This window comes from Somniosus microcephalus, chromosome 21 (assembly GCF_052327205.1).
Source record: "Somniosus microcephalus isolate GS21.2 chromosome 21, FLI_Smic_1.0, whole genome shotgun sequence".
Taxonomy (NCBI): Eukaryota; Metazoa; Chordata; class Chondrichthyes; order Squaliformes; family Somniosidae; genus Somniosus; species Somniosus microcephalus.
In genome coordinates, this window is record NC_141007.1 from 55438123 (window position 1) to 55510211 (window position 72089).

Below are 72089 nucleotides of genomic sequence, written 5' to 3' on the forward strand. Positions count from 1 at the left end.
ATGGTCCTGTGGTGGAGTAAAGGAAAGAGTTAGAGATGTGAGGTCAAGGTTACATGCACATTGCATATTGCAGATGATCATAAGTCCATCTGTTATAGCTTCAGAATCATTATCAGTGACTCATGCAATGTCAATGAGAGAGATGGAAAACTATTCTGTCACCAGCTTGCTGTGATGCACCCGTTTGTCCGTCCCCAACGTGCGCATCTTTTTCAACCCCGACAATTTCCAGGATGGCTTCCTCCCAGGGGGTGAGCTGGGCTAATGATGGTGGGCCTCCTCCTGTCCTCGCTCTTTCCCTCTTATTGTGAGCTCTCTTTTCCTGCAATGAGGGAGACAAGTGGAGGTTGAGTGAGAATGAAGGAGTGAGTGTAGAGATTGCATAGCATAGATACTTAGAAGGAGACAAAGATGGAGTGAGGTGGCAAGACCAAGGGCCCTCCCTGTGTGTTGTCAGTTGTGTTCAAAGCATCAGAGTGATAGGGAGTGTGAGGGCTGCATAGTGGAATAGTTATGTGAATGTGAGCAGAGAGAGAGAGGGAATGGGTAAGGGTGCATGAATGTGAGTGTCAAGTGGGATGTGGAGGAAGAGATTGCTAAAGCTGAGTGCTGGTGAGGAAAGGCAATGGGGATCAGATTGAGGGTGATGGGAACTTCATACTTACTTTTCCAGTGCATTGAAGGTCATGGAATCTTTTCCTGCACTGCATCCAGGTGCATCGTGTGACCCCCAAGGAGTTGACCTCCCCAGCCACCTGTATCCACACAGCCTTGGTCTGACTGGGAGGCCTCTTCCTCCCTGATGAAGGGATCAGGACCTCCCTGTGGGCCCTAGCCCCATCCACCAATGCCTGTAGTGCTGCCTCGTCAAACTTAGGAGCTGCTCTTGGCCTCCCGCTGGCCATTGTTCCTGTGCCATCAAATGGAGAAAGCTTGGCAGTCTGCAGAAGAAGCAAGGCTTGCTGTGGACCTTAAATGCATCAGCAATGATGACGTCATCGGAGGGGACTTTCAGTCATGAGAAACCCATTTGCAAAGGCTTCCCACACGTTCGAAATCAATTGGCCAATTGAGTTAAAATTGCATCAATCTCCCACATCCATTTAGATTCGTGTGGGAAACACGAAATTCGGGGAACACGCCAAAAACCCGCAGCTGAGTTAAAATCGAGGCCAGTCTGTGTAATTTCCCCACCCTCCTCCTGTCTACACTCCAGCACATTTGAATCACATTTGCAAAATACTTCTGTGGATCAAGTAGCTTTTTTGAGAAGAGTCTCACATGTGGAATTAGGTCAGTGCATCGCAAACCAATCATCAGTGAGCTGGGCTGTACAATATGTAAGGGCAATGTGAGCTGTCAAAAAGGGAGACTGGCTTTCAGAAAAAAAGAGCTTTTGATCTTTCTCTCTAATCCTTTAGCAGTGACTCTCACATGATCTAGGAACTCGTGGGCGAAGGCTGAGGTTTACACTTTTTCTCTCTCGTTTGTTTGCTGGGGAAACGGCAGCACTGACTCTCTGTGAGCACTTTCCGTTAACATTGACCACAATTGGAATTAAACTGTGGAGAAGTGCACGATGAAAATGTCCCAATGTTTCCCTTTCATCAAGAAGAAGAGAGAAGTGGGTGAACTCAGTCCTTTGATATTCAAGGTAAAGGGTCATAATGAGCATTTGAAAATATCATAATCATAGCTTTAATAAGCAATTTTTTTGATAATGATGTGTCCTATTGCTGTGTGAATCCGGAGTGTCGTTTTTAAGCAAGCATTTTAATTCTCACACAGTTACAACAGCCTTTCTGGGTCATTCAACAAGTGACATTAAAAGAAAAGTACGAAATGTAAGGATTTGCATAGTCTATAAAGTTAGTAAAAATGTCATCTAATAACTAGCTGAATAAAAGACATTTACAACAAAACTTTCAGAGGTAAAAGTACGGTATCTTTGGTTTAATGTATGCATATTTTCTCTTTTATGGCCATCCTTGGCTCTCTTTGGCTAGACAATTGCAATGTATGGTGACAATGTGTGTTCACCCAAATAGCTGGGATTCAATTAGTAATGTTATATCTACCACTACTATCAAAGCCTCACAATATTAACCTATAGGCTGTTACAAATGTGACGTCTATCTCAGTATACGGTAAAAACTCATACATTTGAAGGTTAGCTGTGAGGAAGTGTTTCCAAAACGTGAAAAAAAAATTGTTGAAACATTCTGAAGAATGGGGGAAGATCTAGGTCAATATATTAGATATACAGTCAATCCTACTGAAGTGAAGATCTGACAAGTGAATATACTCCAATGAAGTGAAAAAATCTTAATCGATCTTTATTTCACCTGTTGTTTATCAGAATGAGTCAGAAGGTTGTGAGTTCAAGTTCCACTCAGGCACTTGAACATATTAGCCAGGCTGACAGTCAGTACACTACTAAGGGAGTGCTGTGTTGGAGGTGCTGTACCTCGAATGATGCTGTGGCAATTAGTTGCAATATGTGCCTCCCTGACAACAGTTACTATCTTTCAAAGTAATTAATTGTGTATGAAGCATTTTTGGATGTTTCTGAGATTTACAATAAAGTGTTATATAAATGTGTCCTTTTAAGATCATATGGTTTATCATTAATCCGGTCTGGCCTATATGTGACTCCAGACCCACAGCAATGTGGTTGACTCTTAACTGCCCTCTGAAATAGCCTAGCAAGCCCCTCAGTTGTACCAAACTGCTACTGTGGGAGTACCTTCACCTCACAGACTGCAGCGGTTCAAAAAGGCGGCTCATCACCACCTTCTCAAGGGCAACTAGCGATGGGCAATAAATGCTGGCCTTGCCAGCGACGCTCACATCCCATGAAAGAACAAAAAAAAGTTTAGATTATAGCCACACTCCTGTTCAACCTGTTTCATGCTCTACATTACTTCTGTAGTTTAAACAACATCAAAGTCAAATAACGATGTGAAAGATCATGTCAGAAAAATCTTTGGCTAATCAACAAAGCATTTGAAACAAAAATAATTCCATATTAAGGCAATTAAGGAATTAATATAAATTCCCTGATTCCCTATGCTGATTGGACTTTTGCCGAGTGGTTGCAAATGGTCTAGTTTTTAGCCTGGCTACTGGTAAAATGTTAAATAGTGGGATGCCACTCAGCCTTTTCATTTAGTGAATTTTTCTGTGCAACATTGACACTGGATGCAAAAAGCACAGTGTACCAGTCCACTGCACTGGCAATGCCCAAGTGGAAGACCAAAAAAAAATTCCTGTCACATCACCTCCTCAAAAAAGTAATAATAAATTGTAAAATTTAAGGTTGGGCCTATACTCATTGGAGTTTAGAAGAATGAGAGGTGATCTTATTGAAACATATAAGATTCTGAGGGGACTCGACAAGGTAGATGCAGAGAGGATGCTTCCCCTCGTGGGGGAATCTAGAACTAGGGGGCATAGTTTCAGGATAAGGGGTCGCCCATTTAAAACGGAGATGAGGAGGAATTTCTTCTCTCAGAGGGTCATGAATCTGTGGAATTCTCGACCCCAGAGATCTGTGGAGGCGGAGTCATTGAATATATTCAAGGTGGAGATAGACAGATATTTGAGCTACAGGGGAGTCAAGGGGTATGGGGAGCGGGCAGGAAAGTGGAAAGATCTGATCTGAGGCCAAGATCAGATCAGCCATGATCTTATTGAATGGCGGAGCAGGCTCAAGGGGCTGAATGGCCTACTCCAGCTCCTATTTCTTATGTTCTTATGTAGTTCCCACACTTACATTTTTAGTACATCACTGGCTGTTCCCCTATCTTCCAATATATCAAAATATAGCCTATCAGTTTGGAAAAATATTTCAGCTTTTTCCATAGGGTATAATCTGGTCAAGGATCTGAAAGAAACCTTACCTGTAATAATAAAAACAACAACATGCATAGTGATTGTAAAAACATATAGGCCTAGAAATGCGGTGGCGCCCTGTTTGGGGTGCCAGTCTCGCCTGGGCGCCAGAAGTACCGCCCCGGAAAGAGCCGCGAGCGCCAGCCGGAAATTCAGTTTCAGCGCCCCAAACGGAAGCGGGGCGCTGCTCGAGGCGCCCCGCATCCCTCTTGGGGCGCTGCAACTGAAAATTGCAGCGCAACGTGCCGCAGCGCCACACGCTGCAGCACGGCGTGCTGCGGTACTGCAGGCCTTCCTCCCCTTCTTAAAGGGGAGGGGCCTGCTGCAGCGCGATCGGAGATTGCGAGTGCCGGCAAAAGAGCCCGGCACCGAGGAGAAGTGCCGGGCTCTTGGGACACAGCCGGCACAACACGGGGGGGGGGGGGGGCTCAGGAGGCCGGGGACGGCGGTGCGAAGAGGTGCTGGCAGGCGGCCAGCAAAAAAAATGGCCGCCCCGCACCTCTCCTTTAATTAGCGCCTCTACTGCCGCAGGTAGGCCCCCCTGAACCGGTCGCAAATTGCGACCAGCGTTACAGCGGGGGATGCTACCAAATTTCACGATCAGGGCAGTAGCGGGGCGCTGCGCACACCGATGACATCATTGGTGGCGGCGCAGCATTACAGGCTAACGCCGCCATTAGCGCCCCCCTAAATTTCGCGGGAGGCGTGGCCAGTGGCGCTAAACCCACTAAGTGCCCTCTTTGGGCACTAACTGGTGGTGCAGCCCACCGAATTTCTAGGCCATGGTGTCTTTAATGTAGAAAAAATGGATGTCGAATCAAAGATGCAGAGATTAGGGGGGTGACCAAAAGCTTGGGTGAAGAGATGTTTTTTAAGGAGACTCTTAAAGGAGGTGAGGTGGAGAAGTTTCGAAAGGTAATTCCAGAGCATGGGGCATAAGTAGCTGAAGGTATGGCCACCAATGATAAGGCAAAAGAAGAGTCACAGCTGTACATGTGGCCAGAATCAGAGGAACAAAGTATGGTTGTGCGGTTGAAGGGCTAGAGGAGATTACAGAGATAAGGAAGGGCATACAGGTGGAAGCTAACCCCATGTCTGAGGATGGGTTTGCCAAGGGCAGCACATAGATGAAGAGGATGGGGGCCAAGGATGGATCCTTGGATAACCTCTGCGGTGATGGTGCCAAGAGGGAAGAGAAGCTACTGTTAGAGGTGCTCTGGTTATGATTGATAGGTAAGAGTCGAACCCAAGTAAGGGCTGTCCCACTGAGCTAGAAAACAGAGGAGAGGCGATGAAAGTGGATGGTGTGATCGATTGTATCAAAGACTGCTGCGAGGTTAGTCACAGAGAACATCATTTGTGACTTTGGTCAGGGTTAATTTGGTGCTGTAGGAGGGACAGAAACCTGATTGGAGAGATTGAAGGGAGTTACGGGAGAGATAGGCACATATCTGGGAGATGAGAACATGTTCAAGGACCTTGGGGAGGAAAAGAATGTTTGATGGGGCAGTAGTTAGTGAGAATAAAGGGTTCAAGGGTGGATTTTTGAGGAGGATGTGATGATGGTAATCTTGAAAGGAAGGGGGAAAGTGCCTGAGGAACGAGGTCATTTACAATGTCAGCTAGCATGAGAACCAGGAAGGGAAGTTGGATGATCATAAGTTTAGTGGAAATGGGGTCAATAGAGCTGGAGGTAGACCTCAGGATGAGAAATGCTGGGAGAGGCTTTGGGGGAGATGGGGAGAAACTAGAGAGAGGAGGGTTCAGAGCTAATCAGATAAAGAAAATATGAAAACACTTTTTATATTTACAACTATGTGCCTTTTAAAGTAAAATGTTTTGGACGTTTCTTAGTACAGTAATCCTTCTGTTTAGATTTATGCAAATTGCCTTTAACATTATTAAGAGAGCTCATGGGACAAGATCTTATGATCTGCCCACCAGGCATTATGTGGAAATGAACTGGTGACTGATACAAGGAATGCTTTGTTGACTTTATGTCTTGAACAGCTATGGCAATTGTATAGAATGATAATGCAACATTATTCTATCCCTGAACACCCTTTAGTTTTAATTTACCAAAAATGTTAATAATATTTTTTAAAGAAAATGTAACAGAAATGGAGAGCAGTCCTACACCTATAGATCTGTAGCATTGTTCACGATCCATGGTGAGGGGCTCTGCTGTGGTATGTTCACTCTACTAACAGTGGCTCAGTGCTGAACACTATAACTGATGGCCGCATTTCACATTGAACCTGACTTTGCGGCCTTGGAATCCCTTTCACTTTTATATATTATTGTAGGGGCCCTAAAACTATTCTTTTAAAATTATTTTAGTAAAAAATAAAGTTGGCCTGGTGGCATATTGTGGATGTGATAATAAACATGCCACTATGTATTTCTGAGTGTGGTGAGTGCTTCCCCAAAGTGACGGTCAAGAAATTGGAGCTCAGATTAAACTGCACCACTTATACATGCATTGATGTAAAGATTTCACAGCAGCAGCGGTAAAGGCTTGGGAACAAGTTTACATAGAAGATAGGAGCAGGAGTAGGCCATTCGGCCCCTCGAGCCTACTCCGCCATTCAATGAGATCATGGCTGATCAAGTTTAAAAAGGACCAATAGAAATCAAAGAAAATAAGTCAATTCAAAAAGGATTCATCACAGCAAGTCAGACTTTTTGTAAAAAGCAAGTAAGTATAGTTGGCAAAGCCAGGGAAACTGGATTGTGTAGTGTGACTGAGATCGATAGATTTTTGTTAGGTAAGGGCATCAAGGGTTATGGATCAAAGGCGGGTGACGTAATAAAACTCACTACGCACTTGGTTCGAGTATAAAGCAAGGCTTTAATCAACTTGTTTCAAAACATGGAGGTCTAGTTGTACTTCACTAGTTCCTGTCTTACAAAATGCCCCTGGTCAAGCTGGGCCCACGCCCGAGTATTTATACTCCTTGGACGGCACCACCAGCTGGCCGTCCAGTGTTATTTCATGAGTCGTTTCTTCATGATGATGAGATTTATAACAGTGGGTAAATGGGGTTGAGATACAGATCAACCATGTTCTAATTGAATTGTGGAGCAGTCTCGAGGGGCATCCTCCTGTTCCTATATGATGACTGCTAAGAAATATTTCCAGTTCAGCAAACTCAGTGTACCCCTCTGTTTCACTGACTGCAGATCAAAGGTTACACATGGTCTGCCCCTCTAACTGCTCCTGTCGGAGCTGCTCCCCAGGGAAGTGGAGGCCTGATAAGGCATCTTCCCACATCCCCCAGCAGCCCAGTGGGCAAATGCACAATCCAGTGTCCTGCTGAGCCATTAACAACCAGGAATGTCTCTGCTGACGTAACTATTTTCAGCTACAGAGTTCCTGGGCTGGGGAAGTGTGAGGGGTGGGTGCAGTTAGGGTTCTTGCTCATGATCGTTATCCAGCAGCCCCTGCCGGGAGGTGTGTGTGCGGTGGGTGTGGGGTCGAAGACGAGATTGGGAGTCACACAGTAGAATAGTCAGCTGACACTCGCTGTTTAGGATGACAGGTGAAGAATGGTTCCCTTGGTGAGTGATGGTAGGGCAAGCTTTACCTGAGAAATCCAGTATGATTTGGACAGGTTGGGTGATTGGGCAAAAGCATGGCAGATGCAATATAACGTGGATAAATGCGAGGTTATCCACTTTGGTGTCAAAAACAGGAAGGCAGATTATTCTCTGAATGGCAATAGATTGGGAGAAGGGGAAGTGCAACGAGACCTGGGTGTCCTTGTGCACCAGTCGCTGAAGGTAAGCATGCAGGTGCAGCAGGCGGTTAAGAAGGCAAATGGTATGTTGGCCTTCGTAGCGAGAGGGTTTGAGTACAGGAACAAGGATGTCTTGCTGCAGTTGTACAGGGCCTTGGTGAGACCACATCTTGAGTATTGTGTGCAGTTTTTGTCGCCTTATCTGAGGAAGAATGTTCTTGCCATGGAGGGAGTGCAGTGAAGATTCACCAGGCTGATACCTGGGATGGCAGGAATGACGTATGAGGAGAGATTGGGTCGATTGGGCTTATACTCGCTGGAGTTTAGAAGAATGAGAGGGGATCTCATTGAAACTTATAAAATTCTAACAGGACTAGACAGACTAGATGCGGGAAGGATGTTCCCGATGGTTGGGGAGTCCAGAACCAGGGGTCACAGTCTAAGGATAAGGGGTAAGCCATTTAGGACAGAGATGAGGAGGAATTTCTTCACCCAGAGAGTGGTGAACCTGTGGAATTCTCCACCACAGAAGGCCATAGAGACCAATTCATTAAATATATTCAAGAAGGAGTTAGATATATTTCTTAAGGCTAAAGGGATCAAGGGATATGGAGAGAAGGCAGGAACAGGGTACTGAATTTGGATGATCAGCCATGATCTCATTGAATGGCGGAGCAGGCTCGAGGGGCCGAATGGCCTACACCTGCTCCTATCTTCTATGTTTCTATGTTTCTAAATTGTAACCCCATCTCAGCCAGGTGTCAATACCTTCCTCTCTATCTCTGTAACCTACTCCAGCTCTACAACCCTCTGAGATCTCTACACTCCTCTAATTCTGGCTTCTAGCGCATTCCAGATTTTCATCGCTCCACCATTGGCAGCCATGCCTTCAGCCATCTAGGCCCTAAGGTCTGGAATTCCCTCCCTAAACCTTACCTCCACCCCACTCTCTTCTCATTTAAGACGCTCCTTAAAACCTACACCTTTGACCAGGCTTTTTATCACCTGTCCTAATATCTCCTTATGTGGCTCGGTGTCAAAATTTGTTTGATAATGCTCCTGCGAGGCACTGTGTTAAAGGCGCTACATAAACACAAGTTTATGTTGTTGTTGTTGTTATTCTGTACACCTTTGTTTGAATTCAGCCACAGTCTCCACTATCAGCTTCTGGCTGTTGAAAGCTTTTTTCTGCTGTATTCTAACAATTCTTCTACATGTCCTGCGAGGACCTGGGTTGTAGATGGTTAGTGCAAAATATTATGAGCTTCTTGGGATGGTGGCTTCCCTTCTCTCAGGGCCCCAGAGAGCTCAGATGGACACAGGGCAGGCTGACTCTGTGCCATGGGTTTCTTAATGCCCTGATCCAGCAAAGATGAAGGCCTCTGTGGGGAGCTGATAGAGTGCTCCTCTCTGCTGTTACCATGAGGGGAAGTAACCTCAGAGGCACACACACTAGCTCCTCCACTGGTGCTAAGAACAGGATTCTGGTTTCCAACAATCAGTGGTGGAACGGGCTTCATGGACTCAGAAAGATCCTTAAATCACAGAGAGTCAACCAATATCCTTAGTCCCTCCGAGATGCTGCTCTGTATACTTTGTAATTTGGTCCCCCAAGACCTCAGTACCTCTATGCTGAGTTGATTGATTTGCTTGGATCTCTCGTGAAGAACAGGAAGATTTGCAGATGCTTCTGCAGCTGCCTCTTTCTCTACACTGTCCTGCAATGAGTTGAACTCCTCAAGAAATTGGTGCACAACAGGGCAATGGACTCCACCACTATACCAGCCATTTGCCACATATCTTGGAAGAGGCCACGCTGAACCTCCATATGTGTCTACTGATATACTGGCATAATTTTCTTCATGGCAAGACCCCTGAGACAATCCTCCATTTGTTCCACAGCTAGGGGCTGACATGTCTTACATCAATGCTCAACTGCACCAGGCTCTACTTTCATATTTGTATCCTTTGGCTTACTTGGGACGTCCTGAGGTCATGAAAGACACTATATAAATGCAAATCTTTCTTTTTTCTTTCTTCTTTGTGCTGTGTCTCACTATATGTCAACTCCTCATCTACACTATCCATATTCACTCGAGTGGGAGTCTCTGGACTGCTGCGTGCAAGTGGGAGAGTTAATGATGGAATTGGTGAGTGATTGTTGGTGTTGCCAGAGGTAGAGTTTTTACTCTTAAGCAATCCTCTCCACAGTATCCTGGCTTGCTGGAGAAGGAAACAATGCTGTTAACTTCGGTCTGGCCCCACAAGGCCATTAAGGAAACTTTACCTTAAGTCCATACTTGGCATATCTGGCTCCCAGGCAAGTTTGTGACTGTTCTGACAGACTCCACCAAACTTATGGATTTATGGTGAGTGTCCACTAGAACAGTTGTGGATTTTCAGTGTCTTTTTTTAAAACTTGCATATACTGACTTGAATCAGGGAGGAAAATGGCAGCTGAAAGAAGCTTGAATTTGTTTTGAGCAATTTGGTTGTGGTAGTTGATAGTTCCAGACTGTTGGATTTGAAAAGGAAGAAGCAATTTGATTGAGTGGTTTTATGGTAGTTTCTCGTTGCTGATTCATAGCTTTTCCTACCCTAATAAGTGGAAGTGACTTTTGATAACTTCTATTTCATCAATCAAATATTTGAGCCAATCAGTATGTTAGTTTTAAAGGAAGCGATTATTTTTGTCTTGCATTCACTTGAAACATGATGCCCTACAGGTATGCACTAAATGCATCTCTCTCTCCTATAAAATGTTTTAATGTATCGCTGCTGTTGACAGATATGTTAAAATCATATTCAAACCATGTTCTTAATCACGACTTTTCAATTTGTTGGAGCAGACAATCGAAATTGCATTTTGCTCTCTGCAATCTTCTCTCACTCTACTTCTTGATAAATGCAGGAAGAGAGAGAAAAGATTGTTGGCAAATAAACAGAAAGACCTGGAGAGTGAGACACGCGTGTTTTTTTTACTGCTTGAGAATGAACAATTAAATGAATGTTACATGAATCCCGTTTGCTATTTTCAATTCAATTTGTCTAACTCTTTAAGCTGCAACCCAGCTGCCCTCCATAGCATTGATGAGCTGTGAATGGAATGTGTGAGTGCGTTCAATTGAAACAGTGTGACTGTTAGAGTGAAAGAAAGCAAGTATCCGATGGACACGAGTGTGATACATTACCGTGTCTAGGTGAGTGACCGAGTAAACAGAGTGATTGTATGAGTAATTGTGTACGGTAGGAGTGCATGTGTGCCGCTATATTTGACCTATGTGAGTATATTTGGCACAGAATATGTATGAATGCGCGACTGTGAATTTATGTGTGAGTGACAATTCGTGAATATGTGAGAATGAAATGTGTGTGAGAGTAGGAATTCACTTTACTAGATTCAGTGAACACAACAAAGTGGTGTATGTCATGTTGTTTTGTGGGCTTTTCTAATGGCGCACTGTCGGAATCAAGGTTACACGTTGTGCAAAGCCCTTTTAGCTGAGTTAGTTTGTTGGAAGCGATCAGCTTTTGAGCGGTAGCCAGACTGCTGTGAGCGCTGAATCGCCAACACCGAATGGACGGCGCCGTGTGGGCACAGTTCCACTGCTTTCCGACGTTCTCCCAGTGACAAAACCAGATCTAAATGTCTGATCTCCAGTCAGTCTGATCTTTCACTAATCCCCCTCTTGTTTTTTTGTTTCCCTCCCTGTCTCCATCCCGACAGGAAGATCGGCTCCACAATGGTGAGATGGTGCCGGCGATGTGCGGTCGCTGTCCTCAGGCGGGCGGTGCTGAAGCGGAGAGCGACAGCCAACAGCGGAGCCGCCACCAACACCATCGGCACCATGAGGTCAACAAAGTCAACGGCTGCATCAAGTACGTGATGTTCCTGTTCAACTTCATGTTTACCGTCCTGGGCTATTTGATGCTTGGGATCGGGGTCTGGGGACTGATAGACAAGGAATCCCTGGACCCGGACAAGATCACCAATCTCAGTACAGACCCCATGCTGGTGTTCGTGGTTGTGGGACTGGTCGTCGGCACCATGTCTTTCTCTGGGTGCATTGGGGCCCTGAGGGAGAACCAATGCTTGCTGAAATTCTTCACCGTCGGTATCCTAATATTCGTGACGGTGGAGATAATCGGTGGGATCGTGGTCTATGTCCTGAGGGACAGAATAGAGCAGCACCTGGAGAATGGGATGATCCTGGGTATCCAGAGGTATCAGGACGATCCGGACCTCCGATTTATTATGAACGAGATCCAAAAAGGGTTGAAGTGCTGCGGGGTCCAGTCCTACCACGACTGGGAGCTAAACCTGTGAGTAGATAACAGCGGTATTTACAAAACCTTCTCATCCATTTTATATAATCTGCATGTAGCCTGGGCTTCAAAGTAATCGGATCTCACTTCTGCATAACAGTTGTTGCAGAGTTGCATGTCGAGTGAACCCTGTCCTTTTGGTGACTTTTATCGGGGGAGATTATTATTTCAGGCAGTCTTTCCGTCACACCAACAGGTTTCGGGTGGAAGTGGATCATCGCCTGCATCAATCAGCCACTAAATGTGAGAATAGCCAGGGTTAAGGTCGGTTGGTTACCTGATGGGCACATCCCCCGGATTATAGCAGGCTGAATCAAACAACTATCACTGTTTAAAATGCTCACTGTGCTTGGCTATCGGGCATAAACATATGTCGTTTAACAAATTTGTTTTGAACAGTCTTCTACCTGAAACTATCAGTTTGACTTTTCCATCTTTTGGTATAAAGTGCACTTTGCTGTTCCCCTTCATATCTAAACACCAGCCTAAGCACCAGCCTAAGCGTGGCAGCGTCTTCACAAAGACAGACCCATTCCCTGAAAGAAGGATACACATCCTGACAGGATTGTCAATGGTTGTGTTGGAAAGTCCGCCGTTTTCTGGCTGAGGAGGGAGTCCCCAGGGGTTTATTTATGCACAGTGCTTTGACAGAAATGTTAAGGACCCAAGTTCACCATCAATTGTGAAACATAGAAACATAGAAGATAGGAGCAGGAGTAGGCCATTCGGCCCCTCGAGCCTACTTCGCCATTCAATGAGATCATGGCTGATCATCCAAATTCAGCACCCTGTCCCTGCCTTTTCCCCATATCCCTTGATCCTTTTAGCCTTAAGAAATATATCTAACTCCTTCTTGAATATATTTAATGAATTGGCCTCAACTGCCTTCTGTGGTAGAGAATGCCACAGGTTCACCACTCTCTGGGTGAAGAAATTCCTCCTCATCTCTGTCCTAAATGGCTTACCCCTTATCCTTAGACTGTGACCCCTGGTTCTGGACTCCCCCGCCATCGGGAACATCCTTCCTGCATCTAGTCTGTCTAGTCCTGTTAGAATTTTATAAGTTTCAATGAGATCCCCTCTCATTCTTCTAAACTCCAGCGAGTATAAGCCCAATCGACCCAATCTCTCCTCATACGTCATTCCTGCCATCCCAGGTATCAGTCTGGTGAATCTTCGCTGCACTCCCTCCATGGCAAGAACATCCTTCCTCAGATACGGCGACCAAATCTGCACACAATAATAAAGGTGTGGTCTCGCCAAGGCCCTGTACAACTGCAGCAACACATCCTTGTTCCTGTACTCGAACCCTCTTGCTACGAAGGCCAACATACCATTTGCCTTCTTAACCGCCTGCTGCACCTGCATACTTACTTTCAGCGACTGGTGCACAAGGACACCCAGGTCTCGTTGCACTTCCCCTTCTCCCAATCTATTGCCATTCAGATAATAATCTGCCTTCCTGTTTTTGACACCAAAGTGGAGAACCTCACATTTATCCACGTTATATTGCATCTGCCATGCTTCTGCCCAATCACCCAACCTGTCCAAATCATACTGAAGTTTCTCAGCATCCTCCTCACAGCACACATGCCCACCCAGCTTTGTGTCATCTGCAAACTTGGAGATATTACATCTAGTTCCCTCATCTAAATCATTAATATATATTGTGAATAGCTGCGGTCCTAGGACCGATCCCTGCGGTGCCCCACTAGTCACTGCCTGCCACTCGGAAAAAGACCCGTTTATTCCAACTCTTTGCTTCCTGTCTGCCAACTAGTTCTCTATCCAAGTCAGTACCTTGCCCCCAATCCCATGTGCCTTAAATTTACACACTAAAGTCTTATGCGGGACCTTATCGAAAGCCTTCTGAAAGTCCAAATACACCAGATCCACTGGTTCTCCCTTATCTATTCTACCAGTTACAACCTCAAAAAATTCCAGTAGATTAGTGAAGCATGATTTACCTTTTGTAAATCCATGTTGACTTTGTCTGATCCTGTCACTGTTTTCTAAGTGCTCTGCTATTACATCTTTTATAATGGACTCTAGCATTTTCCCCACTACTGATGTCAGGCTTACCAGTCTATAATTCCCTGTTTTCTCTCTACCACCTTTTTTGAATATTGTTGCTTCACAGCCAGCACCGCCCACCCCCGCCCCCCCCCCCCCCCCACCCCAGCAGTTTTTCTACCCATGGTTTTGCTAACTGAAAACTCATGGTGAACGATACCCTTGCATTTGTTTCAACAGGCAAATGTTGACATTTATCATCTAATTCCAGCCACAGTGGGAATGTTGAACAATGATAACTGTTTGAGGCAAGCTGTTAAAACACGAGCGATGCTTCCTACAATAGCTTTCCTCTTTATTCAGTTCTATACACCAGCACATAGACTTATTTGGCACTTCCTTTACATGTGCTGCTGTGTCAGTGTGGGCCCTGGAGGTGCACAGCTCGTAAACATTGCCAGGAGAAGTTACAGGTTAGAGATTGGGGCTGGCACTGGGTTCCATCACATCTGTCCTCGCTACATCATAATGTTTACTGTTTACTTTTTAATTCACCGAATTCATTTCTGGGATATTTACGATGTAACTTCTCACAGGTGAAACATTTTATGCCTGCAACGTTATCATTTTGTGCTAATACAAAAGCAAAATACTGCGGATGCTGGAAATCTGAAATAAAAACAGAAAAGTATTTCCAGCATTTTCTGGTTTTATTATAGTTTTGTGCTAATTGTTTATAAAATACTCTCTGCGCTTTGAATTCCCCCCCACACTGCCCACCACTCTTCAATCAGAATCTAGGTGAAACAAACATTTGCCCCAATTTTCCTCTACCAGCCCTGACCGGGGTGGGGAGCGATTTGGGTTGAGCGCACTTAATGGGACTGCAACTTCATCACTGAACTTCCTGTGGGACTTATTTTGAATAATGAAGGCTTGTAGTGGGGGAAATGTGGGGAAGTGCTATTGGATAGAGGCAGGAGGGGAGCAGGAGGTCTGGGTACTTCCTGGGCCTTAAAGGCAGCAGTATCCTTAAAGGGGCAGCCACAGGGGAAACTCCATAAAATATCGATTTTAGTGGCTTTGAGGGGAGCATGGAACAGTGAATTTTAAAACTGGCAGCTGATGATGAGTATTGGCGAGTGCTGAAATCCATTTTAGCTGTCATTTGCATTTCTGTGGTCGTCTTCCTGATATAATAGTTCCAGTGCCCGTCAACGTTTGTGCTACTGTGCCTGGATTGGGATGCCAGCAGCATCCTGGGCATCCCCGCAGCCAGCTTTGAAGTTGATAAAAGGACAGCACTGTGGTGACGAGCAGTAGGTGGAGGAAAGAAAAAGTAGCGTGGGTGTGAAAAGAAATGATGACACGTCAATAGGAGGAACATACTGGTTTGATTTTGAGGGTTCTCGTTTTATTCAAGGTGAGATGAAATAGCTGTATAGTCAGGGAGAGGAAAGATCCTATCTCTGTGATAAGGAAACATTTGTTAGTGGTGCAGAAGAGGGACAGATGTATTTTGTCAGCAGCTGTCAAGGTGGCTTGTGGTTATTTCCACGCCCTCCCCTCACCATTTCCCTCTATATCAGCTATATCAAAAAGGGAAGGGTGGCATAGTACTGAGCACTGCCTCGAAGTGTACAAGATGAGTAGCATTCAGCAGTAAGTTCTGAAGCAGCAAAATCATTTTTATTCAAAAGCCAAAGATTGTGCCCTTTCTTGAGAATATTAGCCTGAAATTTTAAGCCTAAAATCACCCAAACTCAGTTTGGGTCATTTGGCAACCACATGCCATGCCCCAGCAGACTGGGCACAAAGGAACCCTGTTGTTGGGTTTATGGCAAGTGTTATAAGCCATCAGGTTTGAGAGCAATATTTTCCCATTTGGGTTAACCTCTCTTTCTTTGGGGAAGGAGCAGTACCTCTCTAATTCGGAACTCACTATTTAGAAAATGACAGGTGAGAACCCATATCCCACCATGCCCTGGCACTGGGCTTTAGTCCATCAACACACTTTACCTCTGTGCCCTCCCTTTTATATTATTTTTGTCTGTTGTCATTCTCAAGTTCCCTATCAGAGCACTGCCATCATATTGGGATGTGAAGTAGAGGCCAGCTGCTTCCTCATAGGGAGGAATGAGAAACTGATGAAGAAGTTACATAGAAACATAGAAGATAGGAGCAGGAGTAGACCATTCGACCCCTCGAGCCTGCTCCGCCATTCAATGCGACCATGGCTGATCATCCAAATTCAGTACCCGGTCCCTGCTTTCTCCCCATACCCCTTGATCCCTTTAGCCTTAAGAAATATATCCAACTCCTTCTTGAATATATTTAATGAATTGGCCTCTACTGCCTTCTGTGGTAGAGAATTCCACAGGTTCACCACTCTCTGGGTGAAGAAATTCCTCCTCATTTCTGCCCTAAATGGCCTACCCTTTACCCTTAGACTGTGACCCCTGGTTCTGGATTCCCCGACCATCAGGAACATCCTTCCTGCATCTAGTCTGTCCAGTCCTGTCAGAATTTTATAAGTTTCAATGAGATCCCCTCTCATTCTTCTAAACTCCAGCGAGTACAAGCCCAATCGACCCAATCTCTCCTCATACGTCATTCCTGCCATCCCAGGTATCAGCCTGGTGAATCTTCGCTGAACTCCTTCCATGGCAAGAACATCCTTCCTCAGATAAGGTGCCCAAAACTGCACACAATACTCAAGGTGTGGTCTCACCAAGGCCCTGTACAACTGGAGCAAGACATCCTTGTTCCTGTACTCAAACCCTCTCGCTACGAAGGCCAACATACCATTTGCCTTCTTAACCGCCTGCTGCACCTGCATGCTTACCTTCAGCGACTGGTGCACAAGGACACCCAGGCCTCGTTGCACTTCCCCTTCTCCCAATCTATTGCCTTTCAGATAATAATCTGCCTTCCTGTTTTTGCCACCAAGTGGATAACCTCACATTTATCCACGTTATATTGCATCTGCCATGCTTCTGCCCAATCACCCAACCTGTCCAAATCATCCTGGAGTTTCTCGGCATCCTCCTCACAGCATACACGCCCACCCAGCTTTGTGTCATCTGCAAATTTGGAGATATTACATCTAGTTCCCTTGTCTAGATCATTAATATATATTGTGAACAGCTGGGGTCCAAGGACCGATCCCTGCGGTACCCCACTAGTCGCTGCCTGCCACTCGGAAAAAGACCCGTTTATTCCAACTCTTTGCTTTCTGTCTGCCAACCAGTTCTCTATCCAAGTCAATACCTTGCCCCCAATCCCATGTGCCTTAACTTTACACGCTAATCTCTTATGCGGCACCTTATCGAAAGCCTTCTGAAAGTCCAAATACACCACATCCACTGGTTCTCCCTTATCTATTTTACCAGTTACATCCTCAAAAAATTCCAGTAGATTAGTCAAGCATGATTTACCTTTTGTAAATCCATGTTGACTTTGTCCGATCCTGTCATTGTTTTCCAAGTGCTCTGCTATTACATCTTTTATAATGGACTCTAGCATTTTCCCCACTACCAATGTCAGGCTTACCGGTCTGTAATTCCCCGTTTTCTCTCTACCACCTTTTTTGAATAGTGGGGTAACATTAGCTACCCTCCAATCCATGGGTACTGTTCCAGATTCCATCGAATGTTGGAAGATGATCAGCAATGCATCTACTATTTCTAGGGCCAGTTCCTTAAGTACCCTAGGATGTAGATTATCAGGCCCTGGGGATTTATCGGCCTTCAATCCCATCAATTTCCCTAACACCATTTCCCTACAAATACTGATTTCTTTCAGTTCCTCCCTTTCATCAGACCCTATGTACCCCGACATCTCTGGGAGGTTATTTGTGTCGTCCTTTGTGAAGACAGAACCAAAATATGTATTTAATTGGTCTGCCATTTCTTTGTTCCCCATTATAAATTCCCCTGATTCTGACTGCAAGGGACCTACGCTTGACTTCACCAATCTTTTTCTCTTCACATATCTATAAAAGCTTTTACAGTCAGTTTTTATGTTCCCTGCAAGCTTAATCTCATATTCTATTTTCCCCTTCTTAATTAATCCCTTTGTCCTCTGTTGAATCCTAAACTGCTCCCAATCTTCAGGTTTACTGCTTTTTCTGGCCAATTTATATGTCCTCTCCTTGGATCTTATGCTATCCCTAATTTCCCTTGTTAGCCACAGTTGAGTCACTTTTTTTGTTTTATTTTTATGCCAAACTGGGATGAACAAATTCTGTAATTCATCCATGTGGTCTTTGAATGTTTGCCATTGCCTATCCACCGTCAACCCTTTGAGTGACATTCCCCAATCAATCCTACCCAACTCGTGCCTCAGACCATCATAGTTTCCTTTATTTAAATTCAGGACCCTAGCCTTTGAGTCAATTACTTCATTCTCCATCTTAATGAAGAATTCTATCATATTATGATCGCTCCGACCCAAGGGGCCTCGTACAACAAGATTGCTAATTAATCCTTTCTCATTACATAATACCCAGTCTAAGATGGCCTGATCTCTGGTTGGTTCCTTAACATATTGGTCCAGGAAACCATCCTGTAAACACTCCAGGAATTCCTCCTCCACACTATTGTTACTAATTTGGTTAGCCCAATCTATATGTAGATTAAAGTCACCCATGATGACTGCTGTGCCCTTATTGCACGCTTCTCTAATTTCCCTTTTAATGCCATCCCCAACCTCCGCATTACTGTTTGGAGGTCTATATACCACTCCCACTAACGTTTTCTGCCCCTTGGTATTTCTCCGTTCTACCCATACAGATTCCACATCATCAGGGTGAATATCCTTCCTTACAATTGTGTTAATCCCTTCTTTAACCAGCAATGCTACCCCACCTCCCTTTCCTTTTTGCCTATTTTTCCTGAATATTGAATACCCCTGGTTGTTGAGTTCCCAGCCTTGGCCACCCTGGAGCCATGTTTCCGTAATCCCAATCAAATCATATTTGTTTACCTCTATTTGTGCAGCTAATTCATCCACCTTATTACGAATGCTCCTCGCATTAAAACGCAAAGCCTTCAGGCTTGTTTTTTTAACGCTCTTAGACCTATTCGAATTATTATTTACTGTGGCCATGTTTGATTTAAACCGTTGATTTCTCTGACTGCCACTTTTGTTTTTCTCCTTCCTATCTTTTGTTTTTATCCTTGCTTCCCTTTCCTCTGTCCCCCTGCTCAGGTTCCCAACCCCCTGCCATTTTAGTTTAAACCCTCCCCCAGAGCACTAGCAAACATTCCCCCTAGGACATCGGTTCCGGCCCTGCCCAGGTGCAAACCGTCCGGTTTGAACTGGTCCCACCTCCCCCAGAACTGGTTCCAGTGCCCCAGGAATTTGAATCCCTCCCCCTCGCACCATTCCTCTAGCCACGTATTCATCTGAAATATCCTTCTATTTCTACTCTGACTAGCATGTGGCACTGGTAGCAATCCTGAGATTACTACCTTTGAGGTCCTATTTTTTTATTTGCCTCCCAACTCCCCATATTCTGCTTTTAGGACCTCATCCCATTTTTTACCTATATCGTTGGTACCTATATGCACCACGACAACTGGCTGTTCACCCTCCCCTTCCAAAATGTTCTGCAGCTACTCTAAGATATCCTTGACCCTTGCACCAGGAAGGCAACACACCATCCTGGAGACTCATTTGCGGCCGCAGAAACGCCTATCTATTCCCCTTACAATAGAATCCCCTATTACTATAGCTCTACCCCTCTTTTTCCTCCCGTCCTGTGCGGCAGAGCCACCCCTGGTGCCATGAAGTTGGCCATCCCTTCCAACAGTACTCAAAGTGGTGTATCTGTTTGAGAGGGGGATGTCCACAGGGGACCCCTGCACTACCTGCCTGCACCTAGTTGTCTGTTGGTCACCCCTTCCCTTTCTGCCTGTCCAACCTTTGCCTGCGGTGTGACCAACTGCTTAAACGTGATATCCACGACGTCCTCTGCATCACGAATGGTCCAGTATGTATCCAATCGCAGCTCCAGCACCACAATGCGGTCTGCCAGTAGCTGCACTGGACACACTTCCTGCACACATGGTTGTCAGGGACACAGGCAGTGTCCCTGAGTTCCCACATAGCGCAGGAGGAGCATACCACGAGGTCGAGCTCTCCTGTCATGACTTACCCTTTAATTAATTGAAATTAAATTAAATCAAATCAATCCCACCAATTACACTACAGTTAAATGGTATATTTAAGGACCCTGGTTTACCAACAGTCCCCGCTACACCACAGAGAGCTTAAAAACTATAAACCACAGAGTTAAAGTTTAAAAAGAGAGAAATACTCACCAACCAATCACTTACCTGCTTCCTGGTGACGTCACACATCGATTACTTTTTACTTTTCTCCCTCCCTCTGAGTTCGGAGATTGGAGATTGGTAAACCTACCTGGTCTCTGCCGCTCTTTTAACACCGCCACTGCAAATTGTAAGTGCAACTTTTTTCCACCTCAGGGCTTTGTGTGAAACATCTCTCATTTAATAATTATAGACAACAGATCAGCATGGATATAAAGGGGAAATCCTGATATTACTCACACTGACCATTTGGCTAGAATTACCATGTACAGCAGGCACTTCAAAGCACTGGAGAGGTACCACCAACGCTGCCTCTGCAAGATCCTCCAAATCCATTGGCAGGACAGGCGCACCAATGTCAGTGTTCTCGCTCAGGCCAACATCCCCAGCATCGAAGCTTTGACCACGCTCGATCAGCTCCAATGGACGGGCCACATCATCCGCATGCCCGATACGAGACTCCCAAAACAAGCGCTCTACTCAGAGCTCCAACACAGTAAGAGAGCCCCAGGTGGGCAGAGGAAACGCTTCAAGAACACCCTCAAAGCCTCCTTGAAAAAGTGCAACATCCCCACTGACACCTGGGAATCCCTGGCCCAGGGCTGCACAAAGTGGAGGAGAAGCATCCGGGAAGGCACTGAATGCCTCGAGTCTCTTTGCTGGGAGCAAGCGGAAACCAAGCGCAAACAGCGGAAGGAGCGCGCGTGTTGTGTCTCCTTGTGTTCTTATACTATAAATAATACAGACACTTTTAGCTCATTTTAGTTACTGCTTTTACTAGCTGTATTCTTGCCTTGTTTCTGTGCTGCCGCATGGTGCGGAGTGATACAAGATGTCCGACGCTGCACTGTGCACTGCCCGTGCACAGTGTGCCACACAGCAATATAACTACACCATACCAAAGTAGTTCCATACCAAAGTAGTTCCATTTAACGATGTGATACTATAACAATGTAACATCCCTCTTTTTCTCAAAAAACTAAAACATGAAATTTAACAATTTAAATGAACAAATATTATATCTAAACTATTACAGGAAACTTCGCGATATCCGGCACCAACGGGACCGGCGTGATGCCGATCTATAAAAACTTCCGGACAGACCAGCGCTAATGTTGAAGGATACGGAGGTTTTCATCTCTGTATCTGACAACAAACACTGTTGCTTAGCAACAGCTTGTAAACCATCGGCCCGTACCTTGGAAGCGTCTCTGTAGCTTAGCAACAGCTTCAGAGAGGCTTTCCAGAGACTGACTGTTTATAAAAAAAAAAAAAATGCTAGGAGAAGAAAAAAAAGAAAAAAACCTAACAAAACGGCTGCTGATTTCTGCCATTAGATCGATGTTTCCAGACATGCAACCTCCGGATAAACCAAAGTTTCCTGTATTATCAACTACAAAGAATCGTGAGGTTTTTTTTTTATTCGCGATATCACTCAGGTGGTTGGATGTTGTCCCTCCATCTTGTGGATTTGGTGGTGACCATTCCTCTCTGCGGTGTTTTGGTGTGTTCCGCTCTCGTTGTTGTTGTTGCTGTCGCCTTTGGAGTTGGAGTGTGCATGCTTGTGGTTGTTTGATTTGTAGCGCTTGTTTCTGGTGTTGTCAATGTTGCTGATGTTGTCTGCTGCTTATCTAGTTCAGGTGAAGGTTTGATGTGGAGTCTGTTCCGTCTGTATTGGTTACCAGGTTCAGTCTCTACGAAGTAGGATCTTGGAGTATCAGCTTTTCCAATGACCTTGGCTGGATTCCAGGTTTTCAACACCGGATCTTGCACATACACTGATTGTCCATTCAGCAATTCTGGTAGCGTCTTTGCATGTTTATCGTAATGTTTGCTTCCTACGATTTGTGCTTCTGCCAGCTTTTGTCTGAAGTCCTCCTGGTCCTGGGGAGGATGTATTTTTGCTGGTAGTGTAGTCTTAAACTTCCTCCCATTCAGCAATTCCGCAGGTGATTTCATGTCTGCTTTCAGTGGTGTTGATCTGAGTGATAGGAGGGCAAGGTCTTGGTCTTCCCCCATCTCACTACTTTTGATGAGAGTTCTCTTGATAGTCTGATGAACCCGTGTCCCCTTGGGAAATGTGGGGATGAGGTTACTATTTTGAACCCATACTTTTCTGCCAGAGCTCTGAATTCACTCGATGTGAACTGTGTTCCATTGTCACAGATTACCTTTTCCGAGATTCCTTGTTCAGCAAACAAGCTCTTTGCAATCCTGGTGGTAGTTGTGGCTCCCAAGTCTTTCATCCTTTTCACAAAAGGAAACTTGGAATAGTAATCTGCCACTATGAGATACCATTCTTGATTGCACATGAAGAGATCTGCCCCAACAGTGTGCCATGGTCTTGACGGTATTTCACTAGGTATCATCTCCTCTTTCTGTTGTGCATTTCTGTATTTCTGGCATATACCACATGCAGAGACCATCTGTTCGATATTTTTGTACATGCCTATCCAGTATACAGCTGATCTGGCTCTCAGCTTGCATTTCTCCACTCCCATGTGGCCTTCATGTATGAGATGGAGAAGTTGTGTCTGCATCGTCTTTGGCACGATGATCCTCGATCCAGCAAGGAGAATACCGTCTTCTACTGCAATATCGTCTTTAATCGTCCAGTATTGACGAATTGCCGCCTGTACCTGCTGGATTCTCTCCGGCCACCCCTGTATTACTTGTTGTGTGAGTAGTTGCAACTCCTCATCTTTGCTAGTCTCATCTCTGATTTGACTGAGCTTTGTAGGGGTAACATTCACTAGGTGGTGGATTTTTACTGTTAGGCCCTCCACCTCGTGTTTCTCATATGGTGACAATCGAGACAACGCATCTGCTAGCACCATTTCCTTTCCTGGCTTATATTTAAGCGTGAAGTCATAGCTTTGGATCCTTAGAAGTAGTCTTTGCAGTCTTGCGGGCGCTTTGCACAGATTCTTCTTATAGATCTGTTCTAGTGGACGATGGTCACTCTCTATTGTAAATCGCCTGCCAGATAGGTATGTATGGAATTTCTCGCATCCGTAAACTACTGCTAGTAGTTCTGTTTCTATGTTGGCGTATCTCGTCTCGGCTGATGTCAAGGCCTTTGATGCGAAAGCTATCGGCTTTCCTTCCTGCGCCAGAGCTGCCCCTAGTCCTCTGGTAGAAGCGTCTACTTGCAGAGTGACTGGTTTTCTTCTGTCATAATATGACATTTGTTTCTTTGCACAACAATTCTTTAAGTTGTTTGAAATTCCTTTCGTGTGATTCAGACCACTGGTATTCGGCGTCTTCTTTCAATAGCTCTCTGAGATTTGTTGTATGTTCCGACATGTGTGGGATGAAAGAACTCGGCCTAGAAATTGGGTTGTGGGTTCGCCAGGGCTGTAGCGCCAGAAATTTTGCGCCAGTGTTAATGCGGCAGCGCCCGACGAAAATTCGGTTGCGCCGGGCCCAGACGGCGGCGGGCGCTAAAGGAGGGTTTTAGCGCCTCAAAACGGGCGTTCAATTGGGTTTTCCAGCGCTAATCCCCCGCTGCGGCACCCGATGCGGTGCGGCAGGCTGGGGAACTGCAGGCCTCCTCCTTCTGTTAAGGAGGAGCTGCCTGCAGCCGACAACTGACCGGCGGATTCCCCCGACATCTGAGCCCGGCACCTCGGAAGTGCCGGGCTCGCAGCACACACACATCAGGGCCGCGGGGGGGGTGATGCAGGAGTCCGGGAAGGGAGGTGCGGGCAGGCGGCCGCCGGGAACGCGGCCGGCCGCCGCTCCACCTTTATGCGCCGGCGCAAAGGCGTGTAAGAATCCTTTCCACAATCGTTGGTTGCGCCTGCCACGGGCGAGGTGGGCGCAACTGAATTTGGGCTTGGGGCCGGGTTACCACGGCAACCGGGACGCTGCGCACACCGATGACGTCATCGGTGCCGGCGCAGCGCTACCGGCTAACGCCGATGGTAAGGCCCAAGTCAATTTCAGAAACGGCTATAATTCCAGCGCAATGCCCTCCAGCGCCGCTAATTGGGCGCTAACCCCACTCAATTTCTAGGCCCTCATGTATTGGACCAAGCCGAGGTAACTCCTCAGCTCTTTCTTGTCTTTGGGTGGTTTCATTTCAGCAATCGCCGCAATCTTCTCTGGATTTGGCTTGACTCCCTCTGGTGTATAAATCATACTGAAGAATTGGCATTCCTTGACTTTAACTATGCACTTATCTGCATTTAACTTGATGCCAGCCTTCCTGGTACTCTCCATGGCCTCATGTAGGTGCATGTCATGGTCTCTTTCATCTGCTCCATAGATCTGAATATCATCAGCTATTCCTGTAGCTCCTTCACAGCCTCTATGTTTTGTCTATTTTCTGTTGAAAGATATCTTGACTGACCTTTAGCCCGAATGGTAGCCGCAGGAATTTGTAACGCCCAAATGGTGTGTTGAATGTTGTCAGTGCTGTTGATTCCTCATCCAACTTCACGTTCCAATATCCATTTCTGGCATCTAGTTTTGAGAAAACCTTGGCTCCTGCCAGTGATGGCGTAATCTCCTCTAGCGTTGGGGTGGGATAGTGGTCCCTCTTTATTGCCTGGTTTAGATCTTTGGGGTCCAAACATATTCTGAGACGCCCGTTTGACTTTTCTCGTACCACAATTGAGTTTACCCAGTCTGTGGGTTCAGTGACCTTTACGATCACTCCCTTTTCTTCCATCTTCTTTAGCTCTCTTTCAAGCTTTGTCTTCAGCTCGATGGGTACTTTTCGTGGCGCATGGATAACGGGCTTTACCTCTGGATCGATGGTGATGTGGTATTGGAAATCTCCGAAACATCCCACTGTATCATCGAAACATTCCGGATACATGTCTATCAAGTCTTTTTTACTCTTGATTTGTGGGCGGTTCTCCAGTGGGGTGTTGCTGTCTATCTTCCGTGGCGTTTCCGTCAGCTCGTGATGCACTGAGATCAATCTCAAATTCTCGCAGCTGTTTAATCCCAGGATCGCTGGCCCCTCAGTGTCGGTGACATAGAACATGCAGTTGATGTTCTTTCTTTTATGTGTCCCTTTGATAAAGGTTATTCCGAGTTGTTTAATCTCACACCCCCCGTATGCTGTCAGCATGACATTACTTGCCTTTAAACAACCCTTTTTCGGGTAGCCATCTTCTCTCAGGTTTTTGGGAAAGATCTGCTGGTACAGTCTCAATGGGAGAATGTTGCTCTGAGCCCCTGTGTCCAGCTTCAACTTTAAGTTGATGGTTTTGGGCCGACCGTTGACCTTTTATTTTGATTTGGATGATGGTGTGCAATTCTCTCTTCGGAGTATTTTTCGCTCTGGACATCTCGTGAAGCTGTATCTTTATGGTTTCGATGTTTAGTGCATTGTTGTGATCATCATCATCATCCTGCTCATCCATGGCATGGATATTGTGTTTCTTTCTCTGGTTCTGCTGTCCGCCTTTGTTTTTGATGTATGTTCCTTCTTTCCTCGTTCTACACCTCTTTTCCCAGTGGTTTAGTTTGCCACATGCATTGCAGCTTGTTCCATATGCTGGACATTTCCTCTTGTCTGTGTAATCGTGCGGTCTGCCACAATTTCTGCACATGTTTCCCCCGTTGTCATGTGCATGTCTTTGTGTGTTGTACTTTCTCTCACTGTATCCACTCTGTTGTCCGTCTCAGAAGCCGTCCGCATGTCAGCCGTTTGAGAAATCAGCATTTTCATTTGCTGCTTCATGGCTTCATGAGCTCTCGCAGTATCTACAGCCTCTGTTATTCTGAGCTTTTCTTTTCCTATCAGGGCTTTTTGTACCACTACATGCGCTGACCCCCATATTAGCTGGTCCACAAGCCTTTCTTCCATTTCCTTAAATTTACACTTGCTGGCTTCATTTCTCAGCCTTGTCAGGAAATTGTCAGCTGTTTCACCGGGTTCCTGTCTTAGACTCTGGAATTTGTATCTGTGTATACGGTGATTGGATTTAGGCTCTAGATGGTTGCTGAATTTGTCAAAAATTGTCGCAGGGTTTTCTTTTTCCTCTTCAGTCAAACTCCAGCTATTATACAAATCTAGACCTTTTTCTCCTGTCCACAACAGAATGTAACTAACCTTTTCCTCATTGGTAGTACCCTTCAGGAAGCTTTTGAATGTAAGCTCACATTTCTGTTTGAACTTGCGGAATGCTTCTACTATATCGTCGGCTTCCCAGTTCATGAGGGGTTGCATTTGCACAGTCGTCATTTTAGTTTCCCGTACGATTCACTCTCAAATCACCGCAGACATCGGCACTCACAATCAGCTCATAAAATCACTCTTCGTCTTATTCGTGGTTCGTATAGCACAATTTTGTACTCACTTATACCGCTGCCACCATGTTGTGTCTCCTTGTGTTCTTATACTATAAATAATACAGACACTTTTAGCTTATTTTAGTTACTGCTTTTACTAGCTGTATTCTTGCCTTGTTTCTGTGCTGCCGCATGGTGTGGAGTGATACAAGATGTCCGACGCTGCACTGTGCACTGCCCTTGCACAGTGTGCCACATAGCAATATAACTACACCATACCAAAGTAGTTCCATACCAAAGTAGTTCCATTTAGCGATGTGATACTATAACAATGTAACAGCACCCCACCCACCCGCCCCTTCAACCACCATCTGCCCCACCTGTGACAGAGAGTGTAGGTCCCACATTGGACTCATCAGTCACCTGAGAACTCGTTTTTAGTGTGGAAGTAAGTCATCCTCAGTTCTGAGGGACTGCCTAAAAAGAAGAGAATTATCAAAAGGAGAAACTGGTATTGGTTCAGGTGCAGTACTGGCAGAGATTTGGCTGGAGAACTGTACATGGATTGTATAGAGCTAAAGCAAGTGAGAGAAGTTAGAATAAAATCAGCAGTAGGGAAAAGTTAATAAATGTTCTGTATATTTATCCATAGGGCACATTCAGGCTGCTGTTAGGTCAGTCTTATGTAATGTCCCCTGTGGTACATACTGTACACCTGTCAGCTTTCCCACAATGGTAAACTGAAAGTCCTAAGCTTCTGATTTGGTCTCAACAAGAAAACAAAAGTCAGAGGAATAGTTAAAAAAAATTGTTCCTTCAGTCCTGAACACAATGTGGTATTTATAAAAAATCATTTTCACTTATTTTGTTCCAGTTTCACAATTTGTACCATCCTGTGGGAGAAAGGCTGTGTTGGAATGGCTCATGAAATTCTAAATTAAACTTTCATTTTTGACTAAACTTGTGTCCCCTTACCTAAAACTCCTGCAGGAGAAACTGGTCGTACCTAAAACTCCTGCAGGAGAAACTGGTCTTACCTACTCCTGCAGGAGAAACTGGTCTTACCTAAAACTCCTGCAGGAGAAACTGGTCTTACCTAAAACTCCTGCAGGAGAAACTGGTCGTACCTAAAACTCCTGCAGGAGAAACTGGTCTTACCTAAAACTCCTGCAGGAGAAACTGGTCGTACCTAAAACTCCTGCAGGAGAAACTGGTCTTACCTAAAACTCCTGCAGGAGAAACTGGTCTTACCTACTCCTGCAGGAGTTTTAGGTAACTCCTTCTGTGTCTTTACATGATTCTGTAATGAAAGTGTGGGTGCCATTCTGTGGCCTTGTGTTTGTGTTTGATACATGCTGCTGGCTTAATTTCATATGAAATAAAACTCATATTTACTTATGCATATTCAAAATATTGGCTTGTCATTTGAGATTTTTGTAGGCATATCAAAATTCCATGAACCAAATTAGACATTTGTGCTCATTGAGTTCATATAACTGACTATTTAAAATGAACAAATTGACTTGAAATTGGCAATGAGGCCATTGAAAAAGGGACACTACATCTTTTAAAAAAAAAAGGGTTTAAAAGTGCAAAAATGTATTTTCTACCAGTTATAACTTAATGTCACACCAGGAGAGATACTCACTGCCTATATGATGGTCGCATGTTTGATTCACTTTGGTGGCCGCCACTAATATCCACAGTTTTAGCCGTGCTAACTTTGATCATTTTTCATGTCAGCTAGTCAATGGAATGTTTCACAAGAGTAGACAGTGCCATTGAAATTGCCCGTCCCACAACAACGTTTTCTTCCTGACAGCCTGTGGCACAGCAGTAGTGGCAGCAGTTATGGAACACTCTGAATCATGAGGCCTCATGTACTTCTCCATTGAAAGAGGCAAATGGTCTTGTGTAGAAATTGGGGAAGAATTCAAATAGTGCATGTTATTTCTGTTAAAAAACAGAACTTGTGAAATGTTTCTAAGCTGCTGATATACGTTTTCTTTTGCAGGTATTTTAATTGCAGCTCCCCTGGCGTCCATGCTTGTGGAGCACCTTCTTCATGTTGCATCAACCCCCAAGAAAATGGCACAGTTATGAACTCTCAGTGTGGCTTTGGCACTTTACACATGGAAGAAGTGACGGCCCAGAATTATATCTATCTCCGTGGGTGTATGTCACGCCTCACTAGCTGGCTTACTAGTAACGTAGGTCCAATTGGTGCATTTGGTGTCATTCTCATGGTTATTCAAGTACTTGGGCTCATTTTTGCAACTAAGGTGCTAAGTGATATTGAACTAATCAAGGCCCATTGGTAGCAGAGGGAAAGACAAGGCATTCCTGCGATACTTTATCAAACTGCCAACAGCGGATGGGAGGAACCTGTTTGAGGAGTGTAAGATTGAACTGTTCCATATTTTTGTTAGCATTCATGTCTGACATAATCCACACCTCAAATGGAGTTTTAAATAAATTCAGACTCACTTTGTTGTCTTTGACCGAGTCTGCCTCTGAAATCCATCCTAAGTTTTTCTGAGACTTTTTACTTATCCAATTAAGGATTGTTATGAATGGAATACAAAGGTTAAGTGTGCTGAGAGGATTTAGGTACATGCAAACTAAGAGTGATTACACACATTGCATGCCTTCCCAACCATTTTGTATCCTGCAACTCTGCATATACAGGATAGTTTTACTTACCTTTTTTCTTCAAAGATGTATGTTTTCTCACAGTGCTTAGACTACACAGACAAGCAGAGGATTTGAGATACACAAATAATAGATTCATTGTAGTATTATTGTACATGTTCAGTGGGAGCTATTACCTATTATTAAAAATTCTACCTACCTGCATAATTCAACACAGAGGTAATAGTTAGAGGGCTAATCTTATATATATAAAAGGATCGTTCTGTCTGTCTGTCCTCCGGTGTGTGTCTGTCCGGCTATGCACTCGAAAGTTATAGAGCGTACCTACGCGTGCATTACCTCCAAAGAAAGCTTACGGTTCCAGGACGGTCGTAAGCATATTTACTTTTCGGTCGGACGAAAATTGTTCGCGCCTTATGCAAAAAACCTTCAAAATTAAACTCATTATCTGCTACTTAGCATTGATTGACTGACGTCAAGGTTCCTCCAATCCTGTGCCGTCACGATTGACCAATCCTACAGTTCAGTCGCCTGATGGTTGGCCAATCACTGCGTCTGTGGGCGGGACTAATCATTTTCATCTCAGGGATGTGGCAGCCATTGCCTCAAGCTAAAAACCCCATTTACTTCCAGCTCAAAATCTGCTCATCCAGCTTCGAAAAAGTTAGTATCTCTTATGTTATTTTTAAAAGATTTACCAAAAACGTTTTATAAGTACTTTCACTTTCATCTTTCAAGGTATTAAAAGGTAGAAATGTTGCCCGGCAGCAGATTGAGAGAGGGACACAGAGACAGGGCCCAAAAGCCTGGGACTCGATTTAAAATGTTGCCCGGCAGCAGATTCACAGAGGGACACAGAGAGGCCCCAAAGCCTGGGACTCGATTTAAACCGCCCGGCCCAAAACAGCCCTGGCAAAGCCGGGCTCCCCCAGCTAGTTTGTTTATAAAGGCTGTTGTGTTAACATAATATTTTAACAGCTGTTTGTGAGAGAAATGAAGGTTGTGTGGAGCTGTGAGTTGAGTGTGCCTGCTAATAATCTTGGAATGTCATTTGAGTGCACAGATCTTCTGAAACTCCACTAATCAGTTTAAAAATCAAGATTATCTGGTGACATTTGTCAAGCTGTTTTGATTGGTTGACGACCCATGTCAAAATACATCTAGTTTAATGTTACTGTGATGAATTCAACTGAATTATGCTAGGAACACACAAAAAGTAGCTACTATATTCAGGTGAGTTACATTGGTAAAAATGAGTGGTTGATGCATTCTAAAGCAACCATTAACTATAATCATTTTGGGTAAAGATTATGGCCCAGTAATTCCGGTCCCAACGCGTGAGTGCGGACGGGGTACTCACGCATGGGCCCATTGGAAGTGCTGGATTTCAGCATGCACAGCGCATGCGCGGAAAACTGGCATTTCCTCTCCTCTGAACCAAGGGGTTAAGAGGCGGTTCCCTTGCGACGTTTGAGGCAGCGCGTACGCGTTGAACTTCGGTTTTTTGACAGGTTTGTTCGTGCGTGAAGGCCTCCACTTTTTACGAATGTAAAAAGCAGACGTAAGGACTTAGTTTTATAAGGTAAATGGTCTAATAATTAAAGTTAGAAATTTTTTTCCACAGGTTTATTATTTTTAAAGAATTTACAGTAAGGTAAATATATTTTTGGACCCGATTTCTTGAAAAAAAATTTTTGGCAGAAATTTGAATAATTGTTTAAATAGTTTTTTTAAGTTATTAATAGTTAATTTAATTATTGGAATGTTTTTTTAACTTTTATTTAAAGTTTAAGTAGTGTTTTGGGTGCCCGAACTTTTCATGAGTTTGACAGGTCTTATGTCTAACTCATGAATGGACTTTTGTAAACTCCCATTGGTTGCCCAGTGCTCACGTGGTCCCAGCCGGCTCATCACACTGAGTACGCCGCAGGATCACGCACGCACAGCGCGCCGGGAGCTGAACCGGGCCACAGACCGGAAATCCACGCAGGCCCAGTCTTCAAATGTCAGCGCGATATGTAAGTGTAGGTCGGGGGCTTGCACCCGCGGGAAGCCCCCGACCCGAATTTCTGGGCCATTATCTCAATTTATTTTTTCTTTATCATATTTGTCTGGACACCTGTATTAAATAAGGAAATTAAAATTAGGAGGGAGGGAAAGAAAGAAAGAAAGGAAGGTAAGAGGGGGAGAAAGAAAGCAAGAATGAAAGAGAGAAAAATAGAAAAAGTGAGAAAGAAAGCGAGTATGTGAGAGAAAGAAGGGAAGAGAAAAAAGAATTGAGGAGATACAGGGCTATGGAAAGAATCCTGGTAATCACAGCTGAAAAGAAACTGGAAGCTATCTTGAACAACTATTGAGGTAACTTTATATTAAAGATTTTCCATGATTTTGTCAATTTTACATACAGCTCTCGTCATAGCTCAGTGAGTTTATTCGTGAGTAGCTGGGGTGGGGGTAGGGACACTGAAATTGTTCCTGTGTTAGGGGGGAGAAAAATGGGCTTGGATTTCCGCCCCTATTATTCAGCAACTACAGCTGGAAGTAATGTACGGACAGCAGGTGAGGAGCGGACTGGGCTCAGGCATGAAGTCCCCAGTGGATACTCGCTGTCACGACTCATGAATGAACAATGGCCATTTGGCTGAGGCACAGGAAGCTGTGGACCCGTATCCCAGCAAAGAGTCAGTCCTACTGAGAGGAGTGGAGAAAATTGGCGAGCAAAAGATTCCAAAAAGAAGTTTACATAAAATTCAAAATGGTACGTTGATTTTTAACAGAAAATGTATGGAGAAACAAACACCGTGGAGCATATAACAATGAGAATATTGACTGGCGAAAGTTGTAAAGCAGTAACAGTAAGTTGACATTCTGGATGATGAATTTAGATGAGCCATATGCCCTTCCTTATCCATAACTATCTTATGAAATGTCAATCCTAGGCAACTCCATTTCATAAAAAGAAACTACTTTTAGAGTGCTCATCATCTTTGCTCCTGAACTGTGAGGTGCTTGGCCAAGGAATTGCAGTATGCATTTTAAAAAGGGAATCTGACCATTTTCAATCAACTTTCAATTGTTTACTTGCAATGCAAATCCTCTGCCAAGAGTCATGGACCGTGTTTTGTGGCGATAGGGGGCCCCTGGGAATCCAATTATGCTGGAATTGTGCCCTGGAGTTTGCAGGGTCAGTGGAAGGGCATCTCATTTGCATGGGGCTGGCAAGCACCCGCGCCGGTCATGTGCTATCTCTGACTGTTCCATCTCTGGCTGCTCCATGTGAATTAAAAATCCGGACACATGCCCACAATCAGGAGGGGTTGCCCAGGCTCCCCTGCACCACCCCCCCCCCCCAATCACCATTCACCCTCACCCCTCCACGAGACCCCATGGAGTGCTATCTCACCCCTCTGTGTAAGGCTGATCCTTTTTTTTTTAAACCAGACCGACCTGTTCTTTGGGCCCTCCCCGCACCATGGGTTGCCTCATCTCTCTCAGCATTCTGGTCACCAGTATTGCAGCAGATCCCTTCTAAGCTGGGGATGTGAGAAGTCCTGGTGTAGGGAGTGCCCCCCACCCCACCCCCCAGGTGGTCCCATTGGTATTGTAAAGAACAGAGAGAATTTATATAGCGCCTTTCATGACCTCAGGATTACATAGGATTACATAGGATATATGACACAGAAACAGGCCATTCGGCCCAACCAGTCTGACATGAATCAGTCATTCATGAAAGAAAGACTTATGAAATAATACTGAGCGGCCTACGGGTGGCGCTGTCCAGGGAGAGTATAAATACTCAGGCACGGGCCCAGCTTGCGCAGGACATTCTTAACAGGAACTAGTAAAACAGTTGATTAAAGCTTTGTTTAACGCTTAGACCAAGTGCCTACTGGTTTTCTTAAGTCACAGTCCATGCCGGCGTTTATGCTCCACTCGAACCTCCTCCCGTCTTTCCTCATCAAACTCTATCATACATAACCCTCTATTCCTTTCTCCCTCATATGCTTATCTAACTGCCCCTTAAATGCATCTATACTATTCGCTTCAACCACTCCCTGTGGTAGCGAGTTCCACATTCTCACCGCTCTCTGGGTAAAGAAGTTTCTTCTGAATTCCCGATTTGATTTCTTGGTGACTATCTTATATTGATGGCCTCTAGTTCTGCTCTTCCCCACAAGTGGAAACACTCTCTCTGTATCTACTCTATCAAAGCCTTTCAAAATTTTAAAGTCCTCTATTAGGTCACTCCTCAGCCTTCTTTCTTCAAGAGGAAAGAGACCCAGCCTGTTCATCCTTTCCACATTTCTGGTATCATCCTTGTAAATCTTCTTTGCATCCTCTCCAGTGCCTCTATATCCTTTTTATAATATGGCAACCAAACCTGTACACAGTGCTCCAAGTGTGGTCTAACCAAGGTTCGATACAAGTTTAGCATAACTTCCCTACTTTTCAATTTTATCCCTCTAGAAATAAACCTGAGTGCTTGGTTTGCTTTTTTTATGGCCTTGTTAACCTGTGTCGCTGCTTTTAGTGATTTGTGTATTTGTACTCTGAGATCCCTTTGCTCCTCTACCCCACCCAGACTCACACCCTCCAAGTAATAAGCGACCTCCTTATTCTTCATAACAAAATATAAGACCTCACTTTATCTGTGTTGAAATTCATTTGCCAATTATATGTCCATTCTGCAAGTTTATTAATGTCCTCCTGCAATTTGTTGCAGTCCTCCTCAGTATTGACTATCTCCCCCAATTTGGAGTCATCCGCAAATTTATAAATTGTGTTTTTGATTCCAAAGTCTAAATCGTTAATATAAATTGTGAACAACAGTGGTCCCAGTACTGATCCTTGTGGAACACCACTACCCACCTTCAGCCACTGTGAATAGCTACCTTTTACCCCTACTCTCTGCTTTCTGTCTTGAAGCCAGCTAGCTATCCATTCTGCTACTGATCCCCTGTCTCCGCATTCTCTGACCTTCTTCATTAGTCTATTATGTGGTACCTTATCAAAGGCCTTTTGAAAATCTAGATAAATTACATCTACTACGTTACCCTTGTCTACTCTCTCTGTTACCTCGTCAAAAAATTCAATGAGGTTGGTCAAGCAAGACTCCTTTTTGAAATCCATGTTGACTACTCATTATTATATTTTTGATTATACTCTGCAACGAGTAACAATAAGCATTCCAACAGAGAACAAAAAAAATGATAAGTGAGATACAACTGAGAAGGGGTATGTGTTTTCAAAAATTGAAAAGAACTTTCAATATTTGCATGGAAGGATGTCCCAAAGCGCTTCACAGCCAATGAAGTATTTTTGAAGTGTAGTCACTGTTGTAATGTAGGAAACGTGGCAGCCAATTTGCACACAGCAAGCTCCCACCAATATTAGTAAGATAAATGACCAGATAAATGAGGGATAAATATTGGTCAGGACACCGGGGAGCACTCTCCTTCTCTTCTTCGAATAGTGCCATGGTGCGGATAGCAATTAAGCTCCGTGCAAGTCTGACCGAGGACTTCAGGAGTCAACAGGGATCCGGCCTAACCATTGGGCTTCTGCTGGAGTTACAGCAGAACCCTTAAGAACATTCGGCGCCTGGTGATTTACAGCACTGCATTAATTCAGCAACATTAAGCAATGTACTCTGCGAGCAATGAAAACATTGCAGCTGTATAATAAAACTTTGCAGAAAATTCTGTCTCATAAATGAAAGATTGTTTACGATCCCACACACAATGAAAAGTCTTGTAATATAGCTGGAGCAGCATTGACATCATCCTTCCAAGGAAGCACTAAACTAAGCAACAGCAACTGAGTCCCTCTGCTGGTGAAAGAATGCAGTGCGAAAAGCTGGATTCCACCCAAGTAGTGTTTGACGAAGAATTTTGTTTGTGAGTAAACGATCAGAGATAAGTAGAACTCCCTGGTGGATTTAAAAAGATCCACTGGTACTATTTCAAAGAGGGACAGGGGAGTTCACCCCGGTGTCCTGGCCAATATTTTTTTCCCTCAACCAACATCACTTAAAAAAAGCAGATTATCTGGTCATTATCTCATTGCTGTTTGTGGGACCTTGCTGTGCACAAATTGCCTGCAGCGTTTCCTGCATCACAACAGGGACTGCACTTTGAAAGTACTTCATTGGCTGTAAGGCGCTTTGGGATGTCCTGGGGTCGTGAAAGGCGCTATATAAATACAAGTTTCTGGATTAAGGTGTATTTTTGGAGCAGAGTACTGTGCACTTATTTAATTTGTTCTCAGGACGTGGACCATGTTTACAACTTGCTAAGCCACTTAAGAGAGCATTAAGAATCAGCCATGTTGTGTGGGACTGGAGTCAAGTGTAGGCAAGGCAGGAATAATTTGGGTTTTTACAGCAATCTGGCAGCTTTTCCGGTACCAGTGGCTACAAGAGCAGGTCAGAGGCTGGGTATTCTCTGGGGAGTGACTCACCTCCTGACTCCCCAAAGCCTTTCCACCACCTACAAGGCACAAGTAAGGAGTGTGATGGAATACTCTCCACTTGCCTGGATGAGTGCAGCTCCAACACTCAAGAAGTTTGACACCATCCAGGACAAAGCAGCCCACTTGATTGGCACCCCATCCACCACCTTAAACATTCACTCCCTCCACCACCAGCGCAACATGTCTGCAGTGTGCACCATCTACAAGATGCACTGCAGCAACTCGCCAAGGTTTCTTCGGCAGCACCTCCCAAACCTGTGAGCCCTACCACTTAGAAGGACAAGGGCGGCAGACGCATGGGAACACCACCACCTCCAAGTTCCCCTCCAAGTCACACATCATCCTGACTTAGAAGTATATTGCCGTTCCTTCATCGTCACTGGGTCAAAATCCTGAAACTCCCTCCCTAACAGCACTGTAGGAGTACTTTCACCACACGGACTGCAGCGGTTCAAGAAGACGGCTCACCACCACCTTCTCGAGGGCAATTAGGGATTTGCCAGCGACACCCACATCCTGTGAGTGAATGAATAAATTAAAAAGTCCAAACGTTGCCATAGTAGGATTATGAACTCACAATCTCTGTGGTTACTAGTCCAGTATCATAACCACGACACTACCATACCTCTTTGGCCTCAGTCTAACCAAATCTATATTTAACCAAGGACCTCTTTGGTAAACAAAATTGTGGGTAAACATTCAATTCAGGAGGGGAGCTACTTGGAGTAGGGGCCAATCAGGAGGGGAGGTGACTGGGAGGGCGGTAATGGCAAAGATTTTTTGCGGGGGGGAATTGAGGTCACGATCAGGGGGCTGAATGTGACGATTGAGGTGGAGGGAATAGAGGCCGGCAGCGATGGTTTGAATGTGGAGACGGGAGGCGCACTCCTGCACCCCCCGGCTTCACATACAGGCCTTGGATGCCTATATTTTTGCCTATACCAATATGGCAGGCAGCGCACTTCTGGCTTATAATGAGCGTAGATTTCCGGCCCGCCATATTGGAGGTTTAGGAGGCCATTTGGCGCCTGAAAACGAGGGCTGTGCGTTCAAATTGCTAGGCCTCAGTGTTGCATGGTGGGGCTCGACTCACAATTCATTACACATTGTTGGTAAATGTGGCATTTTATTATGCAGTAACAATTTTTTGTGAATTTTGTGCGAATGCAAACAAGGCATTTGGCCACCTAACATTCTATTCATAAAAATTTGGCTTTAAAGTAATCCAAATTCTGGGTCATTGCTTGAATATATTTTGTAAAGTAAGGAAGGTTATAGAGTATAAGTATTGCCTTTTTTGAATTGGCTTGCTGATTTCGTAACGGAAATGGCAACTGAAAGAACGAGTGTTCTCGGACTGTGTGCGATCTATCACTTAGGATTTTGACAGCCCACTAATATTATGCCTGGTCCAGGTCATGCTGCTTTCACCGTTCTGGATTTAACAGGCGAATGTATTATCAGCATTTTGAATATATGAAATGTCAGACCCATACAGCGCTTGCAGCATTCACGAGTACTGCTCTACTCACTTTTTATGCTACGATACCTTTCAGATTGTTGGCAAGTTAATCAACAATGAAAGGCTACCATTCCAATAACATGTAGGGACATGTGTGTGTAAAGTTCACTGGCGCCATCCATGACTTAAACATATAAACATACAAACATATGAAAATGATGGACAGGAAAAGCCCAGTTGGTTCATTGAGCCTGGCCCACACTCACGAAGGCTGGAGCATCATGAATGGACACTTCCTACCGCCTCCCCCACCCCCACACGCGCAGCCATATAAGCTCCTGGAAAAGGCAAAAACAATCTGGAAAAAAAAATCCGGGGCCAATAAAGGAATAAAAAAAAACTCTGGATGATTCCTCTCCATCCCCCTCAGGCGATCGAAACCAGTCCAGGAGATCACATTGACCATGTGTACGTTAACTGTTAATCCACTTACCTTCTATATGATGCAATTTCTGCTCCAGCCAAGATCCAGCCCAGCTCCCTTTTGAAGGCAGGCAGAAAGTCCGCACCCAGCGCACCAGCTGGCAACACATTCCAGAGGCTCACTGCTCTCGGGGGGGGGGAAAGAAGAACCGCCGAGTATCGGGTCTAAATCACCAACAATCATTTTATTTATTTATATAACAAAACATCCCAGGACGCTTTAGATGGGGATCAGATGGCCGAGTAGGAAGTGGTATAAATGTTATGGGAGGTGATCAAAGGCACAGTTCAGTTTTGCGGAGACTTTTGGAGGGGGGGGGGGGAGATGTAGCGTGATGAGGCGCAGAGAGAGACAGACGGAAATTCAAAGTGCAGGGCCACAATTGAAAGCTTTATAACTCATTCTACTCAATTCTGGAGTAGATTTATGCAAGGACAATTCACGGGGATGCCTGTTAGGTAAAACATTAACTTACAGCCTGTGTTTACTATTTCTTTCATGGCAAATAAATGACATTTTTGATCTATGATGGGACGTGGCTTAGCACCCACAATTTCACATGCCATAAATTTCCAATCTTAGTTGGGTTCTCAGGAGAAGTCACTGAATGGGCTTCTTCCTATAGGAAAGCAAGAAAAATTAGAAGGCAAGATTATTGCCATCTATTTTTTGATGGAGGTTTACAGATCTCCGCCATCCCTCATCTGTATTACAAAAGAATGAATTAATCGGGAAGCAAAAATAATATTAAAAACCAAATGTTAGGACCCGAGGTGATTGGGGGTGAAAATGATTCTACTTTCCCTCAGTAACTAGTCAGCAACTTATCAACCCCTTATATACAGTGACATAAGTCAAATATTAAATAGCAAGAATAAATGGATATATACTGAGCTCGGGAGGCTGGGCTGGAGTCAGCAAAACGAGATGGGAGTAAAAGATTTCGGTTATACACCTTGTTTTGAGAGTTATTTCGTTTTTGCACGATTGATTTGGCCTCATTGACTGATCTTACGAAAAGTAGAAACCAGCTGGATTTTAGCAGTCAGGAGAACGTGAGCATTTTTAGTCCCTAAAATGAACTCAGGCTGAAGGCTTTGCACAATTAAGGATTGGTTTAATCGTGACAAAATCGGCTTTAATAAGGCGGTAGTGGCCTCACAATGGAGTCGGTAGATTTATCGGCCCATTAATGCCAACACTCTGCTCGCTGCTACTTTTACAGGGGTTGGACGGCCGAAGGGCCTGCCTTTTTCAGGCTGTAGGCCCCTTCTAATGGCCCAGTAATTCTGGGCACAACGCGTGAGTACGGACGGGGTACTCACGCGTGTGCCTGGAGGAATTGCCGGTTTTCAGCATACACAGCGCATGCGCTGAAAACCGGCATTTCCTGTCCTCTGACCCAAAGGGTTAAGAGGCAGAACGCGCGCAACTGCACAGGCAGTGCGTGCGCAGTGAAATTCCTTTTTTTTTTCCAGAGTTGCGCGCGTGTAAAGGCCTCCAATCTTTACGCATTGAAAAACCACACGTAAGTACTTAGTTTTTCAGGTAAGTGGGCTTTTAGTACAATTGAGAATTTTTTTTTCCACAAGTTTGTTATTTTTAAAGAATTTACAGCAAGGTAAGTTTAGTTTTAGCCCCGATTTAAAAAAAAAAAAAAAAAATTTTTTTCAAATTTTAAAATGATTGTTTAAAATAGTTTTTCAGAGTTCTTTATTGTTCATTTAAGTAGTGCAATGTTTTTTTAAATTTTCTTTCAGGTTTAAGTAGTGTTTTGGGGCCAGGAGTTTTCATGAGTTTGACGGCTCTTTCTGTCAAACTCATGAATGAGTTTCCCCTCCCCTGATTGGCTGCACAGTGCTCACCTGATCCCAGCCGGCACATCGCACTAACTATGCCGCTGGATCAGGTAAGCACATCGCGCCGACATCTGAACCGGGCCAGTGACAGGAAATGCAAGCAGACCCGGGCTTCAGATGTCAGCGCGCAGGGTGAGTGCAGATCGGGGGCTTGCACGCGCGGCAAGCCCCCAATCCTAATTTCAGGGCCAATATGTCCTATGACGTACATAGGACCCCGATTGCCATTTTAGGACAGGACTGGTCCGAGCCTGCGTCGTGCACTCACTGACGACAGTGCCAACGAGGCCCCAAAAAGCTACGTTTTAAATTATTCTTGTGGGGCCAGGAGGCTTTTAAAAACTTTCTTAAAATCAATCATTTTGAACAAGCTTTCGGTCTTCTTTCCTAACTCTCCCACCTTGGCTCAGCATCCATTCTTTTTACTCCCCTTCTCCACCTGTAAAGTGACAGGCTCGAGGGGCCGTGCGGCCTACTCCTGCACCTCATTCTTATGTGGTCTGGGACACTTTTCTACTTTAAAGGGCACTGTATAAATGCTAGCCTAATAGGTCGCGTTACTGGTTGCTTCCCTAATCTACACCCTATTATTTTCATATAGTTTTTTCGTATAGGTATCTTTGGTTAACTGTGGAATCCCAGCCACGTGCCTTTAAATAAGAGGTAAAAACAGACGGTTGCCTGAGGAAAAGAGAACAAGTTTGTATTTTTTTAATATAATCAGACAGCTAACAGAGGTGAGGAATGGTCAGTAACAAGGTTTTAAATGATATACCATCAATAACTATCCATTGCCATTTCCAAATCAATGCTCTGTGGGTTAAATTAAGAGTGTTAAACCAGTACGCCCACTCACAAGTAGAGCTTTGACTCTACATCAGTTCAACGATGTAGTGAGTAAGCCAACAGAAATAATGGTAACTCAGAGTAACTCTTTGCAGTGCACACCATCGGGAACAAGCCGCTATTTCACTGGAACAGCTATCCATCCAGCAGTCACATGTAGGCCACATGACTGATGATCCTGCCTTCAGCTGAATCACAACGCCTTTATAGTATTTGAATCTCACCAATTACAGCAAGTGAATGGCAGGCCTTTACACTTCAGTGATAAAAATGAGTGAAGTTCTCAGTGCTATAATTTTTCTTTTTAAACAAAATGAATAAAGAGCAGCATAGTTCATTGTGTAGCAACATGCATCGGTGTAGCAACATGCATCGGTGTAACAGCGTGCATCGGTGTAGCAACGTGCATCGGTGTGGCAATGTGCATGGGTGTAGCAACATGCATTGGTGTAACAGCGTGCATTGGTGTAGCAACATGCCTTGGTGTAGCAACATGCCTTGGTGTAGCAACGTGCATCGGTGTAGCAACGTGCATCGGTGTAGCAACGTGCATCGGTGTGGCAACGTGCATCGGTGTGGCAACGTGCATTGGTGTAACAGCGTGCATTGGTGTAACAACGTGCATCGGTGTAACAACGTGCATCGGTGTAGCAACGTGCATCGGTGTAGCAACGTGCAGCGGTGTGGCAACGTGCATCGGTGTAACAGCGTGCATTGGTGTGGCAACATGCTGCACCACAGGGTTATTGACCTTTCACACCTTCTGCGACAGGGAGCAACACCAAACAAGTTTAAACAAAAAAGAAACAAGAGATACGAATGAGAGGAAGACTGAGTTGACCAGGAAACAGCACACTGCATGACATAAGCACACAGCTGCCATCTGACTTACAACATAGGCAGGAGTCAAGACTATTATCATTTCAAACAGGATGAATGGCAAAAAATATATAAATCTGTTGACGCTGCAGCTCCTCAAAACTCAGTAAACCTCAGGGATTGTTGAAAACCTGTATGGCACTAGTGGTGGTAGCGCACTAGCCATACAAGTATAAGAGGACCTCCTTAACTTCTTCCAGTATTACAAAAAATGAATGTAAAAGAAGTGAGTTACAAAACACGACACAAACTTAAGGTCAGCATTTTTAACCTCGCACCCTGTTTAGTACCCCAGCTATGACATAACTAACACATACAACTTACTAGTCTATTCACTACAGCTTCTAAAAGGACACTGGATTGGTTCCAGATAACTGCTATATAGAATTACTTGGTGCACTGTGATTTCCATCAGGACTTACAGAGCCATCATGTTTAGCTTGGCCTGCTAGTAGAGCACAAGGCCCATGCAGAGGACCTCGGTTTGAATGCAAGTCTGGATTAAGATCCTCAAGTGGTTTTCCTGTGGCAGAGGAATAAATTGCTTCTAATTGTTTATCGTCAACAAGTCCATTGGTTTGAGGTTTACAAAGGGCATCCAGAACACTCTCCACCACAGGAATTACTTTACTTCAATTAGCCCGATGAAGCAGGAAACATATTTTACAATATTTTGTCAGTGGGTGTCAGACATCTGCAGAAACATATTACCATGTTTTAAAGTTTCCAAATGGAACTACAGGGTACTGAGAAATTCATGTTTCCATTTGACTGATAAGTACACTTCCTCACCTCAAGAAAAGCCTCCCCAATGACTTAAACTCAGAAAGCTTGACAGCAGCTTGGCAAGGCACACCTAAGTGATCAGAAGGATACTTCAAACTAGTTAAAGCTGGCTTATTAACCAGAGTGCTTCATGTCCTGCACGGACCACTGTACCCATTACAACTTTGACTTGCAAGGTTATCTGAAGCCAGGCAGGAAGAATTCTAGCCTCGGTGACAAGTCTACCCCTCCAGCTCCCAGCAGTGGAGCAGGTTGACTAGTCAACCTCAACAGTGCTTTCGACTACCTTAGATTCAGATATCGAGTTACCAGAGGATTGACTCAGTTCCAAGCTCCCATCATCATGTATGTTATCTTGGAGCCAGCACAATGTCAAAGAAGTCACACTTATCCCCCAAAGAGTATAGTCACTAGTTGATCAATAGACCATGATATGTACAGGTCTGAGCCTTTGCAAGAGAGACAGGAGGTACCCAATAAGCAAATACCTTCTGTCTTTTGATAGCAGAGTCAGGTAAATAACAAGGCTGTGGAGAGATACCCATTCTGTCTTTAACAGGGATATCAGGCTCCCTCCAGTACTTTCAATGATGTTCAAAATGTTTTGTTGAGCTTCACCTGTTCCATGTGCATTTCATTGATAATTTTATGTAGCTGCAACATTTGACTGTTTGAAACAAAGGAAAAAAGGTAGTGCGAATCTGAGTTACGGTTCCTAACATCCTTTTAGCAAGCCTAATATAATAAATCAATGAAAAGGAAAATTAGTTTCACTGTAGCGGATTTATCACTTACATCCAAAGATGGAGACTCCTCTGGATTATAAATGAAGCGTAGCACGCGTTTAAAATAATTTAGCAGTATTTCTATCCCCATATCAGGTCAGAGGTGCTTACTCTATCGTGGCCCAATGCCTCACTGAAGGTGAATGCAGAATATTATCCTCATCAAAAAGCAAGCCAAGTTAAAGGCTACCAGCCAATCTATCGAGGAGGAATTTTAGATACTGTGCACATTGGTACAGATTTCCTCCAAGAATGATGCAGTCCTGCATTATCGAGATGAAGTCCTTCATGAGGCAGGTGGACCTATTTCCTGTCAAGAGGGAGCTATTAAACAGACGGCCAAAATTGAAGCGAAGTTGGCGGTGCATCCACTGTGTCCGCCCGAGCCCTTCAGAACGAGGCCTGAACCATTTTCAGGTTCGGGCCTCATTAGAATAGAGTCAGCGAGTTGTCCACTACTCAAAAAGCGCTAGCGGGCAGCTTGCCAAAGCATGTGGTGAAAAATCGTGAGCGAGACAAGCTGACAGTAAAATAAAAGGGGGGGGGCGGGGTGAATAAGTATCTACCAAGTGGCTGGCAGCGGGCCACAGTATTTTGTCACCTCACAAAAATGCCCCCAAAAAATGTTCCAGGTTATTTTTGGGGCGGTTTCCAACGGACCCTTGGTTAGGTTGCCCACCACATGGTATAATTGAGTGTAACATGTGCAGTGCACGCTCTGCCATTTCTACCTGAAAATTGCAAATAGGGTGCTACAATTGGCGTAGGACCCCGATTTACATATGCAGACAGTCCGGCCTATTTTTGGCAGGAGTGCTGCATGCCCATCTACATTGGTTGGGCCGAATGGCTTGTTTCCATATTGTAACGTCTATATATTTCTATACTGCATTCCGACACTCCTGAAGATCAGGGAATTAAATTGGATGTTATGTCGATTTTATTTGAAAATTAAGACGAGCTGTCTTAAACAGAAGTTTCACCATTACAACTTTGTCACTTTCAATTCCAAGTGATTAACTTCGACAGATTCTAGTGATGGGCTTAAAAGACAATGGCCACCAACACTCTACTTATTCATGCATAATAAAAAAAAGCCAAAAGAAGTCAATGCATGACAGATTTGATTTCCTGCAATGTCATATCAACTATACTTGCAGAACAAGGCCAGTCATACAAAGCCCATGTTTTTTTTAAAAATGGCTACTTGTTCTGTTTTATTTGAATATAACAGAAACTCCAACCTGAGGGACAAGTAATTGGCTTCACACCACCATAATATTGCTCAAATCACTTGATGTTATGATGTATGCTATTAGTCACTTTAGCTATTTTCTGGTTGCTAGCAAGTTTGCATAAATCGAGCAGATTCTCTGCCTGTTTCTGGGCTGTATATTCTATGTAAGCAGATTTTCATTCTGAGCCTTCTCCAGACCATCAAGTATTGCTTCAAGACCACTGCTCCACACATCCTCCTCTGGTTTTTAATGGAAATGAATGCAGATTGCACTATAAAGTGTGTAAGATTAAAGCAGACAGTTTAAGATCAGGCGCTGGTCTTTTTGTGTGGGAAGTTTCCTTATGTGACAGCTAGTGTTGCACTTGACTATGCATCATAGAGCAGTCTGAAAAGCTCCTGTCCTAAAGTTTAATGTGAATGATCCTCCCCTCCAAATCAAATTCAATTCTTTAACTTTCTCCTGTGAATTCAGCTACTGGGAACAAGTAACTGCTCAAGCAAAGCAAAGAAAAACAATAGCCTTTCTCGCCACTGAGAAAAATATAGTGGAAATCTTGTCAAAGGCGATTTACCACACACTACATTTTTCAGTCCCAAACCTTGACATCTTGCTGGGTGATGCAGTCTCACCATCAATTCTAAAATTTCGTCAGCTTTCCAACATGCTCAAGCTTCTCACAGGACTGCTGTCTGGAGAACATTGAGAAATTGCCGAGGGCAATTGAGGAAAAAAATTGAACATCATTCACATTCTAGACCCATCTCTATTCCTCCAAGTGACTCAGAATTGGAATCATGTCCTGTTCCAGACTTTTAGGAGACTTGCTATTCATCTGATTCACTCCCCCCACCTTGCTCTCCCACTTTACCAGGCACTTTGTGCGTTATGTACTGAAAGGGAACCAATTCTGATGGCTGAATCATTCAACTTGTTGACTGGCCACCAAACCATCTGTAGATAATTTAAAAGGCATCCCAACTGGAAAACAAAACATGCCATCTCAATGTGATGAATCATACTTCTGCCAATACATTAAAAATAATAAACCTATGTAAGATACAACTGCCATTTTTACCACAATTGTGTCTTACAGAGATTGTGGAGAACTCATTAGGGAGATCAATTGTGTTAATCATTTTAAAACTACTAATTCCACAGGATTTTATACTTAACTGAGAAATACAGGGCTGGGTTTTTCCAACCTCGGTGGGTCTGTGGCGGGTGACGTCCATGGCGTGTGGGGACCCTGCATCTGTCTCAATCCCGGCCTCCAACAAGATTTTACGTTAATAGGGCTTCTTACGCCCACCCTGCGAGGTTTCCGGCCAATTAATAGGAAGCGGGTCTGATGACGTCATTTGATGATGCGTCATCAGCTGGTTTCCTTCAAGGGGCCATGTCCAAATTTATTTTGAAAGTTCTGCTGTCAGTGTTCTGCAGCATTGAGGTGCTGCAAACACTGACACGCACTGCACAGAGGTGATTGGCTGCACTCATGCTCTCCCATGACTCCCTCCATATGCTTATGGAGGGAGTAACAGCATGATATGAGGTTCTCTCCCCTTTAAATGGGCAGAAGACACCTCCCCAGGAGATCAACGCAGCCTGGTTGCACATTGCATAGGGGGACACAAGCAGGGATGTCATCAGGAGGACCAGGCTGCAATGGCGCAAATCTTTCAATGATCCCAGTAGATCACGAAACGTTACTGCAAAGCCACACTCAACCTCATCCTGCTGTGCCACTCATCACATCCCCATCACTCTGCCTTCCCTACCCTACTCCTGCACATCCTTACTCACACCAACTTACCTTGCACCTCCACCCATCCCTCTCTATCTACATTATCACTTCCCCATCTCACTAGCCACCCCACACACTCACCCTCATCCTTGTCCAATCATACCAACTAACAACACACAAGGGTAGGCACTTGAGTGTTTTAGCCACTGTTCATGTAAAGTTTCTGTTAATGTGGTGTCAAACATTGAAATCTTTATTTTCAACACTTTGCATTCTTGGACAGATTTGTGTGCACCTTTGGAAGTGTCTTAGTGAGTTGCAATGAATGGTGAGACATAAGGGTACCTCCCCCCCCACCCCCACAATGGTGAAAGGAATGGCTTGGACATTGTAGGGATGCTTTATGTTGCTGGTGTGGGGTGGTGCCAACCTGGCGCATCACTGGCAGCCAGGGTGTACAGTGTCAAGTGAAGTAAATCTGGCCATGGTGAGGCCATTGCTGGTGACCCGGGCAGCAATGTGGTCGGGTGCTGATGCCCTTTGTCCTGTGTTGGTGTTGGGGCTGATCATGGTGGGATTCTGAGGACCAAGGTGAGATTTTTTCAAGGGCACCGATGCTGATGGAATAGATGGCAGCTGAAGTTGAGATGACAGAAGCGATCTGTCAATGGTAAGAGAGGTTGCTCCAAGGGGGTGACACTGGATAGAGAGTTTACTCCAAACACTTCAAACCTCTATAAAGCTGAAAGTGTATTCCAAGTCCTGATGGCTCCAGCTTGTAAGATTAGAAATTGAACTGAACAGGTGTGAAATGGTAGCTTTTATACCACTTTTGCAGCTGTCAACTATTCACAGCAATGGAGAGTCATTGAAAACCCGACACACTTACCTGACGTGATCCCCGAGTACTGGGAACCTCGTAAAAAACATGGCAAAATCGTTATGACCTGGTAAAATGCTACTTAAATACCTTTAAGCAGCTTCTTAAGTATCTCAATTGCCTGACCCGCCACTTAGTGCCGGGTCTGCAAAGCGCAGGTGAAGCCGGCACTTGGGAAACTGACACAGAGGCGGGTTCAGAGAGGGATCCCGACCTGCTGTCAATCTTTTAGATTTTGACAGCGGACCCGCCTCCGAACCCGCCCTCTGAGCACCGGCAAAAATCAGCCCATAGTGTGGAATACAGTCTCAAACTTCCTTCTTACGAGCTTCTGGGAACCATAAATTGTCCCATTGTTAATACTTGAACCCACCCATCACTTCCCAAAAATGTAAAGTTACAACAAAATAATTTACCTGAAGTTTAAGTAAATCCTCTATTATGTTAGTGCTGGTGATGTATATCATTATATATGCAGGTTTATTATTAATCATTGTGCTATATTAACTAAAATGAAAGGGATATTTTAACCTGGAGGAGTGCGGGGATTTGTGAGCAGGTGGGGGGTTAAATCCAACAGAAATGGCAGCCCCAACCCAGCAACCTCAGTGTTTAACTCGAGCGCACTAGGCTGGTTGCCTATCAACTTATGGTAATTGCTCAATTGGAGCGATATTTCAACATAGTTTTAAGTTTAACGTCACATCCACAGGTTTCCAGGGCTTTCTGAAACGCGCCAGTGAAAGCAAGGCGAAAACACAGTGGCAGTTGAGGGAGCTGATTAAAACTCAAGCAAATACTGCAATAAAGACTCAGTAATCACAGCTGCTTTCTTACCTACTAGTGGGAAAGTGCTTGTTCCCAGTATTTTTGCTGAGAGTTTACTTTCTACACTTTGGAGGTTTTCTGAATCACATCAGGATGGGGGGCGCTTTGGCTGCCTTAGCCTGGACCTCAGACAAGGAGCAAAATGGCCAGCTTTTGACATACCCTCTGTATTCCAGGTTGCAGTGTATTTAACCTGTACCATATCTGCTTAATCTGAATTAGGGGCCCTTTCATACCACTAATTGGTTAATTTCCAGTCCAACACCTTTATCTTGGAATCCTATTTTTCTTTATCGATTTTCAGTGTGAACCTAAATAAGTTATGGTCACTATTTCCCAAGTGTTCTTCTATCTTTAGGCCACTTACTTTTTCTGCTTTCAGAACTAGATCTGGCATTGCATCCTTCATTCCTCAACATGCAACATTCTGGTTCGGGGATGCGTTCTAAGAACCTCTCTTATTTTGACCATATATGTTGTCTTATCCCAGTTTAAATTCCTATAATTATAAAGCTTTTCAATGAAAGTCTCTCTAAATTGCTTATAAATCACATTCTCATTCTCTGTCACATTATTTGGTGGTCTACAATGTACTAATGTGGCAACAGATCCATTCTTATTTCTTATCTCTACCCACAGACCTATCCGTGTACCATCAATAAAAACTCTCCTTTCTAAGGCTGTAATTAATTAATAAAGCCACTTCTCTTAAAATTCATAACCTGGAAAATTCATTTCATATAACACAGAAACCAGAGAAAGATGAACGGAGCAATACTCTCTGGTGGCAATGCAAAGTGCTCTGGAGCGGGAGAAGTCTGCCATATTTACATAAAGTTGGCACCAGCCACATTGACCATTATGTCGGCACTTTGACGGTGAAGTGTTAGATTTCTAAATGCTTGTTTCCAGAGGAATAGAGGTTTAAATAAAATTCTAACTTAACCTTGTATCTAATAAGTAGAATTCCTCTCCATAACCTTTCAACCTAGGGTAAACCAATTGGAACATTTTTTTGAATTTGAGGTTTTTGATGGTATCACAGGCTCTTTGGCTTCTGTATAGTTGAATTGTACATTAGGTCCTCCCTCTGTCTCCCCCATTTACGTCCCATCACCCTTAATCCACTGCAAGAGGGCAGGTGGTTGAGGGGACAACTGTATCAAAGACACGGTCATAATTTGCTGATTATAGAATTATATAGAATAAACAGCACAGAAACAGGCCATTTGGCCCAACCAGTCCATGCCGGCGTTTATGCTCCACTCAAGCCTCCTCCCACCCTTCCTCATCTAACTCTATCAGCGTAACGTTCTATTCCCTTCTCCCTCATATGATCATCTAGCCTCCCCTTAAATGCATCTATACTATTCGCCTCAACCACTCACCAAGCTCTGGGTAAAGAAGTTGCTTCTAAGTTCCCTATTTGATTTCTTGGTGACTATCTTAAGGTGACTATCTTAAACTGATGACCTCTAGTTTTGCTCTTCCCCACAAGTGGAAACACTCCCTCTGTGTCTACTCTATCAAAACCTTTCATAATTTTAAATACCTCTATTAGGTCACCCCTCAGCCTTCTCTTGTTCATCTTTCCTGATAGGTATAACCTCACATTTCTGGTATCACCGTTGTAAATCTTTTTGCACCCTTTCCATTGCCTCTATATCCTTTTTATAATATGGTGACCAGAACTGTACACGGTACTCCAAGTGTGATCTAACCAAGGTTCGATACAAGTTTAGCATAACTTCTCTACTTTTCAATTCTATCCCTCTCGAAATAAACCCTGGTGCTTGGTTTGCATTTTTTTAATGACCTTATTAACCTGCGTCGTTATTTTTAGTGATTTGTGTATTTGTATTCCCAGATACCTTTGCTCCTCTACCCCATTTAGATTCTTATTTTTCAAGTAATATGTGACCTCCTTATTTTTCTTACCAAAATGTAATACCTCACACTTTCTGTATAGAAATTTATTTGCCAATGATATGCTCATTCTGCAAGTTTATTAATGTCTTCTTGTAATTTGTTGCAGTCCTCCTCAGTATTGACTATCCCCCCAATTTGGTGTCATCTGTAAATTTAGAAATTGTGTGTTTTGATTCTAAAGTCTATATTGTTAATATAAATTGTTAATATAAATTGTGAACAATAGTGGTCCCAGCACTGATTCTTGTGGGACCCTGCTTTCCACCTTCTGCCACTGTGAATAGCTATCCAATAACCCTACTCTCTGCTTTCTGTCTTGCATCCAGCTAGCTATCCATTCTGCTACTTGTCCATTGACTCCACATGCTCTGACCTTATTCATTATTCTATTATGTGGCATCTTATGAAAGGCCTTTTGGAAATATAAATAAGTTACATCTACTGGATTACCCTTCTCTACTCTCTCTGTTACTTCCTCAATGAATTCAATGAGGTTGGTCAAGCAAGACTTTCTCTTTTGAAATCCATGCTGACTATTCATTATTGTACTTTTGGCTTTTAGATGTTTTTTCTATTCTCTCTTTTAGTAGGGATTCCACTATTTTCCCTACCACCGATGTTAAGCTGACTGGCCTATACTGTAGTTCCCTGGACATGTTCTATCTCCCTTCATAAATATAGGTATAACATTAGCTATCCGCCAGTCCTCTGGCACTACACCTTTTTCTAACAAATTATTAAATATGTGTAATAGCCCCCCTGCTATCTCTTCTCTAGATTCTTTTAAAATACACAGATGCAATCGTCTGGACCAGGATTTTTATCCTCTTTGAGTTTGATTAGCTTATTTAATATTTCTCTTCTTTTTATTTTAAATGCGGTTATATAATTTCTAATCTCATCTTCCAATGTCATGTCCACCTGATCTGTCCCCCTGGTAAATACTGAAGCAAAGTAATTATTTAGTATTTCTGCCATTTCACTTTCGCTGAAGACTGAATTAGATGTGCCTATATCCAAATGAGAATGATTGACTTCCAGACAGGCTAAACATTTTATAGAAACCTCTCCATGTTGCATCATCACATAGATAAAAAGACTTTGATTGCTGCATATGCTTTTAAAAGTGCGATTTTGGAATAATCCTAAGTGGACCCGTGGGGCACATCAGTGAGCAATTGAGGGGCACCTGCTCTTGTTGTTCCAAATTTAACATGAACCAAGTGCCCATGACTTTACATAGGCTTGTGGGCCTTGACAATCTTGGCTGGGTGCCTTTGGGGTAGATTCTAATGGAACAGAATTCTGACATATTAGCTTTAGAACTTTTCACACGCCTGCTTGTAGAGAATTTCTTGCAGATGCTGGTGCTTTATAGCTGAATGGGAGATTTTTAATATTTATTTCGGCATGCCTTTCACATCTAATAAATTTCTATTTGATGCGTTGTAAGCAGTTATTGCTTTTAATCTGTTGTCTTCTTGTACTCATTACACCCTTTAAATGTAGATACTTGTCCGTACTGTTCTATTTCCACATAAAAACTTGATCACGGAATATGGATAATTCTTTTTTTCCACATTTGCAGTTTGAACTCTTCAAGGCATCTTTTGAAAATAAGCTATAAGATATGTAGTATAGTGGTTATGTGACAGGCCTAGTAATCCAGAGAAAGTAAGTTCAAATTCCACCATGCCAGTTTGAGAATTCTAATTCATCTTAAACAATCTAGAAATATCAGTGACCATGAAACTGTCAGAACTGGATCACTAATGACCTAAAGGGAAGGAAATCTACCGTCCTTACCCGGTCTGGCCAATATGTGACGCCGGTCCCACACCAACATGGCTGACTCTTAATTTGCCCTCTGAAGTGGACTAACAATTTGCCCTCTGAAGTGGACTAACAACCATTCAGTTGTATCAAGCCACTTTCTCAAGGTAGCTGGGGATGGGCAATAAATTCTGGTCTTGTCAGCAATGCCCACAACCTAGGAGTGAATAATATTTACTGAAAATTTCCAATAGATATTGCAGCACCAATATCCTGGTACCAACACTTTGCAGCAAGGAGTAAGATAGCAAGGAACTACAATACCCTAATCTTAGTAGAACCATTAGAAAAGGTGTCAGGGAGAGGAAAGAACCACTAGCTGCACAGGGAAAAATTGCAGGTAAGTCCATCGGACTGATCTTGTGCAACCCTGAACAGCCAGTTAAAAACAAGTCATCAGGGACGAGGCGGCACTTATCCTAAAGGAAAGTACTGTTTTGCAGGGGAAAGGATGGACCGGAGGGGGGGCGGGAGGGGGGAAAGAAAATAACTTTACAAATGGGTTTTGAAAAAAAACGTGACCAATGGCAGATGCTGCTGGACGCAGCTATATGGAAGTTCTTCTGAAAATTATGCTCCTTTAAACTTCCACTGCAAGGATTTATTTCCTTCAGAGATTGAACAAAGCCAAAGACTACGCTCAACATTCTAATCATGTATTTTAGTAAAGATTGCACTTTATAATTGGTTATGACTGGTGCATTCCATTAATCTATTCACTGTCAAAATCTAATTTAGTCCTAAGAAAATGTATTTTTGTTAAGAGCTCAACTCCGCTTCTGCTTCACTCCCCAAATTATCAAAGGAATTAATTTAATATAGAGGTACAGATCCATTAATATTCAGAGTTTTATGACTGTAAGAATATGATACTGTAAAGTTTTTAATAAGAACATAAGAAGTAGGAGCAGAAGTAGGCCATATGGCCCCTCGAGTCTGCTCCGGCCATTCAATAAGATCAGGGCTGATCTTCAACCTCAACTCCACTTTCCCACCTGATCCCCATATCCCTTGATTCCCTTAGAGTCCTAAAATCTATCGAGCTCAGCCTTGAATATACTCAATGACTGAACATCCACAGCCCTCTGGGGTAGAGAATTCCAAAGATTCACAACCCTCTAAGTGAAGAAATTTCTCCTCATCTGAGTCCTAAATGGTCAACCTGAGACAATACCCCCTAGTTCTAGACTCTCCAGCCAGGGGAAACAGCGTCTCAGCATCTACCCTGTCAAGCCCTCTCAGAATCTTATATGTTTCAATGAAATCACCTCTCATGCTTCTAAACTCCAGAGATTATAGGCCCAGAAAGATAAAATGGCAGACACACACAAGTGGGAGTCATGCAGAGGATAGAGGAGACTAAATGAAGTACAGACTTGCGTAAAAATCAAGACACTGACTCAGACACAAATGACAGCAAAAGAAAATGTCCTCAAAAGAAAGTACTATGACAGAGATAGAGAGAAAGATAAAATAGAGATTGAGATGAATAGAGAGTTACATGAAGAGAGTAAGATATACAAGTCCCACTGGAGATCAAGTAGTCACTCTTATTTTTGTAAGTTTTATGAAGGAAAAAATATCCTACTGGAAACACTTAGATTATTTCACAGCTTGTAGTGCTCTAAGACTGGAATCAGCCTATAGGGCATTTTTGTACTAGTCTAATAGCAATTGTATAAATCAGCTTTCTTGCACGTCAAACATATTGTTGCTAACTGACTAGAGTGTTTGCATTTACCAAACAAAATGATACTGTGGTGATAGTGAATGTGTGTGAATAAAATGATACTGTGGTGATAGTGAATGTGTGTGAATAAAATGATACTGTGGTGATAGTGAATGTGTGTGCATAAAATGATACTGTGGTGATAGTGAATGTGTGTGAATAAAATGATACTGTGGTGATAGTGAATGTGTGTGAATAAAATGATACTGTGGTGATAGTGAATGTGTGTGAATAAAATGATACTGTGGTGATAGTGAGTGTGTGTGAATAAAATGATACTGTGGTGATAGTGAATGTGTGTGAATAAAATGATACTGTGGTGATAGTGAATGTGTGTGCATAGGTGTAATTCAGGCCAGTAGCTTTGACGTATCTTTTATAGGTGATGAAAAGAAACATTGAGTGCCTTGAGAGCCTTGGTAGAATAACTCACAGCAACATTGAATAGATACGCTTTGTATCATTGGCATTGTCAATCCATCATTACAGGTGATGTGGAAGTCTGCCTGAGTAAGTGAATCTCTTCAATTCACCTATAGGAGGCCTTTCCCTTCTTTACCATGTTTTAAAGCAAAAGCCATTTTGAATTAAACAGGACAAACCTAATAATGCGACTTTACTATTTATCAAACTCTTGCAATCATTTTCAAGCAAGGAAGGAAACCAACATGAAGACCACTGAAATCTTTTAAAAACAAGGATTCCTCATATCATTGCTTAAAGTTTTCATTACATCTTTTGACAATCTGCGATGCAGAAGAAAATTACCTTGAAATTCAATATCAAAAATCAGCAAAGAGGCTTAATATCTCCCCGGGGTTTGAGTAACTGGCTTTATAGGTTACTAGAGGATATAATTTAATTATGTTTTAAAATCGTTGGAGGCACCTGAAGTGACTTTTGGTGTTGGACGGTTATGATCCCAGAGATGCTAATGTTTTCAGACTGGTCAGTGAGGGAGGTGTAACTTATTGCATCACACTGCTCACGGGACAGAAGAGTGGATTTAACCAATGCTGGTCAATGTCCTTCAACAAAACTGTAGTGAAAATCATAAGTGGATAGCGCTGATGGGTATTAAAATCAAATGGTGGTTTGTGACACACTTTGTCACTGAGTTGTCATCTTTCTGGTGTCTTGAATAACAGGCTGTTACTTACGGTCAGTCATCACACATGAATAACGACTGCTTGAGTGAGGTACTGGGGGCTAATGGGGCATGTGGATCTGCACCCCACATCGTGAGGGGGGGGGGAGGGAGAATTTAATAAAACGCTCGATTTGACCCAATACTAAAAGACTAATTGCCCTCAAGTATAGTTCAACTGAATAGAATACAAAGTGAACTTTTGTTACATTCGGTAAAGAACTTACTGTTCAAGCAATCTGTGAATAAGTCAATGTGTACATGCTCGGGAAGTTAACAATGATGACTCACACTGCTCTGGTACAAATCTGCCAGCTATGGTTTAATACCCCATCGATTAATTTACTTAACAGTCTGACCAAGAATTGATAAACTCATCTGACTCTGGCTGATGCCCAGTGAGTGATGAGCTGGCAGGAAACTCAAAACCTATGAGTCTGTGATCAGGAGATAAGTGCTCACCTGCTTGTGGGATGGCTTTGGACTTGAGCTGCCCTATGTCTGTGGCTAAATAGTTAATCTAATATATGCAAATAAGCACATCCACAGATTCCTGGTATTGATGCCAGGAATCCGACGCCCAGTCAGCCCACCCCTCTAAATTTGCTGGCAGCTGATAAGAAATCGGGGTTTAAAGGGCAGCTATTGTTCAGCCTTCAGCTGGTGCAATTTATGTCATTTATGCCATAGATTTCTCTATGGAAATCCCATCGTATTTGTTATTTAGAGCAAGTGCAAAGGAGGGATGCCAGGCAGGTGAAGTTAGACCACCACCTTCTCAAGGGCAATTAGGGATGGGCAATAAATACTGGCCTTGCCAGCAGTCGCCATTACTCCCGAACCCGAATCTACTCTTACTTGTTTGAGGAACTTGGCTTTCATAGGCTACTCTTCACTAGAGAAGCTGTCACAGAATTGTGCCCTTAAATATTAAACACAACTTCAATCACACGTGTGGTAATTGTCGATTACATGTATTGGTGAATTCTGGAAACTAACCTGTAAAATTACCAATGGAATCGAGATCTTCCAAGTCGGGATGGTGTGTGACTTGGAGGGGAACTTGGAGGTGGTGGTGTTCCCATGTGCCTGCTGTCCTTGTCCTTCTAGGTGGAAGAGGTCACAAGTTTGGGAGGTGCTGCCGAAGAAGCCTTGGCGAGTTGCTGCAGTGCATCTTGTAGATGGTACGTATGTTGTGTCTGACATTGGTGATAGGTACTCGATTGCCTGGGCCTGAGCACATGGAGTTTGATAGTGCTGTTATCGTTGTATTGTGTCTGACATTGGATATAGGTATGCGATTGCTTTTGCCTGGGAGAGTGTTTTTGGATCAGCCATTAAAAGCAACATGAACTGAGCTCTGCATACGGCCTCTGGATTATCTTTGCAAACGCAACATTTGGCGACGAGGATGGCTGAAATCTCTCTTCCACCACATCCTCCCTTCCTTGCACTACCCGGTGAGCCCCCGATCCCATGGGTTCGCTGGTTACAGTCCTTTGAAACCTACCTCATTGCTCTTGGACTAGAAAATGTGAGTACAGCACGGAAAAAGGCACTGTTATCCCATTGCTTGGGAGCGGAGGGCCAGCGTGTTCTTGGGACATTATGCACAGCAGACTCAATTCAAATGTATGATGTGGCTGTGGCTCTGTTAAGCACACACTTCTCTGCCCCACAAAGTGCCCTCCTGCGGCGATTCATTTTTAGACAGCGTCACCAACTCCCCGGCGAGTCGGTGCATCAATACGTGACTAATTTGAGGGGGTTAGCTAGCTCGTGCAAGTTTGGTGCACTACAAGATCAACTAATAGAGCACACCAACAACGTGAGAGTGCGTGAAAGACTGTTACTCGAGTCCGACGATCTGTCGTTGTCACAGGCAGTCAACATTGCCTTTCAAGTGGAGTCTGCAGCCGAATGTGCAGCGAAACTAGCACACACACCCAGTGACAACGCCCTCGGCCCCGACAGCGCTGACACGGTAATGCTCGCACGGCGGCAACAACACACACTACCGCAGCAACAGTGTGGAAACTGCGGATCTCGTTCACATGCTACCAGAGCGCAGAATTGCCCCGCGCGTGGCCAAGCCTGTCACAATTGTGGAAAACAAAATCACTCTGCCGCTCTGCCCCTGTTGTTACAAATGAACACTCCCAGTCCTCAAACAGTTGGCCTATAATTCACAACGTGAGCTCTGGGCCAGTAGTGGCTTTCAAGTCATGCACAATTAACCTAAATGATGTGTGCATCCCTCTGTTGTTGGATACCGGCGCCAGCGTCTCACTGCTGAATGTGGACACATTCAAACGCTTTTTCAGCTCCCTGCCACTCTCTGCGCCCTCCACTGCCCTTTGCGGGTATGGTAATTCGAAAATTGGACTAGTGGGCTCAGTCAACCTCACTGTACGCTATGGAACAAAAGTTTTGCCAGATTTTTGTTTTCATGTGGCATGCCAAGGAGCTAACCTGATGGGACTGGATCTTTTCACTGACCTGGGTTTTTCTCTCTTGGACACCAGCGGGTCTGCGATTCTGCACGTCGCCTCACATGGCCAGCACTCTTCGAGGGTCTGGGCTGCCTGACTGCCTTCACCCACCAGCCCATGGTTGACTCCACCGTTACCCCTGTCATTCAGCCACTGCGCCGCATCCCGCTTGCTCTCCATGACGGGGTCACAGCTGAACTAAAGCAGCTACTGGAAGCTGGCATCATCGAACCAGTTGAGGCCTCCTCATGGGTCTCCAACCTGGTGGTCGCAACGAAAAAGTCAGGTGGTCTACGTGTCTGTTTCGATCTTCGAGCAGTGAATAAGGCTGTAATCCCTAACAAATATCCACTGCCCACATCAGAGGAACTCACAGCGCAGTTCTATGGTTCCATCCTGTTCTCAAAACTGGACCTTCAACAGGGCTATCTACAGGTTCCCCTCCACCCCAGCAGCAGGGACCTCACTGCTTTTGTGACACATGCTGGCGTCTTTCGGTATACCAGGATGCCATTTGGACTTAGCTCTGCACCCAGCTGCTTCCAAAAGGTGATGTCCTCTGTGCTCTCAGGCATTCCTGGGGTGGCCATCTACCTGGATGACATCGTTGTGCATGGGCCCTCGACCTCCACTCACGACGACCGCCTTTGCAGAGTTTTCACGGCTCTAGCAAAACACAAGCTCACACTGAATGGCGAAAAGTGTGTCTTTGCTGTTTCAGAGATCGAATTTGTGGGGTTTTGGTTGTCGGCTGACGGTATATCCCCATTCCAGTCAAACGTGGATGCCATTCACAGCATCCCAGAACCCAGCTCTGCAGCACAGGTTGCCTCCTTCCTTGGCATGACTGGGTACTACCTGAAGTTTTTGCCCCAGTACTCAGCCACCACAGCCCCACTGCGCCAGCTCCTGTGAAAGGATGAGCCCTGGGTGTGGTCACAAGCCTGTACGGAAGGTGTTCGCCTCCTCAAATCGCAGCTCATGTCGCCTCCAGTGTTGGCTCACTTTGACGTCGCCAGCCCCACCCTCGTCACCTGCGACACGTCCGCTGCAGCTGTGGGGGCGGTGTTATCGCAGATACAGAATGGAGTGGAGAAACCAATCGCCTTTGCCTCCCGAGCCCTTAGCCCCACTGAACAGAAGTACTCAGTAGGCGAGCGTGAGGTGCTGGCGTGCGTCTGGGCATGTGAGCGGTGGCACCTGTACACGTATGGCCGTGCCTTCACCCTGCGAACCGATCACCAGGCTCTCACTGCCCTGCTGTCGACATCCGGCACGGGCCACAGACCACTGTGTCTACACCGCTGGTCTGACCGCCTCCGCCAATACAATTTCAGTCTCCAGTTCACACCAGGACGTGACAATGTTGTTGCAGATCTGCTCTCCCGCACTGTCTCCGCCCCAGCCCCACTCATCGGCTCTGAACATGTGGAACAGGATATCGTCCAGATGCTGCACACGCCTCTCCAAACCACAGTCTCTCTCCAGGAGCTCAAAGAGGCCTCTGAACAGGATCCGGCGCTCTCCCAGCTGTGCACCTTCATCAGAGATGGCTGGCCTCGCAAGGTGCCTGAGGAACTGTCTGCCTACTCCAGAGTTAAAGAGGAGCTCTCCTGCTGGAATGACTCCTGTGTTGCACGTGGGCTCTGCACTGTGGTCCCAAGTGCCCCTCGTGCGCATGTTTTATCCATGGTGCACGAGGGCCACTTGGGCATAGTGAAGCTCAAACAACGATGCCGAGACCTAGTGTGGTGGCCGGGTATCGACAGGGAAATCGAGGCCCTGGTCAAGGACTGTGCAGCCTGCCTTGTAAGTGGCAAGACTGGCCACCAAGCTCCTCCACCCCTGCAACCCCTTGCCTGGCCCTCTCAGCCCTGGGAGCACCTGCAGCTGGACGTCTGTGGGGAGATCCATGGTGTCCCCCACCATCAACGGTTCCTAGTGGTGACCTATGGCCTGCACTCAAAATGGCCAGAGGTCACTGCCGTGGGCTCCGTCACCTCTCGGGTCATCATCGATATCCTTGAGTCCCGCTGGGGGCATCCAAAGGCCATCACCACAGACAATGGCCCCCAAATGGTCTCTTTGGAACTCTCCTCGTACCTTGAGAGCAAGGGCATCTGTCACATATGCACAGCGTACTACCACCCCGAGTCAAATGGGGGGGGGGGGTGGAGCGTTTTAACCAGACACTAAAAAATGGCCTCAGAGCACACCTATCCCAGGGGTGTGCGTTTGACAAGGCCCTCCGCCACACACTGCTGCACTACAGAGCCTCCCAGCATTCCACTACAGGGATCCCTCATGCTAGGCCGTGAGCTCATGCTGCCCCTTGGCAGGCTCTGCCCCTTGCTAGCTCAGAGCCCTGCTCCATGGGCTCAAGCCACAGTCGCTAGACAGCAGGAGAAGATGAAACTCCGCTTCGACCAGTCGAAGAGGGCCAAAGTGCCCAACATCTCAGTCTCCAATTGGGTCAGAGTCCACAGGCCTCACCGCAACAATAAGATGGCTTAATTCTGGTCCTCCCCTCTCCAAATCAGCCGCCAACTTGGACCAGCCACTTTCTGCCTCACTGACGGCTCTTGGTGGCATGCCAGCCGCCTTCGGAAGGTGCCAGCACCCCCTGATGCGGGATTATATGGACCTAATCCCCAAGCCTTACCCCCAGAGTGGTGGGATGCACATGTGGCTCAGCCAGCCAACCCTCAAGCAGATATTGTGCCTCAGCCTGCTCCTCACCAGTCCCCACTTCGGCCTGCTCTTCACCAGTCCGCACCTCGGCCTGTTCGTACACGTTCTCGCCCTGGCCACCTACAGGACTTTGTCACTACATTTCATGTTTGAAATTCTGTGAGGGGGGAGGAAATGTTGTGTCTGACATTGGTGATAGGTACTCGATTGCCTGGGCCTGAGCACATGGAGTTTGATAGTGCTGTTATCGTTGCATTGTGTCTGACATTGGATATAGGTATGCGATTGCTTTTGCCTGGGAGAGTGTTTTTGGATCAGCCATTAAAAGCAACATGAACTGAGCTCTGCATATGGCCTCTGGATTATCTTTGCAAACGCAACAACGTACTGCAGCCACGGTGCGCCGATGGTGGAGGGAGTGAATGTTCAAGGTGGTGGATGGGGTGCCAATCAAGTGGGCTGCTTCGTCCTGGATGGTGTCGAGCTTCTTCTGTTGTTGGAGCTGCGCCGTGAGCAAATTAAGTTGCAACACTGTCACTTCACGTTTTATTTTGCAAAATTTCCTACTTCCTGGCTTCCTAATTCTGATTGATATCTGTTGCTGATGTGGCATTCTGTTGCACCAAGCATATCTGATTGTTTTACATCAAACAGTTTTGTTCCAGGTATTAATCTTCCCCCCACCCACAAAACGTGCATGTGACATCATTCAAATCAATTTGAAAAGAAGCTACAGCTAAAACGAATTGAGAAAATGCTGTACTTGGTGACAAATTGCTGGTTCCGATTAAGATGGGAACACTTTGCCGGAAGCGGCGAGTGCCTCACCTCCTGACTCCCCAAAGCCTTTCCACCATCTACAAGGCACAAGTCAGGAGTGTGATGGAATATTCTCCACTTGCCGCTCCAACAACACAAGAAGCTCGACACCATCCAGGACGAAGCAGCCCACTTGATTGGCACACCATCCGCCGCCTTAAACATTCACTCCCCCCACCACCGGCGTACCGTGGCTGCAGTGTGTACCATCTACAAGATGCACTGCAGCAACTCGCCAAGGCTTCTTCGGCAGCACCTCCCAAACTTGTGACCTCTTCCACCTAGAAGGACAAGGGCAGCAGGCACATGGGAACACCACCACCTCCAAGTTCCCCTCCAAGTCACACACCATTCCGACTTGGAAGTATATCGCCGATCCTTCATCGTCGCTGGGTCAAAATCCTGGAACTCCCTCCTTAACAGCACTGTGGCTGTACTTTCACCACACGGACTGCAGCGGTTTAAGAAGGCGGCTCACCAGCACCTTCTCGAGGGCAATTAGGGATGGGCAATAAATGCTGGTCTTGCCAGCGACGCCCACATCCCATAAACGAATAATAAAAAAAATATTCACCGGATCTTATTCTTTAATGAAACCTGAAAGATGAGAGTTTCCCAGTGAAGGTCTTAATGTTAGAACAGTCTCCAATGGATGGGAGTGTACTGGCCGCACTATAATGTCAATGCTGTACATGCTGTACAAGGCTTTCAAACTGCACCACCATGTGGCTAGGTTTAAAATGACAAACCTCCAGAGTTTATTTCTTGAAACTAGGCTTGGTTTTAGGCGGGCTTTACAAAGGCCATTTTCTTTCTCTTTCTCCTGATGACATTGACGACAACATCACAGAAATCACAGAAATCACAGAAACCCCACAGTGCAGATAGAGGCCATTTCGGCCCATCGAGCCTGCACCGACACATATCCCACCCGATATAAAATAAAAGTGCAAAAGATTCCTGCCTTTAGAGAAAACTGAATTTGCTTTAAATTGTGAAAAGCCAGGAAAATTGTCCCAGAAAATGCCTGAGTCGTGGGTGATAATTCCTGCCTGCTACTGTGCTGCAGAGGCCCAAAGTACCCGGAGCAGAATTATTTCTGAACTTAAAAGTATTTGTTGGTCATTGCTTTAAAAACCAGGGCCACCCAAGTGGATACAGTTTTTTTATTAAATGCCGCCGTGCTGGGGCTGATAGATTTGGAGTTACTGCTTTGTGCGCAATTGGGAAATTGCGTCCAAAAATGGGCTTGAAATTGCGCTGGGTAAGTTACGCTTCAAATTTCCGCTAAAATTGATTTGCATAATCACAAATGTAAAATCTTCCATGAACCAGCGCCATCGGGTACCGTCATAGAACGTAATTGTTTCTTTCTTTATCTTTGCATTGAAAAGTGTTCTGTGCTATATTTAAGAGTGATAAACTGGGGCAGTTTTATTAATACAGCTGAAAATGGGTTTATCAACAAAAAGAAGCATTTTAAATAATGGTGTCTGGTCCTCCATCTGTGAGTAACCTGATTTAAAATCACTGGAAATGACTTAAAAAAACTATACTGAACCATTTAATAGTTTCGTTGGTGTACACTGGACAGTTTCTTAAATCATTTATGATACGAAAAATCTTTTAAAACGCGCCTAATAATACCTGTGCGCCTAAGAAAATTAGCGTAATTTGAAGAGCCTTCCCTGACCGGCGCAATCAGTGAAATCTCGCAATTTGTGGGCAGCTCCTGATTCGTGCTAATTGAACCTTGAAGCAGCGTAAAAGATCGCGGAAAACACGAACGCAAGCGAACACGAACCCCAGCATCGAAGCTCTGACCACTCTCAATCAGCTCCGATGGACGGTGATGTGCCTCAATAATTCCGAGACTCGAAGTTAGCAGAACAAAAACAAGGCTTTTATTAACTTAGAACGTAACACGTAAGAGAGAGAGATGTCTTCCTTCTGGAGACTGAGGCCAGACTGAACTAGCTTACAAGCGGGGCCAGGTATGGGCGGAGCCCTACACACAGCACATTCCAGCACATTCCAGTATACAATACAGCACATTCCAGTACACAATACAATGAGGTCTGGGGGAAGGGAAATGACACTGAAACCGATCTCAGTCACAGGCAGTGGTGAATGGAATATTTCATCACAGACGGGTCACATTGTCCGCATGCCCGATATGAGACTCCCAAAACAAGCGCTCTACTCGGAGCTCCGGCACGGCAAGAGAGCCCCAGGTGGGCAGAGGAAACGCTTCAAGGACACCCTCAAAGCCTCCTTGAAAAAGTGTAACATCCCCACCGACACCTGGGAATCCCTGGCCCAAGACCGCACAAAGTGGAGGAGAAGCATCCGGGAAGGCGCCGAACACCTCGAGTCTCTTCGCCGGGAGCAAGCAGAAGCCAAGCACAGGCAGCGCAAGGAGCGCACGTCAACCCAAGCACCCCACCCACCTGCCCCTTCAACCACCGTCTGCCCCACCTGTGACAGAGACTGTAGGTCTCGCATTAGAAACATAGAAACATAGCAGATAGGAGCAGGAGTAGGCCATTCGGCCCTTCGAGCCTGCTCCGCCATTCAACGAGATCATGGCTGATCATCCAAACCCTAGCACCCGGTCCCTACAGCGACAGCCATCCCACACAAGCCCTATCCCCGTAACCCCACGTATTTAATCCCCCCTAACACTAAGGGCCAATTTTTATCATGGCCAATCAACCTAACCCGCACATCTTTGGACTCATCAGTCACCTGCGAACTCATTTTTAATGTGGAAGCAAGTCATCCTCGGTTCCGAGGGACTGCCTAAGAAGAAGAAGAGAAGAAGCGGTGTTGGGCGTAACTCAGCTGTGTTTTAAATGCCCCAATCTTTTGCGCTGGTTCGGCTGATTCCACCCAGATTGCGCTGGAATTTGGGCATACAGCTAGTGCAAACATGCTGAAACTTCTTCCTCCCGCCCGCCACAGTGTGTTTATGTATAGAGTGCCTAATTCCACACATTCTCCTGGAACTGGGCTGGCTCCAGTAGAACGGCTGGTAATACAATTCCAAAATCAAGCGGCGGGGGGCGCCATTCAAACACGATCAGACAATCCACGCTTTAAAGTCCTCCTTTAAATTTAGTGAGTTCCACTAAGTCTCAGCCAGGCCAGTTATGATGGAAACCCTACATTGAAGGGAGGGCTACAGTGGTTAAATCATTTCAAACTTACTATGAGACTAAATAACCAGTGCAATGGTGAAAAATTGATCTCGATTCCATTCATGCTACTGCCTACAGTTTGGTGGTAGAAGAGTTATACAGCAAGACCCTTATAGATGATATCTTAAAAAGTTCACATAACATTGACACTAAATTTATTTTAAAGGGCAAAAGCAAACCTTCAGATAATGTATCTTTCACCATTAAGTTTTTCTTTAGTGAAAATAAGCCAATAGGCGTGAGGTTCTGCTGCACTGTAACTTTCTGGCCAGTTCTTAACTAGTTGATTTGTAAAAGTTTTTTTTAAGCTAGTCTTGAAGCTCTTTAATGCAAGAATGAACCGAGAAAGGACACTGTGCAATCAGGGATAAGGCACCCCAGCGAATCAGAGTTGCGTTACACTGTGCACGGTATTGGGTTGTGGAGGAATGTAGAAAGTTAGGGTGTTTAAAACAGTGGCCTGCCATTTAAACAGTGTAAAAGCATAGGCAATCCTGCATTACTAATGAAATCCGGTATGGGGATTTCCATCGTGTTTCATCCCTCTTAGACGGTGTGATCATCTTGTCTAGGCTGGGGTGTCTCTTTGATCTGGAGGAGTTAGGTATTGGGTGTGGCCAACAAGGATAACTGACTTTACATTTTAATTGAATCCCCTAATTTAAACTGGTGCCAATGAGCACATGCAGTGATGTATATTTTGGGATATAATTACAGACCAAGCTACTGCCATGTTTATCAGATCCTCTATATTTATTTCATCTTCAGTATATTTCATGCAGTGTTTGGTAGCAGAGTCTTTCACTGTACTGAAGACCTCTGATGTCTGCAGTACCAGTGCATGTACTGATTGTTTTGCAGATATGTCCATCTTATGCCCTAAACTGAAGAATTTCTTTGAAAATCATCTAAATTCATCAAGTCTGTAAAACATTTGGTGGCAATGTATTCTACGACACTTAAAGATCCTTCATGGAAAAGTGGTAAGGGAGGGGAATCTGAACAAAATCATTTTCAACATGCATGAAAACTCAATGATGTATTTAAACACAATTTGTTATTGCTGAAGTGTCAGCCTTGGCTCCGTGGTAGCACTCTCATCTCTGGGTCAGATGGTTGTCGGTTCAAGCACCACTGCAGAGACTTGAGCATGTAGTCTAGGCTGACACTCTAGTGCAGTACTGAGGGAGCGATGCACTGTTAGAGTCATAGAGTCATAGAGTTATACAGCACAGAAAGAGGCCCTTCGGCCCATCGTGTCCGCGCCGACCATCAATCCCTGTCCAATCTAATCCCATTTTTTCAGCATTTGGTCCATAGCTCTGTATGCAATGGCATTTCAAGTGCTCATCCAAATGCTTCTTGAATGTTATGAGGGTTCCTGCCTCTACCACCCTTTCAGGCAGTGAGTTCCAGATTCCAACCACCCTCTGGGTGAAAAAGTTCCTCCTCAAATCCCCTCCAAACCTCCTGCCCCTTACCTTGAATCTATGCCCCCTTGTTATTGACCCCCCTACTAAGGGGAAAAGTTCCTCTTTACCCTATCTATGCCCCTCATCATTTTGTACACCTCAATCAGGTCCCCCCTCAGCCTTCTTTGCTCCAAGGAAAACAACCCCAGCCTGTTTAGTCTTTCTTCATAGCTGAGGCGCTCCATCCCAGGTAACATCCTGGTGAATCTTCTCTGCACCCTCTCCAAAGCAATCACATCCTTCCTATAGTGAGGCGACCAGAACTGCACACAGTACTCCAGCTGTGGCCTCACCAGCGTTTTGTACAGCTCCATCATAACCTCCCTGCTCTTATATTCTATGCCTCGGCTAATGAAGGCAAGTATCCCATATGCCTTTTTAACCACCTTATCTACCTGTTCCGCTGCCTTCAGGGATCTATGTACATGTACACCAAGGTCCCTCTGACCCTCTGTACTTCCTAGGGTCCTACCACTCATTGTGTATTCCCTTGCCTTATTTGTCCGTCCAAAATGCATCACCTCGCACTTTTCAGGGTTAAATTCCATTTGCCACTTTTCCGCCTATCTGACCAACCCGTTTATATCGTCCTGTAGCCTGAGGCTTTCCTCCTTGCAATTTACCACCCCACCAATTTTCGTGTCATCTGCAAACTTACTGATCATACCTTTTACATTCTCATCCAAATCATTTATGTAGATCACAAACAGCAAGGGTCCCAGCACCTATCCCTGAGGTACCCCACTGGACACAGGCTTCCAGTCACAAAAGCAACCTTCGACCATCACCCTCTGCCTCCTGCCACTCAGCCAGTTTAGGATCGAACGCGCCAAGGCACCCTGGATCCCATGGGCTCTTACCTTCTTGACCAGTCTCCTATGCGGGACTTTGTCAAAAGCTTTACTGAAATCCATGTAAACCACATCCACAGCATTTCCCTCATCCACACACCTAGTCACCCCCTTGAAAAATTCAATCAGATTGGTCAGACATGATTTACCCTTGACAAAGCCATGCTGACTATCCCCGATTAATCCTTGCCTCTCCAAGTGGAGACTAATTTTGTCCCTCAGAATTTTTTCCAATAATTTCCCTACCACAGATGTTAGGCTCACTGGCCTGTAATTCCCTGGTTTATCCCTGCTACCCTTCTTGAATAATGGTACTACGTTAGCTGTTCTCCAGTCCTCTGGTACATCCCCTGTGGCCAGAGAGGTTCTGAAAATTTGTGTCAGAGCCCCTGCAATCTCCTCCTTTGCCTCACACAACAGCCTGGGATACATCTCGTCCGGGCCTGGGGATTTATCCACTTTTTGGCCTGCTAAAACCGCTAGTACCTCCTCCCTCTCGATGCTAATATGTTCAAGTATGTCACAGTCCCCTTGCCCGATTTCTATGTCTACATCGTCTTTCTCCATAGTGAACACAGATGCAAAAAATTCATTTAAAACCCCGCCTACATCATCTGGCTCTACACACAGATTGCCACTTTGGTCCCTAATGGGCCCTACCCTTTCCCTGGTTATCCTCTTGCCCTTAATATACTTATAAAACATCTTAGGATTTTCCTTTATTTTGCTCGCCAGTGTTATTTCATGGCCCCTCCTCACCCTCCTAATTTCTTTTTTAAGTATGCCCCTGCACTTTTTATACTCCTCTAGGGCTTCCTCCGTCTTTAGTCTTTTGTAACTGCCAAAAGCCCCCCTTTTTTTCCTAATGCATTTTTGTATATCCCTTGTCATCCAAGGTTCCCTTTGCTTGTTGGTCCCACCCTTGACCTTTACAGGAACATGTTGGTGTTGTACTCTCTATTTCCCTTCTGAAAGTCTCCCACTGCTTTGATGTGGATTTTCCTATAAGTAGCTGCTCCCAGTCCACTTTGGCCAGATCCTGCCTTATCATATTAAAATCGGCCTTGAAGGTGCCGTCTTCCAGATGAGATGTTAAACCGAGGCCCTGTTTACCCTTTCAGGTGGACATAAAAGACCCCATGAGATCGTGAAAGGCGCTATATAATTTATTGTTTTCTTTATATAAATGCAAGTCCTTCCTTCAATTGTTTATAAAAATAGGGAAGAAAAGCTTGGCTGAGCACGTTTCTGAAGACAGTGTCCCTTTAAAATGATATTTACATAGAAACATAGAAGATAGGAGCAGGAGTAGGCCATTCAGCCCCTCAAGCCTGCTCCGCCATTCAATGAGATCGTGGCTAATCATCCAAATTCAGTACCCTGTCCCTGCTTTCTCCCCATATCCCTTGATCCCTTTAGCCTTAAGAAATATATCCAACTCCTTCTTGAATATATTTAATGAATTGGCCTCTACTGCCTTCTGTGGTAGAGAATTCCACAGGTTCACCACTTTCTGGGTGAAGAAATTCCTCCTCATCTCAGTCCTAAATGGCTTACCCCTTATCCTTAGACTGTGACCCCTGGTTCTGGACTCCCCGACCATCGGGAACATCCTTCCTGCATCTAGTCTGTCTAGTCCTGTTTGAATTTTATAAGTTTCAATGAGATCCCCTCTCATTCTTCTAAACTCCAGCGAGTATAAGCCCAATCGACCCAATCTCTCCTCATACATCATTCCTGCCATCCCAGGTATCAGTCTGGTGAATCTTTGCTGCACTCTCTCCATGGCAAGAACATCCTTCTTCTGATAAGGCGACCAAAACTGCACACAATACTCAAGGTGTAGTCTCACCAAGGCCCTGTACAACTGCAGCAAGACATCCTTGTTCCTGTACTCAAACCCTCTCGCTACGAAGGCCAACAACAACTCGGATTTATATAATGTCTTTAACGTAGAAAAAAATAAGCCAAAGTGCTTCACAGAGGTGTAAGCAGAAATTAGATGCTGAGCCAATGAAGGAGATATTACAGTTTGGTCAAAGAGGTGGGTTTGAAGGCGGGTCTTAAAGGGAAAGAGGGAGGTGGAGAGGCGGAGGGGTTTAGGGAAGGAATCCTAGAGCATGGGGCCTGGACAACTGAAGGCATGGCCACCAATGGTGGGTGAAAGGAGGGAGGGGGGTGCACTATATGTGCTCATTTCTGTATTTGCCACATTTTGTAACTGGTGCCAACGTTACTGAAAGATCAGCAGAGTGAGATATGGAAGCTGAGGTATTTCCATATTTGCTTTAAAATATGGCATTTAACTGTGACTGTACAAATCATTCTTGCTTTAATTTTAGGTAAATCTGAGTTGCATGTGAGCAATAATTTGAATGAGTTCTCTCTATACGCTGATTGAACGCTTACTGATAAGCCTTAATGTACACAAAGCTACTTCAAAACGTTGCTGACTAGCTTCTCAGTGTTATGCCTTGATCACTTCCAGCTGCTAGAAAGCTTTATCTATCCAGGAGGAGGTTCTATCATTTTTTCTCCTTGATAAAATGAGTAAATTTGAAGAAAGGTCAGTGGAAACCAAGCCAAGTTTAAACCAGTTTCCTGGCTCTGGCACATCTCTGGATTAACAAAAATGCAACTCAAAGAGGCCAAAGCCACAGGTGAATCTTAGTAATGGAATTCTGTTACTGGATGATATAAATCTTTGTAAATACTTTTAACAGACAGCCATCTACTGGCTTGAGGATGAGTTTTGCAGATTGGAAGAACGACCTCAGATTGAGTCGCTCAATAGGCTTCAATGTCCCGGTGTAGGGCAGGCATTGCTGCTCATTCACAGCTTTCGCTGTTTTAGCAGAAACTTTGTATATTTTGTACAGTGAAGCCATGGGAACATTGTTACACTAACCATCGAATCATTATTCTACTGCAGTAAATTGGCCCAGAATTTGCGGTGGGTAATAACGGCGAACTAACAGCGTCCGTCATTATTATCCCTCTGAAACTGACTGCAACTTCAGGATGTAGCGCATGCGCATCTAAACACAGAAATCCTGAACTTGTGGTCAGTCATTCACTGCCGTGGCAGTGGCTGCGCTGTGGAACCCCACCCACACACAATAGCTGGCAATCAGTGAAATCCATGAAATCAGTGAAACTGATGAAAACTTGGGCTTTTCCGTGGTAATATCGCTGTTAAATACTCAATAAGCCATGTTGTTATAGGTGTAACTGGGGTTTTAACAGCATATTGACTGTTAAACAAACATTCTGCCCCTGAAAAACTAATTTTTATATTTGTTGAGTGTCAAATTTTTCCATTATGATAAAAATTACATTTTTTTAAAAACTTGAAATTTAAAAAAATGTTTGTTCATGATTTTTCAGGTTCTACCTTATCCCCACGTCAGAGTCTCAATCTATGTTTCGCTCTCTGTAACATTTTTTAAAAGTCAGGATAAAAGCAGCTTCTCATTTCCCGGTTCCAGGTCTGTGAGAATTCTGCAATGTGATTGGCTGCTTAGGCAGCTTGTCGATGCACTAGGGAATTCCCACTACAGAGCACAGAAATCAAATGAACGGTGAAAAAGGCAAACTTCTCACCACAAAGATTGCAAGATCTCTGTGGGCAGCTTTCTTCAGGGCCAGCGGCGAGCGCCTTTGCTTCGCCGCTAACCGCAAATTCCAGGGCCATTATGTTTTCAGTGCCCAGTGATATCACAATTCATATGATTTAGAAAATTCATGATTCAAACATTCAGACAGATCTAATTTAAAAATTGCAAAGATTGTAGGAATCATTTACAGTGTATTCATATTTCATGGATAGAACTCAGAGTAACATAGAAACATAGAAGGTAGGAGCATGAGTAGGCCATTCGGCCCCTCGAGCCTGTTCCACCATTTAATGAGATCATGGCTGATCATCCAAATTCAGTACCCTGTCCCTGCTTTCTCCCCATATCCCTTGATCCTTTTAGCCTTAAGAAATATATCTAACTCCTTCTTGAATATATTTAATGAATTGGCCTCAACTGCCTTGTGTGGTAGAGAATTCCACAGGTTCATCACTCTCTGGGTGAAGAAATTCCTCCTCATCTCAGTCCTAAATGGCTTACCCCTTATCCTTAGACTGTGACCCCTGGTTCTGGACTCCCCCGCCATCGGGAACATCCTTCCTGCATCTAGTCTGTCTAGTCCTGTTAGAATTTTATAAGTTTCAATGAGATCCCCTCTCATTCTTCTAAGCTCCAGCGAATATAAGCGTAATCGACCCAATCTCTCCTCATACATAAATCGCTCCTGAGCTCTCTTTAGGTTTGGAGGCTCATTCGCACAGGCAGCTTGAAAACCCGATCAGAGCTTGTGGGGATTCTCCTGGTGGGGATTTAATGTTGTCACAATACATGCAAATAAAATCGTCGTCCTTCCTGGTTACAAAGTTCAAATTAGTTGAGGTACGATTTTTAAGATTTTTAACGTTTCATTTTTTTTGTTGCTAAACTTCACCCCTTAAGATCTGAACTTCAGATGAGCTTGTTTGCACTGCGATCTGCAACTCGGCCCTGAAATCACCAGGTTCTGGGATTTAGACAGTCAGATTTAGCTATCATTTCCATTTGTCATCGGCCCCGATAACATGCCATCCTTGGTATCATTGTGAAGTACCGCTTTTCAGCGACACTAAAATTTGCATGCAAATATACTCGGATTCTAAAGGAACACGTGGGAGCATCTCAGTGGTGCCAATTGTATTTTGCTTATACAGAGAGTTGTCATAGTTCAACATTCCCAGTAGGACCTCACATTTATAGAAGCTGTCACACATTAGACATTCTATACACTCCATAGTCCTGGAGGCTGATTGAATATTTTTTGACGGTTTCGGGCTTTGTACTTCAAGCTTGAGCAATATGATAAAAGTAAGTCTTCAATTTACAAAGTAACATTCTGAATGCTGTAGCCCTCCTCTGTCCTTGACTTACCATGGTTCTTCTCTGGCCCAGGTTGGTTGCACTATCGCTGGCCATCACTATTCCCTCTCCTATTTTGAATACAGCTTGTATCTGTAGCTTTTGAGCACTTGGGTACGAGTACAAGAGCCATGAATGAGAATAAGTGCCCTATGCTACATTCCTGTTTTCAAAAAAATACTATTACCACAGAATTATAAAAATGACTAAACCCACATTACTGCAGACTGTGCTCCCTTTGAATTTGACAAACGTTAAGTGGCAATTTACTGTGGTGGCCTTGAATATTTCAGCCTTGAGCTTTCTGCACTTTTTTGTCTGTTTGAAAGCTCATTTTTGACCATCTGAATGGTGTTTCTGAAGCAAACCATTCCTGCCTCTTTCAGGGACTGAGTCCGCCCAGATGACTTACTTTTACTTTTCTGGCTTTCCGTAGAGATTCTGTGTAATGACTAAATAATTAAATGCTTAGACAATACAAAGAGAGCTTTAATGGAGGGGAGAAACATACTAAGAAGCTATTGATGTAGTCACTGATGTGTTATATAGTTGAGGCAATCCTTGACTAGTCTCAGCATCATGTACATCCTTTATTCCCATCAAATGCCAAGTTGTGGTCATGATAATTAAAGGCACAAGTTTCATCATTTTATATTTCCTTTCATACAATATTCAGCATGTGTATTCATTTATGTCTACAGTTCTGATGAAAGGGTTTATGAATTAATTCTAAACCCAAAACTTTGTATTTTATTTTAGGAACTTGCGTGGCCAGATAAAAGAAATAAAAACAGCAATTCGGCCAAAACAGCACATTCATGACTAATGATCTGAAGGAACCAAAACTGCAGCCAAGCCTTTGGAAACAATAATATTTAATTGACAGTGGAAAAGGCAGAACAGAGGAAGTGCTGTGTATTTCCTGTATGGACAAAGCAACCTTTCTTCACGGATATGGCTGTTTACAAAGTAAGTAATGATAGTTGCAGACCATCTTCACAGATTGCTTATCAGATGTAAGCCTAAAATTTGCGTTTCTCAATCCTACAGGCTATCCAGAGTTTGATGAAATAGTGCACAGTGCTCTTAATAATCCTTCAGTCACAGCATTAATGCTCTTGATGTTTTATTCCTGTGTTTTGTCGCATGTTATTTATTTTGCAGTGTAATTTAAAGTTCTTGGGTAGTAGTCAGCCCTTTTTAATCCCGTTTGTCAGGGATCGGTGGTAAATTTCCACCATTTTGAGATGCTATTGCCTGTCACTTCTAGTGCATGAGGGAGTGTTGAGTGTCCACTTCCAAAAGTTCAAAAGACTGTCTTGAAGTTTTAGAGGGAGCTACAAGGCTTTAATTAAACCTCACTCATCATAACGTGCAAGACTATAATGCACAGTTTTGAAACTTGAGTTCTTAGAGGGGAGGAGTAAAAGGCTGAATAATGGAAACTGATGGACTGGCCAATAAGATGTTACACTCGGG

At 44.4% G+C, this 72089-nt stretch overlaps 1 protein-coding gene across 2 annotated transcripts; it reads left to right on the plus strand.

The window, feature by feature from the left end:
- The first annotated feature begins 9828 nt into the window (after positions 1-9828).
- Positions 9829-29053, plus strand: LOC147102818 (tetraspanin-10-like). Of its 2 annotated transcripts, none has more exons than XM_085963664.1 (3): positions 9829-10003; positions 11362-11957; positions 28572-29053. In XM_085963664.1, exons 1-3 carry the CDS (start codon positions 10001-10003, stop codon positions 28876-28878), a joined length of 906 nt encoding a protein of 301 aa, XP_085819790.1. In that variant the 5' UTR covers positions 9829-10000; the 3' UTR covers positions 28879-29053. The 2 variants fall into 2 exon arrangements, with proteins under 2 accessions (XP_085819790.1, XP_085819791.1); XM_085963665.1 differs by lacking the exon at positions 9829-10003 and adding an exon at positions 10738-10834.
- Positions 29054-72089: the final 43036 nt, after the last annotated feature.

Bases quoted from the DNA above. Each gene is read 5' to 3' on its own strand.
- LOC147102818 (XM_085963664.1), top strand. The intron at 11,958-28,571 runs GTGAGTAGATAA...TTTCTTTTGCAG, and splicing joins CACGACTGGGAGCTAAACCT to GTATTTTAATTGCAGCTCCC.